This window comes from Neofelis nebulosa, chromosome 2 (assembly GCF_028018385.1).
Source record: "Neofelis nebulosa isolate mNeoNeb1 chromosome 2, mNeoNeb1.pri, whole genome shotgun sequence".
NCBI classification, from domain to species: Eukaryota; Metazoa; Chordata; class Mammalia; order Carnivora; family Felidae; genus Neofelis; species Neofelis nebulosa.
The window spans coordinates 48,060,014-48,132,102 of NC_080783.1; the positions used below are offsets into that span (position 1 = coordinate 48,060,014).

Genomic DNA, 72,089 nt, shown 5'->3' on the forward strand with positions numbered 1-72,089 from the left:
CCTCCACTGTAGCATCATCTCTGACTCACTTATTAAAGAAAATGTGGGTTTTCAAAATCATGTTTGCTGTAAAATAGTATTTATTTATTTAACGTTTATTTATTTTGAGAGAAAGTGTGTGTGTGCATGCACGATCGGGGGTGGGGCAGAGAGCGAGAGAGGGAATCCTAAGCAGGCTCTGAGCTGTCAGAGCAAAGCCTGATGCAGCGCTTGATCTTGCTGAACTGTGAGATCATGAGATCATGACCTGAGCCAAAACCAAGAGTCCGTACACTTAGACTGAACCACCCAGGTGCCCCAAGCTAGTAATACTTTATACCATATACATTAAACATACACACAAACGCCTTACAGTCTAAAGTAAATGGACCAAAGGTAGGGTCTAAGGTAAATATAATTATTCAGAAAAGTGTTAGATAGGTTCAAAAAAAAAAAAAGATTGCTTGGGTTATAGCTTTAGAAAGATTTAAGTTCTATGGATTATTTTGAAAATGTTTCATTATTAAAATAGTAATTACTAACATTTAAAACTTTTGTATAAAGAATGAAACAAATCTTTCATAGATAAAAACTTTAAAGCTCAAGCAGTCTTTTTTTTTTTTTAACGTTTATTTATTTTTGAGACAGAGAGAGACAGAGCATGAACGGGGGAGGGGCAGAGAGAGAGGGAGACACAGAATGGGAAGCAGGCTCCAGGCTCTGGGCCATCAGCCCAGAGCCCGACGCGGGGCTCGAACTCGCGGACCGCGAGATCGTGACCTGAGCCGAAGTCGGACGCTCAACCGACTGAGCCACCCAGGCGCCCCTCAAGCAGTCTTTTTATATGCAGAGTATTTCAGTATACTTTCATTGCATATGGAAAATAAACTTGGCTCATGTTCTACATCTGAAAAGTGTCAGTACTAGTACTGAATTGATAGAAAGTCTATTTCATTATCAACTTTGATATCATTTGACAAGATTTATAATAATCTTTTCTTAGGTTTTACAATTAAGAAGCACTTTAACTGCTATAGGCAGATGAAGAAACTAAGATTCCGATTTAAAAATCATACAATTTATCTGAGGCAAAAATGAGATTAGGGCTCAGGTCACCCGACATGTTAATACTATGTTATCTTGATTGCTTTAAAATCCATTTATACTTGCAGATAACAAAAGCAGCACTGTATTAATATTTGAAAATAAACTGTACCAAAGTTTATTTGGTAAAATAAAAGTAGAAAGTAGAAAGGTGTTAACTAGTACAAATCTGTCATTTGCAAATTATGCCCATTTAAAATGTATCACCCTTGGGGCGCCTGGGTGGTTCAACTTCGGCTCAGGTCATGATCTCATGGTTTGTGGGTTTGAGCCCTGCATAGGGACAACTCAGAGCCTGGACAGCTCAGAGCCTGGAACCTGCTTCAGATTCTGTGTCTCCCTGTCTCTCTGCTCCTCCCCCCACTCACACTCTGTCTCTCAAAAATAAACATCAAAAAAAATTATTTTAAAGTATCACCCTAATTTTTCATGGGAACTCAATGACAAAGACCCTCAGCTCAGTTTTTTGGTGGATTTGTTTACATGCTTTCATAGTAATCAAACTTCAGTATATACTACTGTAGTATCAGCCATCTCCACAATGATGCTAAGCAGTTTTTAGTTCAACTGTAGGGTGATATTTAATTAGGCTGGTATCTATCAATTCAGGAAATTAGACTTTCCTGTAGCATTACCTACAGTCTCTTCTTAAGGCCAAATTCATAACAGTTTACTAAACTCATAGTAGTACTGTCAGTATTCTACACAAGTCCATATCCAGTTAAGAGAATCCTTAAATGTCTGTTCCTTCTGTGGTAACTATACGAGATAATATTTAATTAAAATCCTTAAGCTAGAGGTTTTAAGAAAATATTCATATAAAAACTTAAAAAAAAAAGGACCATATTTGTATTTTAATGTATGATGGTCTTTATTTACAACTTTATTGGCAAAAAAGAAGAGGGAAACATTTAAAACAGTTTAACACAGGGCATTGCAGCTGATTCTGTCAGGTTAAAGAAGTTTCCTTTTATATGTCCATCTAATTGTCCCAAGATATACAATACTGAATCTGCATATGCAGTTTCCTTTATGAAATACAGTGCTCATATTTTAAAGGCAGTCTTCAAAACATATAAATACAAAGAAAACGAAATCACTTATTAAAAACTGCATTAAATGAAAGGTATTTTAAATTTAAATTTATGTTGTTCTTATAATACATGCCCAATGAAAATCAAAAGCTGGAAAAGCAGTTACACTTCCTACTTGAATGGACAGTTACAACAATCATTTTCTGCAATGACCATTATATTTTCAATTTATCATGAACTACTCTGAACTTACTATGAGATGTAGCCAAAGTCAGAAGACAAGACGTAGGGAGAATATTCCTTTTTGGGAGGAGAGTAAGCCCTCCAGAATCAGCATGGGAAATAAACATCCTGTTGAAGAATTCTAGGTGGAAAAAAATTACTGTAGTCAATTTCAACTCATGCCGAGCTGGCTTAATTTTTTCAGACTTGTTTGGTGTCATTCTTCTAAATCAAGTGTGTTTAATTCTTCTTCTAATTCATCCAAATCTTCCCCAGTAAAAAGATTTTCATCAACAGGAACAGCATCAATGGCTCCATTTTCCTGTCCCTCCCCTTCGTTGTCCTCTTCCAAATCACTTCTTTCACCATTTTCAGCCCTACCTCCGGAAGCTTCACTTAATTTGTTTTCTAAAAATAAATATTAAAATCAATAAGGCCCAGAAACAAAAAACACTATTCCATTAGCAATTGATAGTCACAGACTTGATACTACATTTCTTTTCCTTTTTTCATGAAAGCCTTCCCTAAGATTACTCCACCAAGACCTGATCTTTTTCTAAGCTTATTTGTGACAATTACCTAGACCTAGTGTAAGGTATGTCTTGTACTATAGACATTTAACTGCTTAACAGTCTATACATTTGAGAACAAGATTTACCTTATACAATTGTTTCCTACCTGACCTAGCAATTAGGTTTTAAACGGTCAACTTCCACGTATTTTATTTGAATAAATAATTATGGAATCAAAAAATGTTTTAAGCAGCTACTTAGCTTTTGGTTGGGGTAACAGTAGTTAAATCACACCAGTTGTAACAGTGCAAATACATGTGAATCCAAAAACATTTCATCCTGTCATCAAGCTGTGAAAAAAGAACCTAGACTAGGGCTATGCAGCTACTTTTCCTTACAGGCTCGAAAAGACTGAGAAAACAAAAATGCAGTCTTTTTGTGTTCGTGACACCAATATTTACACAAAGATAATTTTTAATAGCCTAATGTAGATTTTAGCTATTTCAAACATCTCTGATCACAAAAATCTTAGGGATTATAGCCTCGGAAGTTCTTACAATCATACCTACTGTCACCAAAGTCCTACTTGTAAAAGGAGCAAATCGGTCTCCATACTGGCATTAAGATAATATTGTCTTACAGCACTTGGATCTCAGGAAGGCAAGCCAGTTTTTCAAGTTATAACTTGTATTCCTTTATTGTAAAAATAAGTTTTAGTTTTGCTCTCTCAACCTTTGCCTTGATTAGTATTCTTCCTACCTTTTTCTCTCATACTAACCATGCTGAACTTTCACTTCTCTTCAAACTCTTCAGTCATGGCACTATTACATATGTGCTTATTTTTCTCCTCATTCCTCTTATCATCGCAGTCCTGATGAAAACTGGCACCCTGTTCCTACAACTTCTTCCCTAACAGCAACTGAAGAATTATTTCCAGTTCTCATCCTACTTGATTTTTCTGAAACTTCTTTCTTAATTTTCCTCTGTCCTTCTCAGTGTCTTTCCTAAGCTTTCCCTCTTTTGACTACTCCAGAACACTGAGGTCTGCAGTGTGTTCTAGAATGTTCTCATATCATGAAATCCCAAACTGATTACCTACATCTCCAAACTCATTTCTGTCCCCTTCTAGTTTCAGTTAATGGCTTCAATATCCACCCAGTCACCCATTTCTACAGCTTCCACTATTCACTATTTCTATATACGGTCAAACCACACATTTATGTTGCCAGTCTGGTCCCTGCAGGCATCCAAGTTTGCCAGTGTGGTCTAAACTACCCCCTTCCCTCTTTAGACAGAATCCTAGTTCTTCAAATTACACACAAGTTAGCATACTTACCATCCTTTTCTGAAGTATACGTGCTGAATCTTTCAAGACTGGCTACAGTAATACCTGTCTCATCTACATCTCTTGGGATATACAGGCTTAAATCTATGTCATTTACACTCACTGAATCATCAACCTTAAAAACACAGAAAAGAAAGTTGTTACTTAGGAGGACAGTTTTCATAAATTACTTGCCTTTTACCTCTGACATTTATCTTAGTGAAACAAAATTTTCACTAATGCCAAGTGAAAACAAATGATTGACAACTGTCAAAATTCATTCCTTTTTCTAAACTTGAGAAAAAGAAAAACAATGCCATATTTCAAGCTTCTTCCTCTGACATATAGAATATGATGTTTTTATTTTCAACTCAAAGACAGAAGTCAGAATTTTATACCATACCAAGAATGAATAGTCAGCTACGTTTGCCTATAACTAAATGATTCTGCTGTTGTCTCCTGCTTCCTACTCTGTACTTTCTTTTTCAGTATAAAATATTAGAAAACAAACAAATCTTTTTTTTCTTTTAGAGGGAAAATAAAACACATACTTTTTACAGCTAATACATACAGGTACTTAACTATACCAGTCACTGTTCTAATTTATTAAGAATTATAATTTTATTAATCCATTTAATTCTCACAAGTACCTTGCATGTCTCTATTATAGAAGAGTGTGGAGACCTATAGTATAGGTGATTTCTCAGGTTAGAGTCAGGATCTGAACCAATGTCCCAGCGTTGCTACTCTTAACCATGTTACTCTGTTACTTTCTATTGGCTCTCTCCATCAACATGAGCAGAAGTGCCAAAGCTTCCTCTTACCTCATCACCACCTGTTCCCTGGGTGTAACGGGTATCATCTGCTTCCTCATCATCATCATCAACCAGTTCAGGACGAAATTCAAACACTTCACGACCACTAATCTATTCAGGTACACAAACATATCGACTCAGGGCAAATTTCAAACATTTCTTGGTTACTGATTTCAGACATACACATGATTAAGTTACAATAAATTCTTGCATGGCACAGAAATTATAAAATGAAAGAAAGAAAAAAGAATCTATTCGGGTGAGTTTGGGACATACCACTAATGCTTTCCCTGCTTTGAAGTCTGCTTTTCTTCTCTCCATATCTTGCTCAAGTTTATCAATCTTTTCTTGTCTTTTTCTTTTCTTCCATGCAAGAAAAGATTCTAGAGTGATTTTGGTAACATTTGGACCTAGGGCAGAACGCTGCAAAGAGAAAAGAGTTGTTTTTTATTCCCTACCAAATCACCTTTAATAGTATTTAAGAGCTTTCTCTTAATGCAAGTAAGTCTTTACCTGTGACTAAGACATCAAATTTAGAATAAATTGATTCATTTTCATTTTATGTAGCAATGAGCAAAACGAGTGTCCAGAGAGACATTTTTTTAATGTTTATTTTGAGAAACATTAATGTTTATTTTTTTTAACGTTTATTTTGAGAAAGCACAAGCGTGCGTGCAGGTGAGGGAGGAACAAAGAGAGGAAGACAGAATCTCAAGAAGGCTCCATGCTGTAAACGCAGAGTCTGATGCAGGGCTTGATCTCACAAACTCTAAGATCACGAGCTAAGCTGAAATCAAGAGCTGGATGCTCAGCTGACTGAGCCACCCAGGTGCCCCAGAAAAACAAACACTTCTATATGCAGTAAAATATATTATCCTGAGCTGGATTTCTTTTCAAAATTGAAAGTGAGGAAAACTTGTCAGGAGAAATTGTTTTAACATAAGTTAACTGATGAAAACAAAAAAATATGAAAAACACTATGACAATACCCAGGTTTCATTTGTGTTCCTCAGGAGATGAGGAAAAAAACTAAGCAAAAACATCATCTCCTCAGAGCCAATAATCAAGTAATAAATGTATGGAAAAATAATACTTGCTGACCATCTGCCAGGTATTTGGTACTGAATGCTTTATACACATATGCTACCACATTGATCCCCACAAATAAGCGAACAGAAAGAGATTGGAAATTTACCAAAGGTTAACAGCTAATATGTTGTAGAACTAGGATACAAACATTCTCAAATATACCTGACTCTGAAGTCTGTATTTTCTATTATAGCATATTGCCTCCTGTGAGACACTAAACAATATGACCATTTAAGAACAAATATATATAATCCCAACCTTAGACATTTATACAACTTATTTAGGTTATCCAAAAGAAGGGAAAACTGGATATAATTTGAAATATCCAACCCTAAATCTAGAATTTCCAATAATCTCAACATTTTCCTGTCACTCCCAAAAGCCATATCTAACTCAGTAGCCGTGTCTACTATTTCATGGAGTAAACCTCTTTTGTGCTGAGCCAGAAATGAATAGCGGAAGATTCTCTTCAATGAGACATATTCCCCTCTATCAACAGAGTGAGTGCTTTGAGTCCAGGAATGATGAAAAAACATGAACTGAAAAACTGTAGAAGTTGTCTCCTTTAACACATTTGATTAGTAAAATAGCTAAAGAATAAGACATCAGGAAAAACATCTAAAACTTCAAGTTCAATCTGAATATTATTTTAATGAATATACTAGTATATCAATCTTACAGAAAGAATTTATTTGATAAGCCAATAGCATCAGAAGTTATTTTATAATCCCAAAATTAATGTCATGATGGGCTAACGATTATGGCTAGGTTTACATTTTAGACATACAAAAAAAACTAAATAAAAAGTAAGGCAACTTTGGGAAAAGGTCTCTTCCCCTTTCATAACATGCTAATGCCCCCAAGTGGTAAATATTATAATTTCCCAATAAATACTGCTTTAGTTTCATAGCATGAGAAAATTCTAGTTACCTCTCTTTCAATTAGATCTTCTAATGAAATTTCATCTTCTTTCTCTTCTTTTTTTTTATCTTTTTTCAATACAAATCCAGGAGGAAGTGCATGACGATACATGCAAATATCACCACCTCCAGGGCATACCCAAAACCAGCCATATTTGTTGTTTTCAATAGCTTCAAGGAAATGCTTGCACACCTATAGAGACAACAATATTCACAAGTAGTGGCTCAGCGTAGTCCATTTCCAAGGTAAATGCTGAAGTTTATGGAACAAGTACATTCTTATTCACATCCTTATGCTACTCACTTATGTACAGAGCACACTTTGTGCAGAAATGTACATATAATCTTAAAATTTTTAATACAATGGCAAACTCCCTTTAGAGAGGATCTACATAAAATTTTCAACACTGTTCCAAATTCTGAATTATACAAAAGGACATGTCTCAGTTTAGCCTTTATAAATATACACCCAGTCTGACTTTTAAAGAAGTGAAAAAATATAAATGGTTATAAAAAACTAAAACCAATGATTTTGTTTTGGCTTGATCCTTCTTAAAAACTAATTACGTGCAATAATGATACATTATTTGAATTATCTGAAATTATAGGCAATTTCTCACATCTATGAAGAGAGAAAGGAAGCAAAGTACAAAAGGAACAACAAAGGATACAACTGCATTGAAGCCTCATGTAATAAACTTCAGAAATAAGAAAAACTGACTAACAAACAATACTCTTTTCCCGAAAAAATACAACAGATATAAGTTAAACTAGTATTCAGAAATTTTCTAGCACACCAGTTTTTCACCATAACCTCCCTACAGATAAATATGTGGACATGAATGGAAGGTCTGAGAAACAGGCACCGATTTTTAAAAGTACATTTCCTGGAATACTAGAGCCATTACCTACCCAAAGCTCATTTTGCAATTCATGTCACAATATTTTCAACCTTCTTGATTTAAAGTCTACCTACCACTAAAACAGAGTGTTTATCAATTCTCCTTCCATTCATTTTGCACAAAAAATAAGGAAAGAATTCTTATCTGAATATGTAATTGTATTCATCCATATTTGATAGAAAGTAAAATCACCTCAAAAAATGGTATTTGAAGACTTTAGTCACATGGTTTTCAAAGGTTACTTTTGAATTAAGAATCTAATTTTATAGAACTTACACTTGTAAATTCCAAAAACAAAGCTTGATGCACTTTATCTTTATCAAAAGATCCAATAATTTAAAAAATAATCCAGTAGAAAATGGCAGCAAATACCTTGCCACATAATTCTCCCTAATGATAAATATCACAGCAACTCAATTCAAGAAAAGGACATACTATTTGAGTTTTTGGTTTTTTCTTTTCCGCCTCACCGTGCTTCTTGTTCACTACTTCTTCCAGTTTTTTCTCATCCCAATTATCCATAGTATCTAAATAAAAAGAGATATGAAAACTAAATACTATAATTTTATCTACTGTTTCCAAAACATATTGCATATCTCCTTAAACAGGAAAACTGTATCATAAGACTTATGACCTAACACATTTTCTTTAAATTATGCCATAGGTAGGAATAAACAGTGTTATGAAATTATTCACCAAAATCCTACGTAGTTTAGACAAGTAAGAAGGTGGTACTGGAAGAGAGGGTGAGAAAAATTCAAAATTCATTTAATCAAGGACATAATGCTATAAATTCAGACTTTATGGAAAACAATTTTATCTATCTATCTATCTATCTATCTATCTATCTATCTATCCATCCATCCATCCATCCAAACACAGCCCTCATAAAGACCGAAATATTCTTCAAGTACTAAATATCTTGGTAACAACCAAAAGATAGTTTTAAGAAAAGGTCTTAAAAAAATACCTTTTTCAAGTTCTTCATCTCTTGCATCAATGTAAACACTTCGCTTCTCACACTTTCTCTCCAGAGTCAAGTCATGAGAGAACTTACATTTATCTCCTTTAGTACACTGTCCTTGCTTAAAAAATGCACACACCACAGACTTGGGATCTGCACCTATGTCAAATGGCACACGATATTTGTATTACAATCTGCCAGATCACAAAGTATAGCTTCTATCTGAGATATAATTACTGTTGGTGAACTGGTTATTTTTCTATTCACTGATGTGAGAGGAAAATACCACTTACAAGAGACTGTTAAGACATTTCTTTAAAGTCCCTTCTACAGCATTTCATATCTGCATTTGTTTCTTTTATTCTTACCGTTCTTACTCTCATTTCCAGGGGTGGGAAACCAAACAAACTCCTACACATTCCATAGTCATTGTCTAGTTGGAGTCAATGAAGCAGAGGCAAAAGAGAAATATACACAGAGGTATACTGCCAAGAGTTCAGAACTTACAATTTATAGAACCATAGGTTTGCCTTGGCCACCACCAAAGAATGGATATTATAAATCAATTAGTGGACTGTCTAATCCTTAATTTTGCCTTAAGTGGGGGGCCAGTAGCTGGAGTTAGAGTTGTACAATCACATAGCTGAGCAGATAAACAAAGGGCTCATAAAAAAGTCACTGATACAGATTTTGACAAAGGAAGGATCATTTCCATAGCAGACACATTGGCTTATAATCTGAAGAAAATAGACATTAAAACAAATTGACTCTTTTTTTTTAATTGAAGTATAGTTGATAACACAATGTTACATTAGTTTCAGGAGTACAACCCAGCGATTTGACAAGTCTGTATGCTATGCTTACCACAAGTATAGCTGCCATCTGTCACCATGCAACACTATTACAATACCACTGACTACATTCCCTATGTTGTACCTGTTATCTCCATGACTTATTCATTCCATAAGTGGAAGCCTGTACCTCCCACTCCCCTTCACCCTTTTGCCCATCGCCCCCCAGTCCCTTTCCCTCTAGCAACCATCAGTTTGTTCTCTGTAATTTATGGGTCTGTTTCTGCTATTTTTTTTTTTTGTCTGTGTATTCATAAAATAAATTAAGAGTTTTTAACCATGAATATTTGATTTAATATTACTGATATTGATATTTGATATTATTTGATAAAAATAATACCCTTACATTTAAAGTTTACCTTTACTTATTTTTTGAGCAGCAACTACAGGTTTGAACAGCTCATTTAGTTCTTGCAATTCTTTCTTCTTGTCATCTTTCTTCAACTTCTTTTCAGCTTCACTTTGTGCTACCTATAATATTCCCAGGTATAATATGTAATTTGATTTCATATAATAAAATTGTTTTCACTATACAATAGTACATTATAGCATCACTAACATAACAAAACATTCACACATGTACACGTACATAGTCCTTACCTCTTAGTATCAGTGTTACAATGGCTTTTCGGTATATATTAAATAGTGTGGTTAAACTTTTAAACGAAACTGTGAGATTTTATATCAGTTGACTTTTAAAAAAATTTATAAATGGTACCATGCCAAGTAAAAAGCATATTCAAAAGCTTACAGCAATAAGCATTTATTAAGCATTTGCTACATGCCCAGCTTTTTTAGTAAATGGTTCTCACCTGGGATTTTCTTCTTATGACAACCACCCACTCCCCAGAAACACGTGGGTGCGTTTTGAAGATCAGAAATGCCAACATTAGGAAATGCGCAGTCCCACACAATAAAGAACTGTACCACCCAAAATACCTACAGTACCCTTGTGGGAAAACACTGAGCTAGGTCAATGTGGGAGATTAAACAAAACAAATATGACATATGACACAGTCCCAGGCACACGATTTACATACCTAATATGATTAGAGGATTCATCCAAATATTTATATGTCAGGTCCTATGTTAGATGACAGGGAATACAAAGATGAAAAGATAAAGATGCTTATTTAAAGAAGCTCAGAATTTAGTGGGAAGACAGACATGTCAACAACTATAATATAATATGTGGTTCTCTGGGAACAAGGAATGCCTACCTACATGCCTATAAAAATCAGACTGAGCTAATACTTTATGGATGAATTCTTCTGATGAGCAAGGAAAGGAATGCAGAGAGAGCCAGCCAATGCAAAGATACAGGCACCAGAAGGAACAGGGTATGAGAAACATCAATGAAAAGTTTGGACTGTATCAGTAGGTGACAGGGAAAATTCAAAGGCTTAAAGTAAGTCAATGACATAATCAGACAGTGTTTTATAAAGATCACAATGGCAACTGTGTGAAAAGTGGACTAGAAGGAGCCAAAGAATGGCAAGGAAAATTAGGAGGCTAATGCAACTGCTGTAGGCAAGAAAACACAAGAGCTTAACATAGACATTAGTAGCAAGGATGCAGAAAAGATGAGAGAAGTGAGAGAGAGAGCTCTTAAAGAGGCAGAACTGACACTACTAAGTGACTGACTAGATATAAAATGTAAGCGAGAGGGCGGAGTCTAGAATTATCACATTTATGGTTAGTGCTGTTAAACGAGACAGGGAATACAAGAGGAACAGGTTTCAGGGTAGAAATTAGAAATGAGCTCAGTTTTAGACATACTGAGTACGAGATGCTTACAGAGCATCTGGATAGAGCTAATACTCAGAAGGCAAGTGGACATGGATCTTGGTATCTGGAGAGGGTCTGCTTTAAAATAAAAATTTTAGAAACAGCTTATAGATAATTAAAACTTTAGGGTGTATGAGATAGGACAGCATAAAGAAGTGACAAGGAAAAAAAAGTGACAAGAGCACAGTTCCCTGAAGAATACCAATATTAAATGAGGCAACAGAACCTTAAAAAGCCTACAAAAGGGTCCAAGAAACATCAAAGAAATAGATAGAAATCCAGCACAAAGAAGTATTCATGGAAGAAGAAATTTTAGGAAGGGAATAACTAAATGCTAGGTTAAAGACAACCCAAATCCTGACTTTGATGATGTGATGGGATGTGTTTAAACAGAAAAATTGTAAACCATTTTTTAAAAAGAAAAAATTTAAGTCATTTTATCTTAATGAAAATATCTTTTGCTCACTAGGCACATGTCTAACATTTATGGGGCCTAGAGCAAGAGTACAACGGAGGCTTCATAAACCATTTTTGTAAGTTAGAATATTTGTAAGTTAGAAATCAAGCTAATGCTAAACAAAGTATGGTTTATACCTCTGTTTAAGAAATATACCTTGTGACCTGGAAGGACAGGTTCAAATTTAAAATGCTTAGGTTCCATGGAGTTCTACACTGGAGCATGGCAGTAAAGCAACAGTCAACGCGTTCCTCCTCCTCCTCTTCCCACCCTGAATTTCATCCCATCATGTGAGTGCATGAAGGTGGAAGGTATGGGGTAGGATATGGTGTGGATTCAGGCTCTGTCCACACTCCTAGCACACACCCTTCTTTTGTCATACATGTGTCACTGAAGTGAACACACACCCTACCTTTGACTACTTCAGGCATATTGGCAGCACAGGATACTCTAAGATAAACATGGGTAACATGACCTCTGTAGGCCCTGAACTATTGTGGAGAGAGATGGTACAAATTCCCTTGACCTCACTGACTCCTTCCTTGCCTGTGGGAGAGCTATGTCTGGAGGCAAAAGAGTAGGGTCATCCTCTGCAACACAAGGCCTACAGTAGGGTGCCTATTGCCTGGCTCTAACAGCAGGACTGCTGCTCATTTCACAGATAAAAGCCCAGGTACCCAAGAAATTATCAAAAAATATAATCCTGAATGTACTACGAATCCTAATTACCACCACCACGAATGCTATGACTTTCTCAGGTCTATGAAATATAAAATTACCAGTCAATATACTTCCCACAAGTGAAAATATGGAGAGAATAGGATTGAAAAAAGGGATAAGGGAAGAAAAGTGAATTATTTCCACACACCTGTATTACACCAGAAGATTTATGTTATGTTCTCATTTAACCACCATAGGAACCTTACAAGGGTAAGTGCCCTTCCACTGTACACATTAAGACCAGTGTTGCTAAATAACTTGAGATCATATAACAAAGAAGATAGGGGAATTCATACCCAAATTGATCTGACTCCAAGATCTGAGCATGAATTTTTATTAAACCAGGCTACTAAATTAGCACCATGGAAGATTAATAGTTTTTGGCTGTGCCTCTATGTTGGAGGCACTAATTTAAAGAGATAATCTGAGTGACAGAAATTTGTTTCAGATTGGGATCACAAATATATATTCTGATATCACAGATGAAAAGAAAAGTATTTCCAAAAGTTAAGAAAAAGGACAGAGTGGTGAAAAAAGTACATTTTAAAAGTAAAGATGCAGGTCTGTAAAATCTTAAATTCAAGAAAGTGAAAGATTTAAATAACTTGAAGAAAAGGGACTAACTTTTTTTGAATGCACTGCCAATAGATAAAATTATTTCAAAATCATATGGAAGAATAAATGCCTAAGGTAGCCAAGAAAAATATAAAAGGAGTAACATCTGGGGGAAAGGACTCCCTTTAATATCTAATAGAATATGTTAGTAGGCCACAAGAATCAAAATCAATGTGACACTAGTTTATGGACATATAATAAATAGAACATAAAAGAGAATCCAGAAATGGATCCTAACATATTTGAGACTTTACTATATGTCAATAGTAGTATCTCAATTCAGTGGTAAATGATGCTGGTATGAGTGGCTATTCATTTGAAAGAAAATTAACTTTGTGACATAAAAATTTATGACAAATTATTGACTGTAAGAAAACATACATGATCTAGTAGTGCAGATTATTTAAAAAATCCAGACATATCTAACAATACAAAAAGTAAAAATTGTTGTATAGCAAATATAACAGAAACATCACAAATTATCTGTAATCCAGACATAAAGTGTCTCTCATAACTGACAAGAAAAAGACATCCAGAAAAGTAAAGGATATGAATAGACAAGTCAGAAAAGTACAAACCCAGACAGTCAACAACCATATGAAAAGATACTCAAACAAAACAAAAACATACCAAACCAAAACAAAAGATACTCAAACTCCTAGTAGTGAGGGAAACAAAATAAAAATGAGATCTCATTTTATACTTACCAGATTGGAAAACCTTAAAAAGAACTTTAGTATCTATAACTCATGTACTGAAAATGAAAATGTGAAGTATTACAATCTCTACAGAAAGGGACATAATTTATTAAATTAGAAATCCATTTCCTTTGGAAAAAAAAATGAAATCCATTTCCCTTGATCTAGAAATGTGTCATAGATAATTTACGCCACAGGAAAAAAAAGCACAAATGCCTATAAGAACACATGTACAAGGATACTTCTCGCAGAATTGTTCTTAGTGTCAAAACGCTGGAAACAAAGAGATCATTTATAAATAGTTGAAACAGATGGATATAGTACATCCACATCCTAGAACAGTACGCAGCCATTAGAATAAATTAGAGCTATATCAAAATGGCTTGGAGGAATATCTAAGAGGTATTGCTGAGTAACAAAGGGAAGATGCAGAAAAGTTTTAGAGGAGGATTACATTTTGAAATACAATTACCATGCCAAATACTTTTATCTGTAACAGACGCATTACATTCATATGAAGAAAATGCAGAAATTTAAGTTATTTACCTGACGTGGATTTTGTTGACCAAACTTAACTTGGTGAGTGACAGCCTTGATAAATTTCTGTTGCTTTGCTCCTTTCTTATTCTTTAGACCAAAAGTTTTATCCTGAATGAAAAAGAGTACAGAAATAACTTAGCAATTTATATTATTTTTTATCTGTTTTTTTCAGTCATATCTAAAAGTCATTCTTTCATTTAATTATTGGTAAGAAAACTATTCCTTCTTATGCTATATAGACATGCAAAACGCTAAAACATCAAGTCAAGGCAACATATGACCCAGGATTCTTTACAATTCAATACATACTTATCATTACTAAACCTGTTACTCTATGATGCTTTTTCCAAAGTCTGTTTCTGAATATAAATTCTGGATGTGCAGAATTGTGATACATGACAAGATGACCTACAGTCAAGTAAGTTTAGGAAAATGTTTGGTTAACAGTATTTTTAATTCTTAAGCGTACAATATCTTAGAGCCTTTACCAGAAGGGATATAGTTAGGAGCAATTCCACATCTTATTTTACCTCAGGATGCATTCTTCTCAGAGTATCCTACAGGATTGTGTAGTACTGAACGCATTTTGGGAAATACTGCATAAGATACATTAAGTTCTGCACTGTTTTGTTCTGTTTTGGTAAGTTATCTTTTCAAAACAACTTTTTTTAAGTTTATTTTTAGTAATCTCTACACCCAATGTGGGGCTCAAACTAACAACCCCACAATCAAGAGCTGCATGCTGAGCCAGCCAGGAGACCTTCAAAACAGTTAAATTTATAGAACTCAAATTACTGAAACGTACACATTCCTAGCTGTTGTTAATATGGAAATACTAAAATTGAGGTATACCTAACTAAAAGCGATACCTTATTTAAATTTGGAATATTAATATAGTAATTTGTGAAAGCTATTAATATGATAGCAGCTAATCACATATGGAATGCTTATTATGTGCAAGGCACTAATGATCTTTGGCTACCTATTCATAAGCATCTAGTACAAAAACATTCAGAAGCCACTCTACAAGTTTGAGTGTGTATTTGAGTAGGTATAAGCTAAGGAATGCCATGGAGTGCCAGAAACCACCAGAATCTTGGAAGACCCAAGAAAAGATGTTTTCCTAGAGCTTTGAGAGGGAGTATGACCCTGTTTACACCTTGATTTTAGACTTCTAGCTTCCACATCTGTGAGAAAATAAGTTTCTGTTGTTTTAAGTCACCCAGTTTGTGGCAATTTGTCACAGCAGCCCTAGGAAACTAATACAGGAGGCTTGCTGTGTGGGTTCCATCTTTAGATGAATGGGTGGCAAGGCTGTCAGGAAATCACCAAATACTGGTATCTGAAGTCTTTTTTTTTTAAATGGCTTTTCTGTTTCTCAGACGGATCCTCTGCCTAGGAGTGCATTAAGCCTGACTAAAGATCTTGAGAAGACAGCAGGTGAGAGAGAGTGTCTCGTAGCTCATTTCACTGCACAGACTCCTTTCAGTCTCATATTTTAACCACCCCCACTCCTACTCTCCCCTCCACCTCCTTTGTGCCTAGAGTTCCAGAAACAGAGGCTTCTTGATTTATTCCACCCCTGATTTCTCATTGGGAAAATTATCTGGCTTAGTCTTCGTAGATAAGAACCATCAGCTACTTCTAAGACTTGTAACCCTCAGTTTCCAGCCTCTCATCTTCTGCATTAACCAGTGCCTCCCATTATTGAGTTTTTCCAGAATTCTGCAGAGCAAATCCACTTGGTTCTTAATGACACAATCCTAGGTGGCAGTCAGGCCTGAATGCTCTGTTCTACTGAGCCAGTTACCCACTTATCCATACACTACCAAACTTTGTAGGTTGAGGTTGAAATAGAAGTTTAATTTGTTTTAGTGTTTATTTTTTAGAGAGAGAGAGAGTGAGAAAGCGCATGCAAGTGGGGAAGGGGCAGAGAGAGAGAGGGAGACACAGGATCTCAAGCACGCTCTACACTCAGGGCAGAGAGCACAAAGCAGACCTGAACTCACAAGCCATGAGGATCGTGACCTGAGCCAAAGTTGAACACTTAAACAATTGAGCCACCCAGGTACCCCTAGATGTTTAATTTTAAAATGGAGTTTGCATCTCTTTCTCATTCTCAGTTATGGGTTTGAAAAAGAAGAGGCAAAAAGGTCTTTACTTTTGAAAGGGACCTGAGACCCTCTGAGAGGAATTTAGTCTGAAATAAATGGGACTATTTTGAAGCCTTTATTTTGGTATTATTTCTGAGGAAAGGGACAAGATAATAGGAAGAAAGTATTATAGGTAAAGAATACCTATGTGGACAAGTTGGAAAAGAACAACAGTATTGATAGGATTAGTATGTGAAGACATTCCAACACAACTTTGCAGAATCTCAGAATCAATAAAATAGATCAATGTTCTTAAGACTACAAGTTGAAGAGGGGTTTAGCTCTACAAAGTTCTCTTTTTATTCATTCATCACATCTATATCCATCCATATATCAAAATTTCACTTTCCCCTACTTAAATTTCTATTCTCGTGTTTTAATATCCCATATTACAAAATTCTACATGAATTTTCTATAACCTATGTATATATTAAAAAAAGATAGAAGGTGGGGAGCCTGAGTGGCTCAATTGGTTAAGTGTCCGACTTCGGCTCAGGTCATGATCTCACGGTTCTTGAGTTCAAGCCTCGCATTGGGCTCTGTGCTGACAGCTCGGAGCCTAGAGCCTGCTTCAGATTCTGTGTCTCCCTCTACCTGCTCTCCGCAGCTTGCACTCTGTCTCTTGCATTGTCGCAAAAATAAAAAACATTAAAAAAAATTTTTTTTTAAAAAGAAGGCACATACAAGCTGAAATTGAGTTTTTTTATGGCTGGTTTTCCTTGTTTTTAGGTAAGAAAATTTAACATTCAATTCAGTAAGAAGAAAAGATGGTCAAGTATAACGTGACATATGAAGAGAGGTGAGGACATACATCAACTAGTGTGAAATGCCATACTTTCCTTTCACAAAAAGTGAGCTCTCATGGGGGGCAGGGAAGATGGAAAACCCTAGATAAAAAGAAATCAGTATCAAAAGTGCAACAGCATCTACATATGCCTTGCCAGAGAAAAGCATAACTGGAGTTCAAACCATGCCCCAAACGTTAACGACAGAAAATGAACAAACTATGAATAAACAAGGCCAAATATCAAGGCAGATACTGACATATAAAGATTTAGGAAAGACAAAAGTCCTCTAAGGGGACTTGACCAGCTAGAAAGAAGTACTCATGACAACAGATTCTGGTGGAGGTATATAAGCTCCAGATCCCTGAAGAAAAACAGTTTTTCAGGTTTAATTACACTGCTTTAGCACATAATTAACCAGCCTAAAAGAGATAATGAATGAGTTGTGTTTTTAAAGTCTCTAATTAGGTTGGAGCTCAGAAATTATTTTTTCCACGGAGACAGGGGACACATCCATTTAGCATTCACGAAACCTAAACACCTCAATATTATTTTATTGAATCCTCTTAACGATTCTATGATGTACTATTATCTCACTCCGTAAATGTGGATACTGAAGCTCAGAAATCTTCAATAATTCTTCTTAAGTCAGACTGTATAGTGTGACGATTTATGAGCTCTGGAGTCAGACTGCCAAAGTTCTAATCTCAAACAAAACTGGGCAAATTACCTTCTTTGCCACAGTTTTCTTATGTATAAAGTGGGTATCACTCTAACCTCTTAGGATTGTTATGAAAGTTAAAAGATTCACTATAAAGAAGTCGTATAGCACACTGATTAACAGGACTCTGCAGCCAGACCTACAGGGTTGAAATCCTGGCTCTGCCAATGGCCAGTTTAGTAACCTTGGGCAAATTGCTTAATCTCTGTTCCTGTTTCCTCAATTATAAAAAGGGTAATAATACTTATCTTACTGAGAGAATTAAAGAAGCTGCATAAGTTTATCACTTGTAGATGGCTGTCTTCTCTCCTTTCTCCAACACATCGATAACTATGTCTGGCTCAGTAAGAGTTAACTATTAAGTGACACAGATGAAATGTGAACCAAGGTATATTTGACTCCAAGCAAAGTCTTTGTTCTTCCCACTGTGAAAAACTATTTCCCAGAGAAACCTAATTAGGTTATTGTGCAGGTTGGTACAAAAAAAGCTTTCTGAATACCACATTGTTGATCTGGGAAATCAACAACACCTAGTGAAAATAGAATGGTTTATAATCTGGAATACTTTAAAAGGACTTTCTCCCTTTTTCTTGAATTTAGGACAAACACTTACCTGAAGATTATCCTGGATTTGGGGGTCTGGGGGATATGAGACAGGAAGACTGGAGGTTACAATCAAATCCAAATCATGGTTAAAATAAAACAAATAGTCCTTACTGGATCAATAAGGCCCCAAAAGTTAGGTTATAAGGAAGGAACAGTGTGTGTAGGTGTCTGTGTGCGTGTTTCAGATTTGGGAAACTGAATACAAAGGAGTTTAGAAAACAGGTAGTATTTCTTAAAAAAGGATGGCTCCCTGAGGATCCACAGCCTTAACATTCAGTGAACTCCAGACTTCATTTAAAACTAACCCTTTCTGGGGCACCTGGGTGGCTCAGTTGGTTAAGCATCTGACTTTGGCTCAGGTCATGACTTCAAGGTTCATGGCTTAGAGTCCTGCATCGGGCTTTGTGCTAACAGCTCAGAGCCTGGAGCCTGCTTCAGATTCTGTGTCTCCCTCTCTCTGCTCCTCCCCTGCTCACACTCTGTGTGTCTCTCTCTCAAAAATAAATAAACATTAAAAAAAACTGAGCCTTCTTCCCTTTCCCACCTTATTATATATTCATGCTTCTTTTACAGCCAACCTCCACTCCTTAAACAAGATATCTGAAAAAAGGAAGGGGTTGGGAAAGCAGGTCAATACTGACTAGTGCTCCAAGATAACTGTGGTCTACCTTTTGGGTCACTAGAGTAAGTAGAGGCTAGCACTGTTTTATTTCATTAATTGGTCACGTTCACCCACCGCCCCCCCCCCCGACGTACTTACTGTCTAATGTATTTTTGTTGTCCATTCATACAAGAGATATTCTGCAGCTGGTTAATCTAGCTTCAAGTAATCAACAGTTGACTTGGACTTAAGTTTTTCATTGGCAACCAATCATTTCTCTTCCTCTATCCTTAACACATCTAGATCCCATCTCTATACGTGTCTTATTACTACTTCCTTGCTGCTACAAGTCCTTGGCTGGATGTCCTTATTTACTTGTCCCAAACACAAAGATTATTTCTCTCTTTCCATAATCAAACCCTTTATTTCTCAAAGCTGACTTCAGTTTATTAAATGTTAGCTATAAGAAAGCAAATGCTATATGCCATTTGGGACAACTGCATGAACGTCTAACAGAACTATAACCTTTTCAATATACTCATTTCAGAAAAAAAATACCTATTAATCCAAATGAACTCATAAATTTTGGGAGGTTTAAAGAAGGAAAGAAAAAATGTAGGCAACAGAAAGAAATTATTTCAAATGACAGAAAGTAAGCCCTGTACAGACTGTATAGGTCAGTCTGATTATTTCTAACTAGTTCTTATTTATAATACTAATAAATAATAGTAGCTGCCATTTATTGGGTATGTATCATATGTCAGGTATTTTACATGTCATCTCATTTAACCCATGAATCATATAACTCTGTAATACAGAAATTCACTCCATTTTGCTGATGAGAGGTACATCAGTTTTAGCTCTGGATAATCAATTTTTATCCTTAACCCCATGCACTAACCATCAAGACATGCTAGGGCTTTAGCAAAGTTTAAAAAAAAAAAAAAGGCACCTATTATAGTATTTAACAAAAAGGAATATATTATTTCCTAACTAAGCTGGGTAACAGAATTTTCTCTATAAATCTAGTTTACAACAAATGATAAAACTTAACACTAATTCACAGTATTGTTGTACCTCTCGAGTGGTAGTAAATATCCATGCAACACACTTCCATCTGCAAAACCTTACATCCATTAAAATAAAAAAAATTTTTAAAAAGGTGCTCATCATTTATGATATATGGGAGTGGGGGGGACAGGCTAAGTTCACCACTCTGTTAGGGTATTTTTTTGTCAGTTAAAGAATGAAAGAATGCAACTGTCTTAATTTTGTTTTTTTCTTTGGCTAAGTCTTCATTAATGAAACTAAGGCTGCTTCCTCTTTACCTTAAGAATAACCTTGTACAAGATGAACAAAGCCATTATCGACATTCTTCGTCGATAAATACTATCAATGACTTTCATTCACAATTACTTAAAACAAAAATACTCCTACCAATTACAAATGAAACAAATAACTTCATAGAGTTAAAGCTCAATAATGCATGAGGTACTTTGTCAGGTAACATTTAATTTCTTATCTACAAGGAAATTTCACTTTGTATCATGTTAATTCATTTTCAGTAAAGAAAACTGACAAGTAAAATGTCATCCCTAAAATATCCTTGGTTTACACAGCACTGAATGCTAGCAGATCACCATTCCCAGGGATCCACTTAAGTGCCAGTAGTCCAGATTGTTCAAAACGATAATACTAGACACAGATGTGAAGATGACAGTCTGCCTTTAAAGTTCTGGCTATGTTGGGGCGCCTGGGTGGCTTGGTCGGTTAAGCGTCTGACTTCGGCTCAGGTCATGATCTCACCATCAGTGAGTTTGAGCCCCGCGTCGGGCTCTGTGCTGACAGCTCAGAGCCTGGAGCCTGCTTCCGATTCTGTGTCTCCCTCTCTCTCTGACCCTCCCCCATTCACGCTCTGTCTCTCTCTGTCTCAAAAATAAATAAACGTTAAAAAAAAAATTTAAAATTAAAAAAAATTAAAGTTCTGGCTATGTTGCTTCCTCACAGTTCTAAATAGTACAAATTGGCAATTAGAATACAGGTTCTGCTTCAGAATTGGAACTTGGCCAAGATTACTAGAATTCTTTATAGGCAGGTTAAACCAGCAACGTTAAAAATTATGTGAAAAGAAACAAACACAAGTACTGATTAAGTTTATACTATGCAGCCCTGAGCGCTTTCATTGCTATTTTTCACGGCTGTAAATACCAAATATTAAAAATAGTAAACATTTATAAATAAACTTATCATTTCAAAACACCCAACAGGCATTTTGGTCGGGCTGTAGTAAAAAGTAACGATTCCACAAAGACTGTCCATTATTCGGGTACACCACACGCAGAAAAATGGTCATTTTTTTCCCAATCACATCCAAAGCTCAGGAAGAACTACTTAAAACTCACTGATGGTTCACTCTCTTCAGAAACTCACTAGCAGTCGTTGGAAGGCAAATACAACACATTCAAGAACGTCAACAGTATTCTCTGCCATTAAAGAGCTATATAGGTTCAGTGCGCTAAATGAATATATATAATAAATTCAGATACGACACAACACAGCTAGTGACATTGAAACGTAATCTCTTCAAGCACTGTCGATGTAATTTACAACGTATATATCAAGAGCTACGTACAAATCGGTGGGCTGCGACCTTAAAGAAACCTACACTCTCTATGCAACTTGTACCAGTTTAGAAATGGATCGGAAAACCACGAAATGGTAATTTGTTGGCTCTAAAGAAGTAACTAGTACTCCTAAGTGTTAGGTAAAAAAACACAAAGCTCGTCCTGAGCCGGCCTGCTAGAAGGAGTCTAGCCCTTCAGCGTACTTTTTAAAAACACAAGCCTAGAAACGTCTTCAATTTTAAGGACTGGAGAAGGACAAAATCCCTGAAGCGGGCACTGGAGTGGGGGTGCCCTCTTGAACCGGGGTCGGCGAAGGCGGGCGTGTGGGCGGAGAAGCAAAGCAAAGGCTGGGTGCGGGGGCGCCAGCAGCGTCACTATAGCGATGAGAGGTAGCGAGCTTCATCACGGGGCTGGAGAAGGGGCAGTGGGCTACACAGAGCCAAACAGAGGGACACGTCGCCCCGGAAGACGCGAGCAGGAGCCATGGAGCGGGGGACCAGGAGGCTGCTTCCCTGAGGGCTCGCAGCATGAGTGGGGGAGGGGGGGGTGGGTACTCACTTCAATAATCTTCTCCTTCTTTTTCTGCTCCGCCTTTTTGCTGCCCCCGGCCTGAGCCTGTTTCTTGGGGGGCATTGCGGAGAGAGGTGGCACCGGCCAGACTTAAGCGCAGCTGGACACCGTCAGGGGATCTGGCCCCGCGGCAGGAGGAAGAGGACACGGGCCTCCGTCGCCGCCGCACCGCACGGAAAGCGAGGCGCTCACTCACCACAGAAATGCGGCCTTTGCGACAGGTCGGTGCCGCAGAGCATGGTGGGTAGCGAAGAGCGGAGCCCGGAAGTGGAGCTGCGCGTGCGCTTGTGCCGCGGCAGGCCTGGAGGGGGCAGGGAAGGGACGTGGGAAAATGACTTGGCGTCACTTGTGATGTTGCTCCTCCACCTGGCTCGCTAGGTTGTGGCAGGCCTCAGGATCAGTGGGGCGAGCTGGTTGGTGCCGGCTGCGCTTGGGTCCTTCCTTCGCGTTCTTTTTCGCTGAAGATGGGAGATTCTTTTATCCTGCTTGCTCGTTTAATGGTCCCCCTTACTGTCTCTATCTTGAATGATCACCGAGCAGCCACCAAAACTCAGGTCCCAAACTATGCAGTTACTTTCTTCTCGTGCACAGATGGAACAGGGCCAGTCGGCTGGCGAGCACAGCATGCTTCAGGTTCCTGTGAAGGTTTATAAAGAAATGAAAAAGTTTCATTTGAAGGGCGCCAGGAGTAACCTCCCAGAGAAGGGGAACTTGAAATCTTTTGATGTCCAATACTTATCAAGTTATTTTCAGATTTTAGGAAAGTGCCTAGATGAAACCTAAAAACCCAAATTTAATGTGAAATTAACCAAACGTAGTTTGTGTGTGAAGAGCACATCTCAACAGCTTTCATGAAGTGCTTGAAAGTCTGGGAACTACTGGGAACACTGCACACATTATTTTATTTAGTTATTACAAGGACTTTGAGGTAGGAATTGTTACTATTTGCATTTTATAGATGAAGTACAGAAAGGAAGGCACATGCCCAAGGTCATAGTAAAGGCTGAGACAGGGATTTAAACTCTGAAGTCTAAATTCCTATCACTAACATTACAAAAGTGGTCTTGTTTGAAAAAATACTTGAATGAGTGATTGGTGCCCATTAATATTTATATAAACCAAAATGCTATTTTTTTAAAAATATGTAATGCTTGGCTGTTATTGTTCCATGATTATTAAACTGTTTTTGTTAGGAAGTATTGTCGTGCCCGGAGTCATCTTTATAGATAAAGGTTTTAAATCTCTTTGTGGTGCCTGGGTGGCTCAGTCGGTTAAGCGTCCAAGTTGAGCTCAAGTCATGTTCCCACGGTTGGGGTTGGTCTGTGGGTGAGTTCCAGCCCTGCATCATGCTCTCTGCTGTCAGCGCAGAGCCCACTTCAGCTCCATTGTCTCCCTCTCTCTCTGCTCCTCCCCTGCTCTTGCTCACGAGTGCACTCTCTCTCTCAAAACTAAAACTAAAGCATTAAAAAATTAAAATCTTTTTCATTAATTTCCATAAGAGAACTAGGAATCTCCTTACTTAGTGCAATTGATTATTTGAATAGTAGCTTTCTATGTTAAGATAGATAATGTTGAAGTGTGTATATACAGAGCCTCCTGAACTTATGGTTATGTCCTGATAAACCCATGGTAAGTTGAAAATATCGTCTAAGTTGAAATGCACATAATGTATTTAATCTCCTGATCATTATAGCTTAGCCTAGCCTACCTTAAACGTGCTCAGGGCACTTACATTAGCTTACAGTTGGGCAAAATCATGTAATACAAAGCCTATTTTATAATAAAGTATTGATTAGCTCATGCGATCTATTGAATGTTGTACTGAAAGCATAAAAACAGAATGGCGTGATCATGTGGCTGACCAGGAGCTGTGGCTGCTGCTTCTGCCTAGCTTCAGAAGAGAGTATCTTATCACATAAACGCCTGGGAAAAGATCAAAACTGAAAATTTGAAGTATGGTTTCTGCTGAATGCATATCAGTCTTGTATCATTGTAAAGTCAAAAAATTGTAAGTGAAACCACCATAAGTTGGGGACTGTCTGTGTATACACTCATGAAATTTACTTCATCTGGTCTCCTGTCTCAGGTTGATGGACTATGCTGTCTTTTACTTACTTATTTACTTCCTTGTTTATCTTTTGTTCTTGTAGTTGTTCTTAGAACACAGAGGGACCCAGCCTGCTTCCCCCTTTATTCAGTGTTATAATCAGTTTGATTCTTTGGAGATCCTCTCCTTTAAGACTTCCTGTAGGGGTGGAATGTAGTTGCCTTAATTTATTCTTTTTTTCTTTTTTTTTTTTAGTGCTTTCAAAGATACACTTTGCGTCCTTTGTTTTTTGAAGAATTTTTACTGGCAATCATGAAACTAATTAATAATAATAAGTAACAAGTATAGGGAAAATACAAAGAATCTAGAATCTCATAAATTATAACAGTCGCCCCAGGCTCATAATTCTGTTTTTTTTTTTTTTAAATGTTTATTATTTTAGAGAGACAGACAGAGCATGAGCAGGGGAGGGGCAGAGAGAGAGGGAGACATAGAATCTGAAGCAGGCTCTAGGCTCTGAGCTGTCAGCACAGAGCCCAATGCAGGGCTCAAACCCATGAACTGTGAGATCTTGACCTGAGCCGCAGTCGGACCCATAACCAACAGAGCCACCCAGGCGCCCCCAGGCTCATAATTCTTACTATACCTCCTGCCTATAGCCTTTGCTTTTGTTTCTGCCCTGAAGTTGTGATACGTAGAGAAAAAAGATCCTTCCTGGCCTCAGGTGGAAATATATACATTTCTAAATGTGGTATCTTCTCTGATAGTTCTCTCCCTCTCATAGTTATTTCTTCATAGATTAGAAATAAGTCTCAGTCATTGAATTCACTATTTTCTGAAATAAGGTAATTCTTGTTTGCGGTCTCTAATAGAAAATGGCAATAGAAGTAGGGATTCTAGACCTTCTACTCTACTTCTTCATAATTCAAAGTGAACTTCCACTAAATGAAGTTTAATGTTGTAGTCTGGGGTTACAAATTCAAATGCCCAGAAGGCAGGGATATAAACTTAGGTGTCAAGATGAGTGAAATACATTAGGGAATAGTGGGACCAGGACCAAACCTGAAGTAAATGCCCACCATAAAAGCTCAAAAAAAAAAAAAAAAAGATGCAAAAAATGTCTGGCTGATTTGAGGGACAGGCTGCGAATTTACTGCCTTGGATATCATTCCCAAAACTGCATCTTTAGAAGACATCAGAATGTATTTTTCAAACCTGAGTCACTAGGCTCTAGGAGATTTGGTATTGAAGTAGAATTTTTTTTTCTTTTCTTTTTTTTTTTTTTTTGCTACCCAACATCCAAAGGTCCTTTCTGACCATAGTTGATATACTTGAAAATTGCTGAGAGAGGGGGCGCCTGGGTGGCTTGGTCGGTTGGGCGTCCGACTTCGGCTCAGGTCATGATCTCACGGTCCGTGGGTTCGAGCCCCGCGTCGGGCTCTGTGCTGACAGCTCAGAGCCTGGAGCCTGTTTCGGATTCTGTGTCTCCCTCTCTCTCTGCCCCTCCCCTGTTCATGCTCTGTCTCTCTCTGTCTCAAAAATAGATAAACGTTTAAAAAAAAATTAAAAAAAAAGAAAATTGCTGAGAGAGTAGTCGATCTTAAAAGGTCTCTCACATACAAAAGAAGTAACTATGTGAGGTGAATGTGAGGTGAGATGAATGTGTTAACTAATTTTATAGTAGTAATCACTTTACAGTGTATGCATAAATCACGTTGTACACCTTAAACTTACACAGTGTTATATGCTACTTGTATCAATAAAAATGGGGGAAGAAAGAGAAAGGGGTAGAGATCCAAGATCGAAAACAAAGCAAAGGTCCTCCCTGTGTGTGTATGTGTGAGCGAGAAATTCCCCATTACATTAAAATTCCTACTTTACCAGCTAAAGGGGGCAAGTTTTTCCTTTTCCCTTATCTCAACCAAATCCTAGATACATAATTTAGAGTTAGGCAGATTCTTCCTGTTATCTCCTACCTATGCGTAAGGCTTTTGCTCTCAAAGGAATGAGACAAGACTCTGGAAGCGTTGAGGAGTTCGTTTTGTTTTGTTTCTTTTTGAATGATACTCACTTTTATTTTGGTATAATTTCATACAAATAGAGTTATAATTTGCACTGATCCTCAAATTGTCCCATATTGGCCCATTGGCAGGTTTTGAAAGTTACCCCCGAGCCATTTTGACACAACCCTTGTTTCATAACTATAAAATAATTACATGGCTCTAAAAGCAAAGCTACAAAAGATGTTATATTTGACAAACTCTAGCTTATATCCCTCCCCTCCGACCCATTTCCTTTCTTCCCCTAAAGAGCATTAAACGTATTACAAGTCCAGTGGTGGTAGGCCAATGGCAACATCTGTACTAGACTTTAATTACATTCTTTGCTATTATCTCTTGCTGCTTTTGTTTTCCTAGCCTAATTTCTAGGCTTCCCAAGATTCTGATTTAGTAAGATTTCCAGGATTCCTTAAATTCTGTGAGCAATCTTTCCAATAAATTCCCTTTTGACTTAAGTTAGACTTGATTTTAGTTGTCTGCAACTAAGGACTCTGTCGTGGGATGAATTATACCCCCTTTATTCATATGTTAAAAACACTAATCTCAGCACCTCAGAATGTGACTGTATTTGGAGCTAGGGCTTTTAAAGATCCGATTAAGTTAAAATGAGGCTGTTAGTGTTGGCTCTAAACCAATCTAACTGGTATTCTTATAAGATGAGGAAATTTGAACACACAAAGAGGTATTAGAAATGCCTACACTCAAAGAAAATACCACATGTCCACAGCGAGAAAGCAGCCATCTGTAAGCCAAGGAAAGAGGCCTCAGAAGAAACCAATACCTTGATCTTGGACTTGTAGCCTATAGAGTCGTAAGAATCTAAATTTCTGTTGTTTAAGCCACCCAGTCTGTAATATTTTGTTATGGCAGCTCTAGCAATAGACCCTGACTGATAAAGGACCCATCTATGCTGTGGCTGTTGCTTTGATGGTGAGCAGAGACAGGACTGCTAGCTTTTCTAAATAAAGTCTTGTCATAAAGACAAGACTAATCTGGACGTGTAAGTTACTGATGCATTTTATGAGTTGAGGCAGTACATATTAGAAAGTATTTTGATTTAAGTGTTGGATTCTTCAAAAAGCTTCTGACATGTAGGCAGTTTCCTTTAAGACATTTTTTTCTCTCCAAAATAATAAACTATTACAAAAGATTTGCTAATGTTTCAATAGAGCATGTAAAATCTCTTTTAACTTGTCAGTTTGAGTTTCAATTCTGTAAACTTTCACTTCAACCTACACTGACATAAAATTTTCTTAAATGGGTGACTTGTGTGGGTGACTTATCTGTTGCTATTTGAAATATTCCTTGGTGTCATTCTGATAATAGTTATTATGGCATTTGTCAAGATATCAAGATGTACAATTTCCAAATATTTTTTGCTTCATTGAAGTTAAAACCATTTCCCATCAATCATGTCATTTCCCTAGTAATAGCTTTCTGATGATTTCCCATGCCCCTCTGAATTCAATACTGAGGATTCTACACTTTCCTCAGCTCAAGAGTGTCTACTTTTCATCTGGTTATTTCAGTTTATACTCTCCATTTTAGGTCAACTTTTCCTATCCCCTCTGTATCCGATATATTCTCTACACTCTTAGAGCTTTTCATATATAGCCTTATGTATGTAACAGAAACTGTCTACCTTTTCTCCAAGCACCATAAATAGAAACTTTGGTGAGTTATCTTTGGTTCCTCCTTCAGCCTCCAAATCCAGTCAAGTCCTAATTACTCTACCTCTTAAATATTTTTCGAATTTTGCCCTTCTCACCTTACTACCTTATATCAGGGCCACATCTCTTGCTTGAACTGTTGCAAGAAAGTCTTTTTCTCAATTTCAACCTTTCTCCTTCACATTTATTCTTAAAAAGTTAGTAGATTGCTACATTTTTAGTTAGCAGATCATGAAATGAACAAAGAGGCAACAAGTAGTAATGGATAAAATATTTCATGCGATGAAAGAATGTTGTGTATACATTACAAATAATCTGAGGATATTATATAAAATAGTCTTATTTTCTGTTAGACACATATCTAGGTTTTTGTGAAATGTATATATTTTTTGTTATTGTCCAAATAACACCACAACTTCCAGACGTTTGCTACCTGAACACATTTTAGAATAAGTGATTTAATTAATCAAATACCATGTCACCTACATATCTGCTTTTAGTGCCAATTATCCCAGAATGCTAAAACCTTTGAGGTGGTAAGTTTGTTCCTGGAAAGAACCATCAAGTTAATTGCTTGATTTTTCTGTTATGAAAGTTAGCTTTCTACTTCTCTGTGATACAATGTTTAAAAGATCAAATTTTAGAGTCAGAAGTGTGTGGGTTAAACCTCATCCTTTCCACTTCTGTAAGTGATTTTAGGCAAATTGCTGAATGCCTCAAAGCTTCGGTGTCCTTATGTATAAAAGTGAAATAATAATACTGTTCATAGCTTATAAAGCTGTTAGAAGGATGAAATGATCTAATGCATGTGAATTAGAGTGCCTGGCAGATAGTAGGGACATTATTAGTTTATATTACTATATGATCCAAGTCATAGTGTAAAGAAGTAAGTTAGTGTTGACTCATTAATTTCTAAAGGAATTTGTTCCAAGAAATATTAGGAATGCAAAATTGAGAGATTGGGCTACTTACTAGGTGTGGGAGCTGAGGGGGAAGAAGTCAGAAAGTAAGGAGAGTATTTCCATGTGTCAAGCATGGCCAAATAATCAGTTATGATGTTAGGTAGGTTACATCGGTAATGCATGGAGTGTGCAGACAAGGCAGGCAGTAATGTACACAGTTTTCGTTCTGTTGAACTTTGGGTGCTAGCAGGACATTCATGCGGAGAAATCCAATGGCATGTGGATATTTGACATATTGGAAACTCAGGAGAGACTTTGGATCATATGGGTGTCAATGGGAATAGACAACTTTGAGAGGGAATATATAGCAAAAATAATAGGAATGCAGGGGAACAACATTTAAAAGGCAAATATAGAAAAAGCAGCTCAGGGAGGAAAGTGAGAAGAGGCAACTGTGACAGGGATACTTAGGAAGAAGAATCTTTCATGTAGGAGGTTGTCGACAGGGTAATTTTGACTTTGGAGTTGGTTTAAAAATATGGCTACACGTTTAGAGTTAGGATGAATTGCACTGGACATTCAATTTAAGACATGAAATTCTGATGTTTGTTAGATATTTCAGTCTTGGTCTATATTTCTTTTCTTGTATATATGGATACTGCCATCTGCTGGTAACCTGCATTTTGTGGTTAGGGTACCATTTAGGGTATGGTTGCCCTTGTTCCCTCTTTGGGGTATATATACTCTTCTCTCAGATCTCCACGTGCCTGGCTCATTTTCATGGCAGAGGTCTCAGTTCAGATACCGATTCCTCCAAATGGCTATCTGTGACCATTATATACAAAGGGCTCCCATCCCCTGCTCCGAGTTAGTCTCTATCTCATTAGTCCTCAATTCTTTAATAGCTTTTGCCACAATCTGTAATTGCTTTGTGCTTTTGTTTCTTTATTTCTTAATAGGTTTCTTAGTCTCTTGCCCCGGGATGTAGGCTTCCTGGGAGTAGGGATCCTGAGTCTCTTGCCTTAAAAGTGCCTAACACAACCTGTCTCTTAGAAGGAACTCTGTAAATGTGTTAAAAAAAAAAAAAAAAAAAAAAAAAAAAGTAAATGATGGCTGAGAACTAAGGTGAGAGATGAGAGTTCCTTCCCATTTTCTCTGTAAGAGTAAATTTAGTTTTGGTATTTATCTATGGAGATGAATTTAATAAAAGCCTCTGGGCCAAAATGTTTTGAGCATCCAGTTCCATCTGGGGAATTTTCCAGTAATTATGGAGATGTGCTATATATGTCACTAAATGCCAACATTCCACAAGAAAAGGACAAAATTAATAGATGAGATTTCTGAAGATAAACATCTTTAATTAGGTATAGAGACACATTTGTAGGCTTCCTTTCTTCCAGTTCTCCTGATGACATCTCAGCTGCTTATTATGAAATGTGGGTTTGCAAAGGTGTGTTGGGGGTTGTGGTAGATGGGGAATGGGCAATGTGGAGAAGGGCATAAATGCTAATAAAATATTTACTTGTGCTCTGGGCTTGAAATGACTCTTTGCCTCTTTAATGGTGCATGTCTGCAACATAAAATCTAACAATATTCCAAAAATTCTGTGAGAGAAAGTGTCTTCCTGCAATTAGTTATTCTGGAATTCCTAGAGGGTACAAGGAATGTCACGAGGAGTAACATTTTCTGAATTAAAAAGTGGGAAACATAGTCTGACAAATTTATTCATGTACAGAAATAAAGACAGAACATCTGAAATTGAAGCAGCCCTAAAAACGTTCATTATATATAGGTGACAAAGATATGCCATCAGTATATGCAAGATGTAATGGTGTGATAAAAATGACTTCACACCTCAGAAGTCAGAGAGAGGAGCTTAGAGGAGGTGCTGTTTGAACTCTGAATATACAAATTTACCAAGCAGAGTGGGGAGTAGTGGGTATTTCAGACAGAGAAGATAGTATGTGCAAACATATGACTGTGAAAGCAGATGACACTTTTGGGGAACACCAATGATTTGGTGAAGATGTGTTAACACAGTGACAAGAGATGAAGCTAAAAACGTTTTAGGATCAGATTTTAAAGGACCTTGTATATCATTTTAAAGGACGTGGACTTTAAATTGAAGTTATTAGTGAGCCGTTCAAGGTCTTTATAGAGATGTATGATCTCAGATATATATTTTAGCCAAGATAAATCTGACAAAAGATAAATTAGAAAGAGGAGAGACTAGACATAGAGATCAATGATTAGGCTACTGTAGTAGTCTTGGAGAGAAATGATGGCACCCTTTACAGAGATAGTGATGATGGATAGAGGAAATAAATCGAGAGTTATTTAGGAGGTATAAACAATGAGAATATATCAAAGAATATAAGAGGTGAGGAGAGGTGTGAATTGAGGATAATTTCATGTTTTCTATTTTGGATAACTGGGTTGAAGGTACAGAAGAAAGCTGAATTGGAAGCAAGGAGAGAGGAAAACAAAAATATGATTTTGTTTAGGCTGAGTTGGCTTTCTGGTGATGTATGATAGGCAGTTGACATTACAAACACAAGTTTTGGGGGGCACCGGGGTGGCTCAGTCAGTTAAGTGTCTTCCTCTTGATTTCTGCTAAGGTCATGATCTCACAATTTGTGAGACTGAGCCGTGTGTTGGGCTCGGCGCTGAGAACGCTGAGCCTGCTTGGGTTCTCCCTCCCCCCCCACCCCTCTTTGCTCCTACCCACCTCACACTCTCTCTTTCAAAATAAATAAATAAATATTTACAAATACAAGTTTTGGAAGAGGGGTCAGTGCTAGAATAATGAATCTCAAATAATGATTTGAGATTCAATATAGACAGATATATTCAACAATATAGATGGCACTTGAAACCATGGGAGTAGTTGAGATCACCAAACAAGAGCGAATAAAGCAAGAGTGCAAGAGCATGGAGATGAAACCCTTAGGTAACAGTAACATTCAAGGGATGAAATGTACAAGTCTGTGGTAATATAAAAATATGTCCACAAATTAACTGATACTTTTCAAGAGGTAGAACCTAATTCCTCTCTTCTGGAGTGTTGGGCTGAGCTCAGTGGCTAACTTCCAACAAATAGAATTAAAGCAAAAGTGGCAGTGTACAACTTCAGAGACTAGGGCATAAAAGGTATTGCAGCTTTTCTGTCTGTCTGTCTCTTTGCTCGATCTGGGGGAAGTCCTCTGCCATGTTGTGAAGACACTCAGGCAATTTACAGAAAGACTCATGTAGTGAGGAACTGAGGCTTCTAGCACACAGCTGGTGAGGAACTGAATCATCTGAAAAAAGTGGAGAGGAACTGAGTACTTCTGCCAAAAGCCATGTGGAAGACACATCATTAAAGAGGATCCTACAGGCCCATTCAAGCCTTTAGATGACTGTGGCCCCAGTCAATGTGTTAACTGCCTCTCATCAGAGACCCTGAGCCAGAATGGCCCCATCCCCCCACTCCAAGGTGCTCCTGAATCCCTGACCAACAGGCACTTTGAGTTAGTTAAAATTTATTGTTTTAAGCCTCTAAGTTTTAGGGTGATACATTAGACAGGAAGAGATAACATACAAAGACATTGAAGAAAACAAGACAACAAGGAGTTGTCGGAGAGGTTGAAGGAAAGCAAGGAAAGAACAGTGCTGACAAAACCAAGAGAAGAGAATTTCTGGGAGGAGAAGTGTCAAATGCAATGGGTGAAAGTACTACAATTGGAAAAGGCCTTTGGTTCTGGTTAGTGTTATGCCCAGAATTCATGATCCCCAAAGACCACCAGGGAGCCGAGTCTGATGCAAAAGCAAAAGAGCCTTTATTTGAGCTAGCTCCAGCTCAATCCCCTACCTGCACCGACGCAGTGGCGAGATGCTGGGGAGAGAGAGCGAGTTTCAAAAGCACAAAGGTTTTATTGGGGTCTAGGGGCAGTTGGTGAGGTAATGGCTGTGGCCTCAGCCGATTGGCTGGGGAAGTGTCGGGGTCTTGTTACGCAGGTCGCTGGGCGTGTTTTGATCGGGAAGTTTGAACGGGTGAGCGGGAGGTTACTCAAGGGGAGGAGGGTGGTCAAGGTGGAGGACACGGAACAAGATGGAGTCAGCCGGCGTAGGTCCACCCTTTCAGTTAGGAGGGCACTGGTGATCTAAATGAAATCCATTATATTAGCATTTGTAATAATGAAAGTAACAGAAAAATCAAATAGAATATGAAGACAATAAATATAAATGACTCTTAAGGATATTGGCAGTAAAAGAAAAAAATGTAGATTGAGGGAATGATGAAAATAAGGAACGATCTAAGATATTGGGGAAGCTTGAATGTGTTTATGGATTGAGAGGGCAAAGACAGCCTAGATATAGCATTATAAGTGAATTAGTCAAAGTCAAGGGGACTGAATATGATTGCATGGAGAACATAGGAATATATGCTTTCTTTGGAAAGGTTGGGACAATACTAGTCCCTATGAAATCAGAAGAAATGGAGTATGAATGGGTACAATAAAGGCATTTGGAGGTAAAGGTAAAAACATGTTAAGTTTTTTTCCATAGTCCACTTAAAAGAAAAATCATTGGGTAAAGGTAAAGAGAGCAGGGTGGATAGGCAGGTAACTTTTGAGTTCACTGGGAAGCATTCTGCAGCCGTTCCAGACCAGTCTTTCCTTCCTTGCTCTGTCTCTTTCCACAATGGACCTTTCCTCTTCAGTTCATCTCCTATTGAATACTGCTGAAGAAAATCATGCCACTGGCTTTAAAAAAATTTTTTTTAATGCTTTTATTTATTTTTTGAGAGAGAGAGAGAGAGAGAGACAAAGCACAAGCCAGGGAGAGGCAGAAAGAGAGGGAGACACAGAATCTGAGGCAGGTGCCAGGATCTGCACTGTCAACACAGATCCTGATGTGGGACTCGAGCTCATGAACTGTGAGATCATGACCTGAGCTGAAGTCAGACGCTTAGCCCACTGAGCCACCCAGGTGCCCCACCATTGGGGTTTTTAATGTGTTTAAAATATATTCTTTTCTGTATGTTCTTGTAAGATAAGGATTTTTCTTTAAAAGGAGTAGGTTATCTAACTTCTATTAGAGGAAGAAAATGCCAGTTGCTTCATTGAGGCATACAGAATAGGATATAGGAAGTGACATGTTAATTCACTATCAGTTGTCTTATTGAATGCTATAGCCCAATAGTGTGTGCAGCTTTATGACTCCTACTTATTACTGAAAATTAATGGCTTAGTAAATCACAGTTTATTATCTGACTTACCTGCAGGTTTTTTTTTTTAACCAGGTACAATAAACTCAAGTAAATTGGAGTGAGAATTGGAACATGTTAATTCAAATGTCAACTGCAAACAAAACTCAAGATACACAGAGCAAATAGTCTCCTTTAGTAAATGGTCTCCTTTCCATATTGTGAGGCAAAGGTAGGTAGCACACCCAGATCTCAAAGAGCCATTGTGTGAAAGAAGTCAGTGTAAACTCAGCAAACTTTATTTCATGGCTTCGATCAAGTTATTGATTTCCTATGAAAATGCAACAGATTCTCCAAATGGAGTAACTCTCATATAAAAAATCAAGGAAATTTGCTGACATTTATGTGTGAATCCAATGTGTAATTCATGTTTCATTTCCATATGTCAAGGCTAAAAATCAAAATACATTTTTTTGTCAGTTGCTTAGAAAGTAGGGTTTTAAGTTGCTGTAATCTGAAAATTAGTCTTGGTGCTTATGGTCTGATAGCCTTGCTTGAACAGCTACAAGAATTGTTTAGTGGTTTAAACATTTGCAGAGTGCTTTCACTTATGTTACTTAATATGAGCTCACAAAAGATATGGTTTTAAAGATGCAGTTATAATAACCTCAAGTTTTCAAGTAAAAAATTTAGGCTTATATAAAACACATTAGTTGTCTAGAGTCACCTATGTAAGTCAAGGAGTCACGAACCCTTTTCTTCAAAGTCTAGGCTTTTATGTAACTAGGCAGCACAGATTTTACTGGTATTCAGTTTTCAGTTTAACCTGTATATACTGAGAGCCATATACTTTTGGTACTGTGCTTTTATTTATTTTGGTGAAATTGATTTTTAAAATGATTAAATTATAATTTAAGATTTCATTTTGTAGTTTTAAACTAATTAGAAAACTACATATCTCTCTGTTTAGTTTCCTGCAAAAGTACTTGTTTTTGTGTACTGTTTTAATTTGGTAATCAATTTTTCTGATTTTGGTACTAACCCCCTTCATATTGAAAAAAATCACTTTTTTCATTATTAAATGATTTGAACAATTCCTAAAATTATCACCTCCTTCAGAAAGCTTTTTCCAGTTTGGAAAAATTTGGTCTTTGTCCAAAGTCATCCCAGACAAGCACTTTATAACCATGTTTTTATTCATCTTATCAAACATTGTCTTCCCGTATTTTACCTACATGTGTCTTGAAGTCTTTGCTTTTCTCTGAAAAAGTCTCATTCTCTGTCATGGCTTTATCTAATAACTGTATGTAGGTGGCTCAAAAATGACTACATGCAGTGACCTTGGTTTGGTTTCTGGAATTAGCAGCTTCAACAGAATCAGTACATGTAATAGAATCTGAATGTGCTTAGACTTTGTAATCTAGACCAAATGTCAGTTACTAAATGAAGTCTTCTCAAATAGAGTTAGTTATTTTCTTTCTTATAGTCCTATGTAATTTTTTCTTATGTCTTCATTATAGATATTGCATGTTATCTATTTACCTATTTATCTCCTTCACCAGACTGGTTTTTTGAAGGCAGGGCCCATGTCATTGTCCTATTGCCTTCTCCTCTCCTTGATTTAGTGACTGGCACAAAGACATCCAATATATACTCACTGAACAAATGAATGAATGCTGAGAAACTATTCCCATCTGTATTAGTTCTTGATGGCAGCTTAATGAATTTCCCCAAAACTCAGTAACACAACAGCTTAACACAAAAAACGTCTATCAATGTCACATTTTCTGTTTGTCCAAAATCTGAGTTTGGCTTACTGAGTCCTGTGGCTGAAGTCAAGGGGTGGTCAGGGCTGTGATCTTATCTGAAGGCTTGAATAAGGAAGGATTTACTGCTAAGCTCACCCTGGTTTTTGACAGGATTCATATCCTTATGGGCTGTTTGGCTTAGTGTCTGAGTTTCTCATAGTCTGTGGGCTGAAGACTTCCCTCAGATTCCTTACTAGGTGGGTCTCTTCATTGGACACACAACATGAAAGCTGGCTTCTATCAGAATGAGCAAGGGGGAGAGGAAGAAAGGGTGAACAAGTTGCATGCCTCACACTTGTAACCTTATCTCAGAAGTGATAGTCTGCCATTTTTCCTGTATTCTATTTGTGAAGCAAATCACTAAGTTCAGCCCACATTCAAGGGAAGGGACTTACATAGGGCATGAATACCAGGAGAGGGTTCCTGGGACCATTGATATTCATTTTATCAACATCACATAATCTGTATTTATTAATTTAATAGCAATAATTTCACAGACTAACGTGTTGACTGATCCACATTCCCTTTACTAAATAAGCATGTACTTTTGTTTTTATCCATTAAAGATTTAAAATGCTAAGATTTTAATGTTACCCTTTGTCTTGTGCCTAATAGTGTTTATGACACAGTTGCCAGATACTATAGTGGTAATATGGTAAAAGAGAAAGAAGAAAGATGCACTAGCAAAGAGGCAGGACAGAAATTTTACAATTTGTCAGTTTATTAGCATCCTCTCTCATTAAGAAAAAAAATTAAAGCTCCAATCTAAAAATTAAAAGGTGTCTAAAACTAAAGTTTTAGTAATATACAGTAATATATTAATATATATTATATAATATATATTATATATAATAATATAATAATATATATAGTAATATAATAGTAAAAGTTCAGTAAATGCCACTTATAATTATTATTATTATTTTATTTTTCTTTTCCATTGTTTTCTCCTGATTCTACTTTTTATTCTATTTGTACCACCAATGTTGGACTTGAGAAATTGATTGTATTTTACCTCATCTCTGCCATGTTTTCTCAAAGCCAAGGCATTATTAACATGTTTACTTTTCCAATTCTTCTTAAATTGTTCGATATCTTTCCTTTTTTCTATTGTGATTTTTACTACCCTAGGTTCAACCTCCTATTAGATTATTTTTGAATGCTTGCAAATGCCCTCCTCCTGGTTTTCTTCTAATCTGTTCTATACAAACTTGGCCTTTGCATTCTGCTTAGTCTGGCATGGGGATTAATACATAAATTTGCAGTTATTTGGTAATGAGTTACCCACTTCTGCCAGGAGATAAATGGGAGAACAGTGTCAATTCCTTGGTTCCTGGTACTCTAATGTTGTAGCTTAGAAGTTCTCAAATTAAGGTACATAGATGTTAGTGACAGGGAGTCTCCAAAACCTTTAGGGGATCCATGAGGTCAAATTTATTTCCATAATAAAGTTGGGAATTTATTTGCTTTTTATATGTGTTAACATCTGTACTATATAATGCAAAAGCAATTTTTGGTAACATTACGAACTATTAATTTTATTAAAGTTTGACTCCTAACCATGTCTTTGTAGCATTCTGTGTGGCAAAATCAAAAGTATTTATAATGCTTTTCTGTTGCATACCGAAATACAATGGTTGTCTTAAAGAAAAGCATTTATGCAACTGTTAGGATTGAAAGAGGAATTAGTTGCTTTTCTTATGGAACAGAATTTTTGCTTGAAAGAGGGACTGATATGGGGCGACTAGGTGACTTATTTGGTTAAGCATTTGACTCTTGGCTTTTGTCAAGATCTCATGGTTCATTGGTTCAAGCCCCACATCAGGCTCTTCATGAACAGTGGGATTCTCTCTCTCTCCCTCTCTCTTTTTTCCTCCCCCATTCATGCTCTCTCTTTCTATCTGTCTCTCTCTCTCTCTAACAATAAATAAACTAAAAACAAAGAAAGAGGTACTGATGAACTACGTTTATTCAGATTTTGGGTATTTGGCAAATATTTTCTTGGAAAACGACTAAGTGAGAAAATAGCTTCAAGGAAAATCATTGACATTATGTGTTGTCAATGATAAAATTCAATCTTTCATGCAAAATATAGAATTTTGAGAAACTTGGATTTGTCATCATGGGCTTGACAACTTTATAATACTTAAAGATTTTTCTAATGACATGGTGGTAATATTAACAAATGTGATTTGTGATTATTAAAATAATTTAATAAATATGTGGAGGGAAGAGCTAAGATGGCAGAGTAGTAGGAGGACCCTAAGCTTGCCTTATGCCTGGAACACAGATAGATAAATATCAAATCATTCTGAATACCCAAGGGACTGATCTGAGGACTAAGAAAGAACAAACTACACAACTAAGAGGAGAGAAAAGGCCACATCCTAAAAGGTTGGAGGTACGGAGTTGTGGTTTGGGGGAGAAACAGATCACAGGTGTTGTGGAGGGGAGGGAGCACTGGTTGTGGAGAGAGGCACATGCATGTGCACGCATGTGAGAGGAATGCACAGGAGTTTGCACAAGGAAAATACTTCCCCAAAGCCACTGATTGGGACAAAAAGAGGGGCTGATTTTTGTGAGTTTTTGCAACCAGTGGGGCTCAAAGACTAGAGTTTTAGAGACCTATGACATGGCTGGTATAGAGCCCTGAGGGTGCTGCAGTGCTCCAGGAAAGATGGTTCCCACATTTTGGAGTGCATCTGAGAAAGGTGGAATTTCCTTTCTGGGACAAAGGAACTGGTGGGTGCCATTTTCCTTCCCTGCCCCTCAGCATAGGTGCAAAGACACCTGCTAAGAGTGGCTAACCTGGACACTGGCTCTTTTATGTACTTTGCTTCTAAACAGCATGCTCCTGAGCTTTGGTGCAACTGCCCTCCTGAGTCAAACTTGCATCAACCCTAGAGTGTGGAGACCCTCTCCTAGAAGACCAACACAGGTCCCCACCACACCAGGTCCCTAAAGTTTGGAGCTTTAAAACCCAGCTGGCCTGGATGGGATAGAGCCCAGAATGCACTGTGTTGTTCCCAGCAGGCAAACAACCTGAACACAGACAGTGTGTAAGCAGCTATCTGAAAAACACCTAGGACTCAGGAGGGGAAACTATTTCCTTTTCTGGGACAATTTCCCTGACAGCAGGGAGCACAAATTCCTTTCTCTGGGCACGAAGGAGCTGGCTGGTGCTATATCCTTCCCCCTCCTGTCAGCATAAACTAACTTCAGTAAACAGTACAGTACCAACACTAGCCACTGAAATTGCTTACACAAAATCCTACCCTGCAGTGCTCTTCCAGTAGTGCTTTTCGTGGGCAGGTGTGCCCAAGAACTAGCCCAGGAGGCCTCTCCCTCAGAAGACCAGCACAAACCCATGCATGCACCATGTCTACTGACCATAAAGTTCTCCAAAGCTTGAGCTTTAGTGGGAATAGCACAGGTCTTTTTTAACAAGCAGACCAGAGCACACCTAGTTAAAACTCGCTACACTTTGGCAAAGGTCCGTACACTCCTCACTGCAGGCAAGGAAAAACTAAGAAGAGGGCTAACCTGAGGGATAGAGAAGCCATAATACAACAGCAAAAGCTATATAGCATATACCAGTGACATTTCCTGAAGTGCTAGGTCCAGGGCTCTATACGAACTCTTCTTCATAAACCCATTACTCTCAGGAGCAGGAAACATAACAGGCTTTCCTAATACACGGGAGAAGACAGAGACCCAGACAAAAAGCCAAGATGGAGGAATTCATCCCAAAAGAAAGAGCAAGAAAATGTCATGACCAGGGATCTAATTGAAACAGATATAATAAGATGCCTGATTTAGAATTCAGGGCAACAATCATAAGGATACTATCTGAGCTTGAGAAAAACATAGAAGACATCAAGGATACCCTTACCATGGAGATAACAGAGCTTAAAACCAAGCAAGCTGAAATGAAAAATGCAATAATGGAGATTTGAAACTGACTGAGTATAATGACCACAAGGATGGAAGAAGCAGAGGAACCAATAAGTGACATAGCAGATAGAATTATGGAACATAATGAAACTGATCAAAAGAGGAAAAGAAAAAATACTGGATCACAAAAGTAGATTTAGGGAACTCAAAATGTAATAACATTCATATCATAGGAGTCCCAGAAGAAGAAGAGAGAGAAAGGGGGGCAGATAATTTATTTGAATAAATTAGAGCTGAAAACTTTCCTAATCTGAGGAAGGAAACAGACTTCCAAATGCAGGAGGCACAGAGATTTCCCATCAAAATCAACAAAAGCAGGCCAATACCAAGATGTATCATAGTAAAATTTGCAACATACAGAGATAAGAAAATAATCCTGAAAGCAGCAAGGCAAAAGAAACCCTTAATATAGAAGGGAAGACATATCAGGTTAGTGACAGATCTTTCCACAGAAACTTGGCAGGCAAGAAGGGAGTGGCATGCTATATTCAATGTGCTGAATGGGAAAAATCTGCATCCAAGAATATTTGATCCAGCAAGGTTATCATTTAGAATAGAAGGAGAGATAAAGAGTTTCCCAGACAAATGAAAACTAAAGGAGTTTGTGACCACTAAACCATCCCTGCAAGAAATATTAAAGTGAACTCTTTGGGGAAAAAAGAACAAAAGCAACAAAAACTAGAAAGGAACAGAGAAAATCTCCAGAAACAATGACAAAAGTAATAAAATGGTACTAAATTCATATCTATCAATAATTACTCTGAATGTAAATAGACTAATTGCTCCAATTAAAAATATGGGGTGTCAGAATGGGTATAAAACCAAGACCCATTTATATGCTGCTTATAGGAGACTCATTTTAGACCTAAAGTCACCTGAAGATTGGAATTGAGGGGATGGAGAAACATTTACCATGCATACGAACATCAAAAGAAAGCCTGAGTAGCAATACTTATATCAGACAAACTAGATTTTAAACAAAGGACTGTAACAAGAGATGAAGAAGGGCAATATATCATAATAAAGGGTTCTATCCAACAAGAAGATCTAACAACTGTAAATATTTATGCCCCTAACTTGAGTGTACCAAAATATATAAAACAATAACAAACATGAAGGTACTCATTGATGATAATACAATAATAGAAGGGAACTACCCACTTACAACAATGGGTAGATCATCTAAGCAGAAATCAACAAGGAAACAATGGCTTTGAATGAAACACTGGACCAGATGGAGTTAACAGATATATTTAGAACATTTCATCCTAAAGCAGCAGAATACACATTCTTTTCAAGTGCATGTAAGACATTCTCCAGAACAGATCACATACTAGGTCACAGATCAGACCTCAATGAGTGCAAAAAGATTGAGATCATGTCATGCATATTTTCAGACTACAATGTTATGAAAGTTGAAGTCAACCACAAGAAAAAAATTGGAAAGACCACCAATACATGGAGGTTAAAGAACATTCTAGTAAAGAATGAATGGGTCAATCAGAAAATTAAAGAATAAATTTAAAAATTACATGGAAGCAAATGAAAATGAAAACATGATAGTTCAAAAACTTTGGGATGCAGCAAAAGCAGTCATAAAAAGGAAATATATAGCAATAGAGACCTACCTCAAAAAACAAGAAACATATCAAATATTCAACCTAACCTTACAACTAAAGGAGCTAGAAAATGAACAAAAAATGAAGCCTAAAGCTAGCAGAAGAAGGGAAATAATAATGATCAGAGCAAAAATAAATAATATAGAAACAAACAAACAAACAAAAACAGAACAGATCAATGAAACTAGGAGTGGGTTCTTTGAAAAAATTAATAAAATTGATAATCCCCTAGCCAGACTCAACAAAAAGAAAAGAGAGGAGCAGCTGGGTGGCTCAGTTGGTTAAACGTCAAACTTCAGTTCAGGTCATGATCTTGTGGTTCACAAGTTCAAGCCCTGCATCAGGCTCTGTGCTGACAGCTCAGAGCTTGGAGCCTGCTTCAGATTTTGTGTCTCTCCCTCTCTCTACCCCTCTCCCACTTGCACTCTGCCTCTCTCTCTTTCAAAAATAAATAAACAATTAAAAAAATTTAAAAAAAAGAAAAGAGAAAGGACCCAAATAAATAAAAGAATTGAGAGAGGTGAAAGAACAACCAACACCACAGAAATACAATTATAACAGAATATTATGAAAAATTATATGCCAACAAAATGGGAAATCTGGAAGTAATAGATAAATTCCTAGAAACATGTAAACTACCAAAACTGAATAAGAAAGAAATATAAAACTTGAACAGACCCATAACCAGCAAAGAAATTGAACTAGCAATAAAAAATCTCCCAAGAAACAAAAGTCCAGAGCCAGATGGCTTCCCAGGGGAGTTCTATCAGACATTTTTTTTTTTCAACGTTTTTTTTTTTTTTAATTTATTTTTGGGACAGAGAGACAGAGCATGAACGGGGGAGGGGCAGAGAGAGAGGGAGACACAGAATCGGAAACAGGCTCCAGGCTCCGAGCCATCAGCCCAGAGCCTGACGCGGGGCTCGAACTCACGGACCGCGAGATCGTGACCTGGCTGAAGTCGGACGCTTAACCGACTGCGCCACCCAGGCGCCCCTATCAGACATTTAAAAAAAATATTTATTTATTTTTGGGATAGTGCAAGCAGGTGAGGGACAGAGAGAGTGGGCTCTGCACTGACAAGCTGACAGCAGCAAGGCTGATGTGGGGCTTGAAGTCAGGAAGAGTGAGATCATGACCTGAGTTGAAGTCGGACACTCAACCAACTAAGCCACTCAGGTGTCCCTATCAGACATTTAAAGAAGAACTAATACCTATTCTTGTCAAACTTTTCCAAAAATTAAAAATGGAAGGAAAACCCCCAAACTCATTCTATGAAGTCAGCAGTACTTTGTTGCCAAAACAAAGACCTCACTAAAAAAGAGAACTATAGGCCAATATCCCTGATGAACATGGATGCAAAAATCGTCAACAAGATACTAGCAAATCAAGGGGATCCTGGGTGGCTGCAATTGGTTAAGTGTCTGATTTTTGATTTTAGCCCAAATCATGATCCCACGGTTCATGAAATCAAGCCCTGCACAGGGCTCCACACTATCAGTGCTAGGGATTCTCTCTCTAATCTCTCCCTGCCCCTCCCCTCACTTGCACACACTCTCTGTAAATAATTAAATAAACATTAAAAAGAAGATATCAGCAAATCAAATCCAACAGTGTATTAAAAAAATCATTCACCATGATCAAGTGGGATTTACTTATTCCTGAGTTGCAAGGGTGGTTCAATATTCACAAATCAATCAATGTGATACACCACATTAATAAAAGAAAGGATAAGAACATATGATCCTCCTAATAGATGCAGAAAAAAGCATCTGACAAAGTACAGCATCCATTCTTGACAAAAACTCTCAACAAAGTAGGGATAGAGAGAACATACAATATCACAAAAGGCCACATATGAAAGACCCACAGCTAATATCATCTTCAATGGGGAAAACTGAGAGCTTTCCCTCTATGGTCAAGAACAAGACAGGAGTGTACATTATCACCATAGTTATTTAACATAGTGCTGGAAGTCCTAGCTTCAGTACTTAGACAACAAAAAGAAATTAAAGGCATCCAAATTGTCAAGGACAAAGTCAAACTTTCACTATTTGCAGATGACATGATACAGTATGTAGAAAATCTGAGAGATTCCATCAAAAAATTGCTACAGCAATACATGAGTTCAGTAAAGTTGCAGGATACAAAATCAATGTGCAGGAATCTGTTGCATTTCTATACATCAATAATGAAGCAGCAGAAAGAGAAATAAAGGATTTGATCCCATTTACAACTGCACCAAAACCTGTAAGATTCTCTTAACCAAAGATATGTACTCTGAAAACTATAGAGTATTTATGAAAGAGATTGAAGATGACACAAAGAAATGGAAAAATGTTCCATGCTCATGGATTGGAAGAACAAATATTGTTAAAATGTCTATACTGCCCAAAGCAATCTACACATTCAAAGCAATCCCTATCAAAATATGACCAGCATTTTTCACATAGCTAGAACAAGCAATCCTAAAATTCATATGGGACCAAAAAAGACCCTGAATAGCCAAAGCAATCTAGAAAAATAAAAGCAAACTAGAGGCATCACAATTCTGGACTTAAACTATGTTACAAAGCTATAGTCATCAAGACAGTATGATATTGGCACAAAAACAGACACATAGATGAATGGCACAGAATATAAAACCCAGATATGGACCCACAACTGTATGGTCAACTAATCTTCAAAAAAGTAGGAAAGAACATCCAATGTAAAAAGACAGTCTCTTCAACAGTTGGTGTTGGGAAAACTGGACAGCAACATGTGAAAGAATGAAACTGGACCACTCTCTTACACAATACACAAAAATAAATTAAAATGGATGAAAGACCTAAATGTGAGACAGGAAACCATTAAATCCTAGAGAAGAACACAGGTAATAACCTCTTTAACATTGGCAAGTTTGACATAGCAACTTCTTACTAGACATGTCTCCTGAGGCTAGGAAAACCAAAGCAAAAATAAGCTATTGGGACCTCATCAAGATAAAAAGCTTCTGCATAGTGAAGGAGACAATAAACAAATCTAAAAGGCAACCTATGGAATGGGAGAGGATATTTGGAAAAGACATATCTGATAAAGGATTAGTATCCAAAAATCTATAAAGAACTTATCAAACTCAACACCCAAAACACAAATAATCCAGTTAAAAAATGAGCAGAAGACATGAATAGACATGTTTCCAAAGAAGACATACAGATGGCTAACAGATACATGAGAAGATGACCAACATTACTGATCATCAGGGAAATACAAATCAAAACTACAATAAGACATCACCTCACACTTGTCAGAATGGCTAAAATTAACAACACAGGAAAAAGCAGATGTTGGTGAGGATGCAGAAAAAGGGGCACCCTCTTACAGTCTTCGTAGGAATGCCACTCTGGAAAACAGTATGGAGGTTCTTCAAAAAGTTAAAAATAGAACTACACTAGGACTTAGCAATGGCACTACTAGGTATTTACCCAAAGGATACCAAAATACTAATTCGAAGGGATACATGCACCCCAATGTTTATAGCAGTATTATCAACAATTGCCTAATTATGGAGAGAGCCCAAATGTCCATTGAATGATGAATGATAAAGAAGATATGATATGTACACACACACACACACACACACACACACACACACACAGTGGAGTATTACTCAGCCATAAAAAGAATGAAATCTTGCCATTTTCTTTTTTTAATTTTTTTTAACGTTTATTTATTTTTGAGACAGAGAGAGACAGAGCATGAACGGGGGAGGGGTAGAGAGAGAGGGAGACACAGAATCGGAAGCAGGCTCCAGGCTCTGAGCCATCAGCCCAGAGTCCGACGTGGGGCTTGAACTCACGGAGTGCGAGATCGTGACCTGAGCTGAAGTTGGACACTTAACCGACTGAGCCACCCAGGCCCCCCTGCCATTTTCAATGACATAGATGGAGCTAGATAGTATTATGCTAAGCAAAATAAGTCAGAGAAAGACTAATACTATATGATTTCACTCATAGATGGAATTTACAAAAAAAAAACAAAACAGAATTTAAGGGGGGGGCAAATCATAACAGATTCTTATCTATAGAAAACAAAATGAGGGTTACTGGAGGGGGATTGTGAGGGGGTGGGTTAAATATGTGAAGGGTATTAATGAGGGCACTTATAACCAGCACTGGGTTTGGTATGTAAGTGATGAGATGCTGAGTTCTATACCCGAAACTAATATTACACTATATGTTAATTAACTGTAAATGGATTAAATAAAAACTTGAGAAAAAATGAACATTTGGAAAATTGACACAACTAATTGAACTGATATATATATTTTTCTTCATTTTAGAGAGAGAGAGAGAGAGAGTGCAAGTGGGGAAGAGGGGCAGAGGGAGAGAGAGGAAATCTCAAGTAGGCTCCATGCTCAGCCTGGAGCCTTAAGTGGGGCTTGATCCCACTCCATCCCACAACCCTGAGATCATGACCTGAGCTGAAATCAAGAGTCGGATGCTTAACTGACTGACTGAATCACCTAAGCAACCCTGAACTGATCTATTTAAAAAGACCAGTGCCTGGGGCACCTCACTGGCACATTTTTTTTAAATTTTTTTTTTTTTTTTTTTTAACTGTTATTTATTTTTGAGACAGAGAGAGACAGAGCATGAACGGGGGAGGGTCAGAGAGAGAGGGAGACACAGAATCTGAAACAGGCTCCAGGCTCTGAGCAGTCAGCACAGAGCCCGACGCGGGGCTCGAACTCACACACCGCGAGATCGTGACCTGAGCCGAAGTCGGACGCCCAACCAACTGAGCCACCCAGGCGCCCCTCTCACTGGCACATTTGATTGAGCATCTGACTTTCAGCTCTGCCTGCCTCAGGCTTGCTGCTGTCAGCTCAGAGCCCCATCTCCGTCCCTCCCCTGCTCACACTCTCTTTCTTAAAAATAAGTAAATATAAACAAACAAACCATAAAGACCAGCGACTGCCTGAATTAACAAAATTACAAGTGGATAAAATAACTTTAAAAAGTGCAAGATGGATCATTTTAATGTAACAGATTAGGAAAATTTATTGATATATTTTCATATTCCACATTACAACTAACCTTTTAAAAAAACTAGCATTTGTCGAGTCATGGTGTATTATCAAATAATGTTTTTTACAATAATTTTTTAAGAAAAGTGTCTTCTCGTTTCTAACAGTGTATCTGTGTGAGACTGAATTTTCATCACATATTTTAATCAAGAAGCAGATATGAGCATCCAAGCATCTTCCATTGATAGATATTTAAAGGAATTTACAAAAATATTTCTATTTCCATTTATTTTTTTGTTCTGATAAATATTGTTGTTTTTGTTTTCTTGGTAATTATTGTCATTTTTCATAAAAATATGTTATTTATGTTAACATGTATGAGGTTTAGTGTTATTTTAAAATGAATGAATATGTATTAAAGAAACTTCTTAGAATTAACTTCTACTATGTTAAATATTGAGAGTTTAGCCTTCTTAAACAAAAGGTCTTTGGTTTCTCAAGAATTTTTAAGAGCACAAAGTGGTCATGAGACCAACAAATTGGGGAACTGCTGTTGTACATGGTAACCAGTAAGACAGATCTGACTGGAAAACTTAGATGTCCTAAGTTGAACAGATAAGGTTTCTGACTATCCTGAAGAGAGAAAATGAACTTTGGGTCTGTTGCCCTTGTTTGCAGAAGCTCAGTCAATTTTCATTATGTTGGGTTCCCATCAATGTCAGGCCTGGGGCTTTTCACTGTGCAGTAGGATCAGTGGTGGGCTGCAGCCAGCTGTTTGCTTTTGGCATTTATTTTTAAAAAACATTTTAAATGTTTATTTATTTTTGAGAGAGGGAGAGAGAGGCAGAGTGTGAGTAAGGGAGGGGCAGAGAGAGAGAGAGAGAGAGAGAGAGAGACAGAGAAACACAGAATTTGAAACAGGCTCCAGGCTCTGAGCTGTCAGTGCAGAGCCCAATGCAGGGCTCGAACTCAAGAGCTGTGAGATCATGACCTGAGTTGAAGTCGGATGCTTAACCAACTGAGTCTCCCAGGCACTCCACTCTTGATATTTCTTACAGCTTGTATTAGTTCCTAAAAGTGGATTGATCAATTTTTAGGAATTACGTGTACAGGTGTTAAACACAGCCATTTTTAAAAAAATAAATTATACAAATTTAACAATTAAATAAATTGTATTGCAAACAAATGGTATATATTATTAAAGTAATAGATATATAAGTACTAAATATTCAGCTTTCTCCACACTTGTGAGATTATATGTGTTATATCTGTATGGTGGCAACACTGCATGATTATGTGCTAGTGTGCATCTCTTTCTAACTGTATTCAGTCATGCCACATGATTAGCTTGAAATCAACCACAATGGGAATATTTACAACATGGAAATAGGCAATTCCTACAAAGCAGAGGGTTTTTTTTTTCCCCTCTCTTCCCCTCATTTTCCCCACAGAGAGCTGGTTTGTAGGTATTTACCAAAATGTCAATGAATATGATGATTTTTTATTACATTAATTTGAGTTTTCTCCTCTTATATTTGTATCTCCCCTCCATTAGAAGCAGATAGTTTGGCCTTTGTTCTTCCTCATCTCAAGAAGAACCTGTATTACCTCATAGAAAGTAGATATTAATTGCAAACAGCTTGTTTTCTTCTTTTGTTTTATGGAGAGAACTGAGCTTCTAAAGAATAGCTCAGAGTTGAATCCCTTTGAGGGAAGTGAATGACAGAAGAGAAATTCCCCAAGAGTGGGGCTGAAGGTTCATGAACCTCAAGAATAGTGATGATCCACAGTCTAGTCCCTGCCAGTACCCTCAGGAACTGGCAAGGCATCTGTGTGGTGCTCCCAGAGAGCTGGCCCATGACAATGGGACTCCCAGCTTTGACAAAGATTCTAGTGCTCAAGTCTGACATGGAATGAGTAGAGTTCTCTGTCTTCAGGAACCAGTGGCCTTGGAAGATATCACAGGGCAATACAATAAAGAAAGATGAGAGGATGGATGCTTGTGAAATCTTAGGGACCCAGAAGAATTTCCTGCTGGCTCATGGGATGGGAACTTGGAATTAATTTGATTTATAAGAAATAATGGAATTTGACATTTCTTGCAAATGTGTTTGTAGTTGGAAATACAGTGTATTCCTACCATTTCAGTGAGAGTTCTTCAGAGAATGTGTGTGCATATTTATTTATTATAAGGAATTGGCTCATATGATTTTGGGAGCTAGCCAGCCTGAAATTTCTAGAGCAGGGTGTAAACTCAAGCAAGACTTGGTGTTGCAGCCTTGTTACCATCTTGAGCCAGAGTTCCTTCTTCTCTGGTAAACTTTAGTTTTGCTCCAAAAATCTTTAATCCTTACAATTATCTGTATATTTGCTTTTGTCAATGAAGACAAAATAAAAAGGATATTGGAATGCCCTTAGAGAAAAGACAGAGACAATAAAAATATGAAGTACTTTTCTAGTGCCAATTACAATTCTAACTTAAATTAGAATTCCTTAAAAACAGATTAATTCTTAGAAATAAGCACCCACAAATACACTTTTTTCTTCCCAATTTTTTTTTTTTAAATGTTTATTTATTTTTGAGAGACAGAGAGACAGAGAGCAAGTTGGCGGGGTGGGGAGAGAGGGAGACACAGAATCCGAAGCAGGCTCCAGGCTCTGCGCTGTCAGCACAGAGCCCGATGTGGGCCTAGAACTCACAGACCACGAGATCATGACTTGAGCCAAAGTTGGACGCTTAACCCACTGAGTCACCAAGGTCCCCCCTTCTTCAGTTTTAAAGAAACATCTGTAGGGGTGCCTGTATAGCTCAGGCAGTTAAGTGTCTGACTCTTGATTTCGGCTCAGATCATGATCTCACGGTTTGTGGGATCGAGCCCTGCATCAGGCTCTGTACTGACAGAGAAAGGCCTGCTTAGGATCCTCTCTTCCTCTCTCTGTGCTTCCCCTGATCATGTGCACTTGTGTACGCTCTCTATTTCTCTCAAAATAAATAAATAAACTTAAAAAAATTAAAAAAAAAAACCAACCTCTGTGACTGTTTCCTGTGCAATAAATCTGATTTAGTTCCATTCCTCTTGTTCCTGAAATAATTTTAGTAAATACTAATAACAGTTGGCATTTGAAAAGCCTTTCATCAATCATGAAAAATAATTCTTATAAATAATAAGATACACTATTATATTTGGAATGAAGATGGAAGTAAAAGTTATATGAATTAATTGGTATTTCAAAGGGTCGTAAATTGATTGTTTATGGTGCTTTTCTTCCTACAGCCCTCCCAAGGTCCTTTTGTTCTTCATAATAAGGCGAAAAAGTTTAATCAATAGGAATGAGCTTGGTTCCAAGATAAGAGTTAACCTTGGATTTGAATGATTCTATTGATTCGGTTTTATGAACCGTGAGGCAGGATTGCGTCTAAGGATTGGGGTGTACTTTAGTTTAAAATGAGTGCTCCTTAAGTTGTTGGCAAATAGATTTCAATTGCCAATAAACTTGGCTGAGACAGGCTCAAACAATAGCTAAGCTCATACAGAGATAATAACTCAGATAAATACAGGAATCGAAAAATGTTCCCTTTTAAAAACCTTTCTACACTATAATTATCAAAGTAAATATCACCAGTAATGAGAAGTGAAACTAACCAAAACACCTCAAGGGTACTCATGACCTTCAGTGAGGAAAACTGGAGTGCATTTTTAGTCTTTTTCTTTCCTTAAGAACCCATATTCTTCTTTTCACTCCTCACTTGCTTCTTTTTTCTACAAATCTTTTTTCTACAACGTCAGCTTCACCTACAAGAAAGTCACATTTTTTACAATTTCTTAAATTCTTGTTGAAGTTCTGGCTCTGAAATCTTAGATAATGACAATGGTTCATTCCCTATGGGTGCCGGAGGAGGAGGAGGAGACACAAACTGTTGCAAATTTGACATTTCTGTGCCGGTTCTCTCCTTCCTGTTCCCATGGAGTCAGACATCTAAAACATCAGCTTAGGGGCCCTTGGGTGGCTCAGTTGATTGTCTGACTTTGGTTCAGGTCATGGTCTCATGGTTTGTGACTTTGAGCCCCACATTGGACTTGATGCTGTCAGCACAGAGCCCACTTTGGATCCTCTATCCCTCTCTTGGGCTCTGCCCCTCCCCAGCTCTTGCTCTCTCTCTCAAAAATAAATAAACATTAAAAAAAAATTTTTTTTAATGGGGCACCTGGGTGGCTCAGCTGGTTGAACATCTGACGTTGGCTCAGGTCATGATCTCCCGGTTTGTGAGTTGGAGCCCTGCATCAGGCTCCGTACTCATAGCATGGAGTCTGCTTGGGATTCTCCTTCTCTCTCTCCCTCTCTCTCTGCCCCTCCCCCACTCGTGCTTTCTCTCTCTCAAATAAATAAACTTAAAAAATAAAAAAAATTATAAAATAATATTAAAAAATAAAAACATTAGCTTATTGAAAAGGGATAGGAAATTTACTATTAGTGGTAATATGTTTGTCTGAAATGTTTTAATTAAGTTAAGTTAGATAGTGTATTTTATTTCATTTTGTTGCTTTTCAGAGATCAAGGTAGTTGGGGCACAGGTAAAGAACTTTTCCTACATCTGCTGGGTTTGATTGTTTTTTAACTCAAAATAGTCTTCATGCCAAAGGGGTTCATCTTGGGGCAGCCTGTCATTGGCCCCTACGAGAGAGATGTGAAGTAGTTACTATACCATATGGTAAATTCTGTAACAGAAGTCTGCAAAGTGTTCTGAAACTATAGTGCCAAGAACAATTAACTCTATCTTAGGGTGACAAGAAATGTAATATGATATAAAAGTATGTCTTGTTGTATTTGGAAATGTGTTGACATAGAAAAAAGTAATTTAAGAAAGAAAAGCCTCATACAACAATTAGAAACCAAAATACAAGGATAGTGAGAAAACAGACCCATTGGACTGATACTAGCAGACATTAGGGAGATATAACAAGCAGGGGACAGATAACTCCCTGTATTATCATAGTATGCAAATGGGAGAAACCAAGGAGTGGGTCTAATGTAATCCCAGGGGAAGTGGTCAAAGAAAGAAACAAAGGGAGAGGGATTTTTTATTTTTTGTATAAGTATGTGTATCCAAGCCTATGTACTTGAGAATTTTTTTTTTACAAATCTATATTTTCACCGACCAGCCTTGATGAAATCAGTGTAGATAATTAATCACAAAATTGCCACCCAGTCCATGTTGCCATACTTGTTCTCCTAGTTGACCTCACTGAATAAAAGAAACTAACTAGAGAAAAGCAAAAACTATTAAAGAAATCAACAGAAGGTAATGGGAAAGGTTCACAGAAGAGGTGACTTTTCCAGGCATGGAAGCAATGGAAAACTCATTCCAGGAGAAGCAAAATGTGTGTGCAAAGGCTTGAGAGAGCACAGAAAAATTATGCTGCATTTGACGAATAGTAACCTGATTGGAGGAGCAGAGAGACTCATTGCCAAGGCTACAGGTACAGCTCTCTGTGTGCCACTATCCTTTGAGCTAATCTTCAACTTGAGTAACTGTGGGTCAAGACTACGCTATAAATTTTGGGAATTCAAGGCAGCAGAGTGAAAGATCTCTGATATTAGATGAACTTCTAAATTGTTAAAACCTCTTTAGAGGTCCCAGCTTAGGTATGAGCTCCCGAAGAGTGGTTTCACTTCTCCATATACCCTGGAATTCCCTTTACCAGCACACATTTTTCTCTTTAACATTAGAAGTCGAGTGACCGTAAGTGTCAAAACACCACTAAATGATAAAGAGAAAAGAATGTATCACTGCTTTAAATTTCAAATAGCTCTGGGCTGGGGCTACTATAATTTACATAGTAGCACAGCTCTGTTGAAAGGTTTACATTAGAGTTTATATAATTTTCTTGCATTTATTTCTATTTCCATTTATGTGCTATGATAAAATGCATGTGACAATAAAGTTATAGTTGAGTGTGTGCTATAGTAAAGTTATGGTTTTCATTGCTGGTTTTGACTTCTTATGATGAGTATGTCTTAGGTGAAAAAGAAAAAAAAAACTATTGTTACTAATATTACTGTTAGCAATATGATCGTAACACAAAAAGCAAAGTAAAAATGGCTCAAGGTATAGTATATTAGTTTTCTATTGCTGCAAAATAAATTATCACAAACTTTGTAGCTTGAAACAACAATATTTATTATCTTGCAGTTTCTGTGGGTCATAGTCACAGGCACAGCTTAGCTGGGGTTCTTGGTCTGAGAATCTCAGAAAGCTGTAATGAAGCTGTCAGAGCTGTAACTCATCTGAGTTTTGGGTCCTCTTCCAAGCTCAGGGGTTGTTGGCAGAACTCTGTTTCTTATAAAGATATGAGTCCCCCAGCCCTTAGAAATTCCTATCATTCCCTGCCACGTGTCTCTCCCCACAACATGAGTTTGCTTCTAGGCCAACTGGAGAGTGTCTACTGCTACTTTGAGTCTCTTTTAAGGGCTCTTCTGATTAGGGCAGGTTCACCCAGAATAATCTCCCTTTTGATTAACTCCAGGTTAACTAATGAAGGACCTTAATTACATCTGCAAAATCCTTTCATTTTTGCCATATAGTGTGCCCTAATCAAGAGAATGATATCTCACCATTTTTGCAGGTCCTACACTCAAGGGGAGGGGATTACAAAAGGATGTGGATCATTGGCAGTCTTCTTAAAATTTTGCCTACCACATCTATCAATTTTAAATTGCAAATCTTGGGGCGCCTGGGTGGCGCAGTCGGTTAAGCGTCCGACTTCAGCCAGGTCACGATCTCGCGGTCCGTGAGTTCGAGCCCCGCGTCAGGCTCTGGGCTGGTGGCTCGGAGCCTGGAGCCTGTTTCCGATTCTGTGTCTCCCTCTCTCTCTGCCCCTCCCCCGTTCATGCTCTGTCTCTCTCTGTCCCAAAAATAAATAAATAAAAAAAAAAAAAAATAAATTGCAAATCTTTTTCCTATCTTCACTAATGAGAAATTTTGTAATACCTTTATAGTAATATCTAAGGCTTAGATGCTATCACAGTACTGTCTAATAGAATTATAATCCAAGCTATAAATGTGAACCACAAATGTAACTTTAAAACTTTTAATAGCCACATAAGAAAAAGTAAATAGAAACAAGTGAAATTAATTTTAATAATATATTTTATGTAACCAATATATCCAGAATATTATCAACATGTAATCAACCTAGAACATTATTAGAGAGATATTATACTTTTTTTTTTCATATTAAGTCTTTGAATATTACTTCTCAGTTTGGGCTAGCCACATTTGAAGTACTCAATGGCCACAGGTGGCTAGTGGTTGCTCTCTTAGAAGCACAAAGCTGTTACTTGCCTTTTCAGCAATATCCACCAGGTGTCACAATGAGTTTACGATCCAAACCAGAGGCACGAACACATTTCTTTCCTGATGACAATTGTTGGAATTCTATTTGTATTAACATATTTTTTATTTTCTGCATATTTGAAATTTCACTTAAAGTTTTTGGCTAAATAAGAAGTCAAACAATATGGAATTTATTACTTAAGCAAACGAGCCCAAATTCAAATTATTTGTATATCAGACCCACCATTCTTTACTTTTTCTGTAATCTCATCCTAGATGATCTTACTGGTTTTCTGTAATCTCATCCTAGATGATCTTACTGGTGAGAGAGTAAATAATTACGAACTACACCCCCGTGCAATAGTTAATAACATAATAACAATTACTTTAAAGTTAGATCATTTCAAAGGCCCAAGAAATTTTCACAACCTCAAAAACAACGAAGTGGTGTTCTTTTTTCCTTTTTCAAATTGGTTAATAGAACACATTAAAAATAGAAAACTAAGGTTTTAGAGAGTGACAAAATGTTCTTTTATTTTCATACCATTACTGCAATTTACTAATTGCCAAGAAAGATTTCTACTTCTCACACACCAAAGGATTATGTGAACCCAGAAGGATTATGATGTTTCAGCTTATTAACAATTATGACTTTGAAAAGCAGAATCACTTAAGAATTTTAATTTAGCTTTGCAAGTTGTTATAAGATTCCTTTTTAAACAAAAGATAAATGGCTTTTGTTCTAATATTCAGTTGTTTTAAATTTTAGAGTCTTTTCTTCAAATATTTTCTAGGTGAAACTAAGTACATACATTCAGAGATTGAGGCATCTCAAATACTTTCTCCTTAACTTTTAGAAAAGCGTAATCAGTATTAATATTATTACTATTAAAAATATTTAGGGGCACCTGGGTGGCTCAGTCGGTTAAGTGTCTGACTTCAGCTCAGGTCATGATCTCACAGCTCCTGAGTTCAAGCCCTGCATCCGGCTCTGTGCTGACAGCTCAGAGCTTGGAGCCTGCTTCAGATTTTATGTCTTCCTCTGTTTCTGCTCCTCCCCTGCTCATGCTCCATCTCTCTGTCCTTCAAAAATAAATATACATTAAAATAAATTTAAAAAATATTTAAAAACAGAAACATGAAATCATGAATGCACAATCATGAATGCAATGAACAGATGATCAGAAGCTTTTTAAAAAAAAATTTTTTAACGTTTATTTATTTTTGGCAGAGAGAGAGACAGAGCATGAGCAGGGGAGGGGCAGAGAGAGACACATGTCTGAAGCAGGCTCCAGGCTCTGAGCTGTCAGCACAGAGCTGGACGAGGGGCTCGAACCCACAGACCAGGTGATATCATGATCTGAGCCGAAGTTGGATGCTCAACTGACTGAGCCACCCAGGTGCCCCAATAATCAGAAGCTTTATACCAATAATTAAGCCTTCTCTTTGTCCTGTTAGTCTCAGCAGTATGATGTCCATAACCAATTCTAATTATATATGTATATAAACATGACATATTATGTAGAAACAATAATTATTTATCTCTTGATTCACATTATCAATTAGCTTCAGAAGAACTGAGTCAGACTTAGCATCTTACTAACACATTAAGGAGAAAAGTGACCAGAGTTTTAGCCATAACTGTACGAGAAGGTAAAAGAGTCACCAAGTGGAGTTGTTCAAGTAATATTTTAAATGAAAACATAAAATTTAAGTTTAGAATAATGTATACTTTTTTTTTCTTTCTGTTTGGATAAACATCTTTGAACACATCCAGGAAAATTTAACCACATACATAAATGTTTTATAAGCCAATTTTTTAGTGAAATAAGTACATAAAAATAATATTACAACTTGTCATTTCTTTCTTGAAGAAATTTTAGCAATGTGAAGGCTGAAGGCCTAATTTGTTTTTTTTTTTTAAAGCACAATGCTCAGACAGTCCAAGAGATGGCAGACAACATCTTTTGTAAAATAAACAAATTATGTTGCTATTTTATCATGGTAATTTTAATGTTTTTTTCTTTATTTTAATAACATCAACACTGAAGCAATCATTAAAAGAATACACATTGCTGAAATTCTAAATATGGATATCTCATTGTCCAAGTGGGCTTTAAAAAGATTCCTCAGAGTATTTTACAAGGCAAACTGAAAAATAGATTTCTCTTTCCTTTTTTTCTCTTGCCTACAGAGCAGTGGTTTCTGTCAGAATATTAACCTAGAATTACCTATAAAGAAGTAGGATTAAAGAATAAATTGTAGTATTAATGACTATTCCAGCGGTATTAAAAATTAAACACGTGAAATACTAATATTGTCATTTAGAAAGTATATCAGAACTGGGGTGCCTGGGTGGCTCAGTTGGTTAAGCTTCCAAATTCAGCTCAGGTCATGATCTCACAGTTTGTGAATTCAAGCCCCCTGTAGGATTCTGTGCTAAATAAACAGCTCATAGCCTAAAGTTGCTTCAGATTCTTTCTCTCTCCCTCTCTCTCTGCTCCTCCCCCACTCATGCTCTGTCTCTCTCACAAAATTAAATTTAAAAATGTTAAAAAAAATTAAAAATACTTTATATAAAAAAAGAAAGTATATCAGAACTGATAATTAAGTTTCCTCTAAATAACATATACTTTTTTGTTAAATGCATAGTTAAAATTAACTGATTTCTATGGCAGGTAGGAAGGATTCTTCATAAAGCAAGAAAAGGATAAATACAGTGAAGATCTTATGTATTTGTTTTAAGAGGCTATTTTAACCTACAAATATATTACTTTGTGCAATATTAAACTGTTTTGTAATGAGATTTTACAGCATAAAGAAAGGCATTGCTTTCTTTTGGGTAATCAATTATAGCTATGGACCTAAGAAACCTAGCTTCTCTGAATTCCAAAATTCAAATAAGGAATTCTTTACCTCAGTGTATTAGTTTCTAATTCCTGTGCAACAATTTCCCACAGACTTAATGGCTTAAAAAAACACCCATTTATTAGCTCATAGTTCTATAGGTCAGAAGTCTGGGCACAGCTCAATGCAGTTTTCACTTCAGGGTGTTGGCTCAACTGTGCCCTTATCTGGAGCTCACCTGGGTGTGGCAAGATTCAGTTTCTTGTGCTTGTAAGACTGAGATCCTCATTTCTTTGTTGATAGTCAGCCAGGGGCTGCTCTCAGCTCTTACAGGTCACCCAAAATCTTTGCTCTGTGGCCCCTGTATACTCAAATACAGCAAACAGAATCTCTCTCACATAAATCCCTTTCATGCTTTGAATCTCTTTTGCCAGGAAAGAACCCAGTGCCCTTTAACGGCTCACCTGATTATGCCAGACCCACTGAGGATAATTTCCTTATCTTTAGGTCAGCTGACTTGGGATCTTAATTATATCTATAAAAGGCCATTGCATCAACACCTAGATTAGTTTGGGATTGAATAGTTGAGCGAAGGTATGTGTGTACAGAAGGGGCTGTGAAACTTGATGGCCATTTTATTATTTATTTATTTATTTTTCCCACAGGTGAATTTTACCAAACATTTATTTAAAAAATTTTTTTAATTTAAATTCCATTATGTATGCATGTTACGTATGTATGTTAGTTAACATACAGTTTGATGGCCATTTTAGAATTCTGCCTTCCAGAACAGATTGCATTTAATGGGCTCAAAAGACCACCTTGTATAGAAAATACATAGAACTTTTTGCATTGGAGTAGTTAATTCACCACTAAAGAGGCTTTTTTACTTATTAAGTACTAATGGGCCACTTATTTCTTAGGTATATTTATTTATACAAATGACTCATCAAAGCAAAGACTGACAACAAAGTTATCTGGAACAACCCATAGAAGTATCTTAAGAAATAGGGAAGCTGAGGCTTTGAGATCCCAAAACTTTCAGAAAACCAGATTATTATTATTTTTTTTCTGGAACCACTTCTGACATTTTGGAAATCTATTTTTATCCTCCCTCCTCCCCCCTAAAAAAACCCCCACAACTTCTCCAGTACTTCTCTTTTACAGTAAGATTTGGGAACGACTGTCTCATAGGAACTATTTACCTTGTTCAAAGCCCCTGTTATGTAGTGGCACAGCCACACCTAAAACTTTGTTTCCCGGATGTTCATGTCTAATTCTTCTCACACTGCCTTCCATGCCTGGTCTCTTATTGGTGGGGCCAGATAAAGGAGACACAAACTCTAACCCTTGAAAAATTGCTATAAAAAGATACTGAACATGTGATGAACTGTCAAGATTGCCTGTTTTGGGTGTATTTTAACTGGAGAGTTTCCGAATGAGGATTCTGTATCACCTATCTAATACCACAATAATGTTGTGAAATAAGCAAACACAAAACCTCAGTGACATAAAAAAATATACCTATTTTTTTGTGGGTAGGCTGGTCTGGTCTGCTGATCTGGGCTGGTCTGACTGATGTCTGAGCTACCTCTTGGGTCTGTGGTCAGTTGATTGGTCTACTGGAGACCGGTTGTCCTATCATTGCCTTGTTTGAGATGACTCAGCTCTGTTTCTTGTGGTGATTCATCCTAACTGGGCTTATTCTAATAGTGATGGCAAAGTTCCAAGAGATAGTGGAAGTATACAAGAACTCTTGGATCTTAGGGTTGAAACTGGGATGTTATCATTTCTACATGTGAATTGACCAGAGGTTTTTTTTTTAAGTTTATTTATTTTGAGAGAGAGAGAGAGAGAGGTGGGGAGGGGCAGAGAGAGAGAGAGAGGGAGAGGAAGAGAGAACTCCAAGAAGGCTCTGCATTGTCAGCACAGAGCCGAACATGGGGCTTGATCTCATGAACCATGAGATTGTGAATTTAGCTGAAACCAAGAGTTGAACACTTAACCTAGATGCCATCTAGGTGCCCTTAATTGGCCAGGTTTTAAGTGATGGGAAAATAGACTCCTTGCAGAGAACTGCGATAAAATCATGTTCCAAAGGGTATGGATATAGGGAGAAGTGGAGAAATGGGGCCACTTTTTGCAATCAATCTACCAGAAATGTCATAGCCTATATTGACTGGTTTTAGGGGTTCCTTAAAGACTGAATTTTGCAGTGTGGCCACAAATTCATACATCTTTTCATACTGTTAGAATTCAGCTATCATGAACCTAAGTTTTCTTCTGAGGGGAACTATTTGTAATTCTTTTGAGAAACATTAGAGGTGTTGATTACAGTACTGGAAGACTCCAAAACATGAGATTTACTTTTTGAGAATTTGAGTGATATATACACATAATAAGAATAAGAATAAGAATAAGAAAATCTTCAACAAAAAAATCAGTACTTTGCCTCTTCACCCTTTCCCACTGTCAGCTGGGATTCATGTCCTATAGGTTTGTCAACATGGGAGAGATGTGCATTTTATCTAATATGCAGAAACCAACAGAGAGAGTTAAGAAAAATAAAGAAATGAGAATATGTTCCAAATAAAAGAACAAAATAAACATCCAGAAACCACTCTTAATGAGATGGAGATAATTGATTTACCCTATAGCTCAAAATAATGAACATAAATTTACTTACTTTAGCAATCAATAAGCAAAGGGAGAATTTAGACAAAAAGAAAATACAAAAAACTACCACATCGAAATCATAGAGCTGAAGAATAATTGTATTTTAATAAAGCAAAAAGTTGAATAGAAGAATTTAACAAAATGCTAGATGAATCAGAAGACAAGATCAGCAAATTTAAAGACAGGGCAGTAGGGGCACCTGGGTGGCTCAGTGGGTTAACTGGGTGGCTCAGGTGGGGAGCCTGAGTGGCTCAATTGGTTAAGTGTCCGACTTTGGCCTAGGTCATGATCTCATGGTTCATGAGTTTGAGCCCCGTGTTGGGCTCTGTGCTGACAGCTAAGAGCCTGGAGCCTGCTTTGGATTCTGCCTCTGTCTCTGCCTTTCCCCCACTCTCTCTCTCTCTCTCTCTCTCTCAAAAATAAATAAACATTAAAAAAAATTAGAAAAAATAAAGACAGGGCAATGCATATCATTTAATCAGAGAAGCAAAGAAGAAAAAAAAGAATGAAAAAGAGTGAAGTTGGCTCAAGGAACCTAAATATATTTATGTACATAAATATAAACAATATAAGGGTACAAGGAGTAGAGAGGAAAAGGAGCAGAACACTTATTTACAGAAATAATGGCTGAAAACTTCCTTAACTTGGGGAAGAAACAGACATCCATATACAGGAAGCCTCAGGAGTTGCAAAAAATGTGAATCCAAAGAGACCCACACCAAGATGCATTGAAATAAAATTATCAAAAGTTTAAGATAAGGAGAGAATCTTATGAGCAGCAAGAGAAACTTGTTACAAACAAGGGAACCCCCATAAGACTATCAACAGGTTTTCAGCAGAAACCTTGTAGGCCAGAGGGAGTGGAATGATATATTTAATGTGTTGAAGGGAAAAAACTACCAACCAAGAATACTCTGCCTGGAAAAGCTGCCCATCAGAGTTGAAGGAAAGATAGAGAATTTCTAGACAGAAGTTAAAGAAGTTCATCACCATTAGACTGGCCTTGCAGGAAATGTTAAAGAGAATTTTTCAAGCTGAAATGAAAGGACACTAATTAGTAACATGAAAACATAAAAGTATGAAACTCATTGTTAAAGTAAATATATAGTCAAATTTAGAATACTCTAATATTGCAATGGTGGTGAGTAATTCACTTATAGCTCAGGTATGAAGGTTAAAAGAAAGAAGTATTAAAGATATCTGTAACAATAATAATTTGTTAATGGATACACAATATAAAGCACATATAAATTATAATATCAAAAACCAAAAATGAAAACATAAAATGGGAATAAAGTATAAAATGTAGAGCATTTGTATGCATTTGCAGTTGTTGTCACATGAAAATAGACTTAAAATAGGCTGCTAAAATGTTCCATATATTTGGGGTATGTGGGTGGCTCAGTCAGTTAAATGCGGGACTCTTGGTTTTGGCTCAAGTCATGATCTCATGGTTTGTGGGTTTAAACCCTGAGTCAGGCTCTGTGCTGACAGGGCAGAGCCTGCTTGGAATTCTCTCTCTCTCCCTCTCTCTCTGCTCCTCCCCCACTCATGCTCTCTGTCTCTCTCAAAGTAATTAAAATATTTTAAAAATGTACCACATATTTGATAAGGGATCGATATTAAAAATATATGAAGAACTCATACAACTCAACAGCAAAAAACTCAAATAAAGGACCCAAAGGACCCAAATAGACATTTTTCCAAAATAGACATACAAATGGTCAACAAATATATGGAAAGGTGCTCAACATCACTCATCATCCGGGAAATACAAATCAAAACCACAACAAGATATCACTTCACACTTGTTAGAATGACTATTATTAAAGAGGCAAGCAATAACAAGTGTTGTGGATGTGGAGAAAAGGGAATCCTTATAGACTGTTGGTGAGAATGTGAACTGATGCAGCCACTATGAAGAATGGTATGGAGGTTCCACAAAAAGTTAAAAATAGAACTATCATGGGGGCACCTGGGTGACTTAGTCTATTAAGCCATCTGACTTTTGGTTTCAGCTCAGGTCATGATCTCACAGTTCATGAGTTCAGGCCCATGTGGTACTCTGTGCTGACAGCATGGAGACTACTTAGGATTTTCCCTCTCCCTTACTCTTTGCCCCTGCCCTGCTCTCTGTCTCTTAAAATAAATAAAACTGATCCAGCAATCCCAATTCTGGGTATATAACCAAAGTAAATTAAATCACTATGTTGAAGAGATGTCTCCACCTCCATGTTCATTACAGCATTATTTATGATAGCTAAGACATGGAAACCACCTAAGTGGTCATTGACAGATGAATGGATAAAGAATAATGAAATACTACTCAGCTTTAAAAAGAAACAAATTCTTTCTTTCTTTCTTTCTTTCTTTCTTTCTTTCTTTCTTTCTTTCTTTTTCTTTGTTATTGTATGTAACAACATGCATGCAACAGGACCATATTATGCTAAGTGAAATAAGCCAGACAAAGAGAAATATTACATAGTATTACTTTATGTGAAATCTTAAAAACAAAAAAAAGTCAAACTCATAGAGTAGAATGACGGTTGCCAGGACCTAGGGAGTAGGGAAATAGGAAGAGGCTGTTAAAAAAGTATGAACTTTACAACTGAAAAGGTTGCTAAGACAGTAATTTAAATGGTCACACACACACACACACACACACACACAAAGAAAGAAAAAGGTAAATATGTGAGGTGATGGATGTGTTAATTAACTCAATGATGGGAATCCTTTCACAATGTATATTTGTGACTAAAACCTTGATAAAACTAGAAAAAAATTTAACCCGTAGCCCTCCTGTCACCTTTGCTCATTTTTTAAAACGTTTATTTATTTTTGAGAGAGAGAGTGTGTGTGTGAGAAGAGGAGGGGCAGAGAGAGAGGGGGACAGAGGATCCAAAGTGGGCTCTGCACTGTCAGCACAGAGCCTGATGTGGGGCTCAAACTCACAAACTGTGAGATCATGACCTGAGCTAAGGTTGGACATTTTAACTGACTGAGCCACCCAGGTACCCCTCCTTTGTTCTTTTCTAATATTAAACTATTTTTGTCTTTTTAATTATCTTATAATTTTAAATATCATACAAGGCTTCATCAATGGTTTTAGAAAGATACTATTGATAATAATCTAATTTAAATATTTTAAGTGTGCATCTTCTATATTATGTTGTCTATCATGTTAATTACATTCATATCATTTCATTTGATCTTCATAACAAGTCTAGAAAGTATTTTTAACTTAATTTTACAGATGAGAAAACAGGATCAGAGATAAGTAACTTTCTTAAAGTCACACAAATAGTAAGTAGTAGAGCATTATTTAAAGCTCCTGAACCTAATTCAGAGTTATTTTGAATATATCGTTCTTTATCACCTCATCTCTACATCTATAAGAAATCAGATTCTGTAATAGCTTCTCTTCTGCCACATTTCCCCCATAATCTCATCAATGAAAAGTTCAAAAGAGACTAATGGGAATTGCTACCTGTGGTTAATTCTAAATAAGAAAGGATTGATGATGTGGAACTGATGTGTAACTTGAGAGAAAAGTCTATGGGATGATGAACATAGTCAAGTGTAGATCGTGAATTTTTGAAAAGAAAATTTCAAAAATTTCAGAAAAAAAAGGTAGGTATAGAACCATGGCTGGAGACTTGGCTTGAGATGGCTGGGAAGTTTGAAGTAAATGCAGAATGTACATACAATATGTTCTACTGATGGGGAACCTGGGTGGCTCAGTTTGTTAAGCGTACAACTTCAGCTCAGGTCATGATCTCACAGTTCATGGGTTTGAGCCCTGCGTCTGGCCCTAGGCTCCATGCTAAAAGTGAGGAGCCTGCTTGTGATTCTCTCTCTCCCCCGCCTCCCCTGCCCCTCTCTGCATGCTTGTGCTCTCTTGCTCTCTCTCCCAAAATAAATAAATAAACTTAAAAAAAAATTATCTGGGGGCACCTGGGTGGCACAGTCGGTTAAGCGTCCGACTTCAGCCAGGTCACGATCTCGCAGTCCGTGAGTTCGAGCCCCGCGTCAGGCTCTGGGCTGATGGCTCGGAGCCTGGAGCCTGTTTCCGCTTCTGTGTCTCCCTCTCTCTCTGCCCCTCCCCCGTTCATGCTCTGTCTCTCTCTGTCCCAAAAATAAATAAAAAACGTTGAAAAAAAAATTAAAAAAAAATTATCTGCTGATAATGATAGGGAGCTGCAATGGAATAAACCAATGTGCATAAAATGTTGAAGGGAGACTTTAAAGGCTATGCATAGAAGATGGGAAGAAAATGAACATCAAGAGAGGTATGGGTTTATAAAGTGGTAATTAGGAAGACTAAATTCATTATAAATTCACTTTTTGAAATATGCTACAAATAATTAAAAATAGAATTAAAGCATATTTTGAGGCAAGAAGAAGGAGAGGGAGAATAAAGTAAAGGGAGCCTTGCTGTTTGGAGTAGCTGGTGTGGTGTTAACAGATGTTAGGACATCTTGCTCCTATTTTATCTATTAAAAGGGAAAGGTCTTGAAGCAAACAGAATTAAGAAGAAATTGAAAACTGGTAATAAGAAATTAAAAGTATAGTCACTTCAATGAATTCATCTTTTGGAGCTGAATGATTTGTATTAAAAAAATACATGAACAGTACTTCTCATATATGTGATCAAAGGACTGTCAGAGAAATTTTTGAGAAATGGTGAAGAACACGTGAAGTAACAAAACTTAGATAAGCAACTTTGATTTTTAAGGTAAGCAACTAGAGATAAACAATTTTGATTTTCAGGTAGGGAAAAAGTGAATCCCAGAAATTAGTCTGATAAATGGATTCTTAGCAAAATGTTGAAGGAAGTGTAAACCAACTCATGAAGAGAAAGCATATTCGTGCCAAGATAATTCATGCCAAATTAGTCTTTCTTCTGTTCCCCTCACTTGGTTTTCCATACTGAAAAATGATATTCCTCGATGCAAAATGCACAGTGATATAAAAGGATCTTGACAAAGTCAAAACTGTTCCTTCCATTATTGAAAAAACAGAAATAACATAAAAAGTGTAAGGTTTTGATTATATATAACAATGATAATCATCTTTAAGTTTAATTTGGATGCAGCCTAATGATCACACATTATTATCATGGACTCTTTTCTGAGGAGAGGCAGTTTTTCGAAATAACAATCACTTAATGATATTTGTGCTTTTGTCTTATGTTGATTCATTTATTCAACAGACCTTTATTATTAAATCCACTTCCTAGGTTTCAGACTGTGCTATAAACTCAGGATTAAAAGATAGATAGAGGGACGCCTGGGTGGCTCAGTTAGTTGGGTGGCCAACTTTGGCTCAGGTGGTGATCTTATGGTTCATGGGTTCGAGCCCCAGTATGGGGCTCTGTGCTGACAGCTCAGAGCCTGGAGCCTGGTTCGGATTCTGTGTCTTCCTCTCTCTCTGCCCCTCCCCTGCTAGCACTCTGTTTGTCTGTCTCTTTCTCTCTCAAAAATAAATTAACATTAAAAAAAAAAAAAAAAAAAAAGGTGAATAGAGCCCACACCTTGAAGGTTCACTATCTAGTGATGGGGATAAAACATAAACAATTATGGCAACATTCATATAATTCATATAATATATTAATATATAATATAATTCATATAATTCATATAACATATTAATAAAATATTTATATGATAAATATAATAAAACTTATAAGAGTCAATGGGAATACAGAAGAGGCAAAAATTAACTTTGTCTCTACTAATAATTCCAGGATTTTAGAAAAGAAAATATCAGAAAGTTTGGGAAAAAAGATAGGCATGAAACCATGTGGGAACATTTATGTTGAATCTTGAAGCACTAATGGTAAATTTCAGGAAAAAAGACTTGGCTATAAACAGTCATATCTTGAGACAGACTGTCTTCAGGCATCTACTAAGTGGCTTAGTATTCCTAGAAAATAATGTGCATATAAGGGAGAAGGATAATGGAAGTTGCAAGGGGAGAACTGATTGTTACATCAGTATTAATGGACATCTGACATTAAACATTTTAATAGGTTGGTGAGCTAGAGAAATAATAATGGTCAGATAAGATTATCATCTTTGAGGGTAAGCTAGTAGAAAGGTCTTGGACACTAAAGATCTTATTTTCTAAGAAATAAGGAGCTATTGAAGAATTTTAAGCAGAGGAAAAATATCATTTGATTTCTTTTACAAAAATATCACTCTGACAGCAGAAAAGAGGTTGAATTTGAGGAGGCCAAAGTGGGAGGTAGGGAGGCTACTAAACTTTGCATAAGAATTGAATTGAATTAAATCAGTTGAAGGTGTATATAAAAAAGGAAGGGCTGAATTTAGTTTGGAAAATCCACTGTTTTTATTATTAACTACTTGGAAATTATATACAATGGAGAGGAAGGAATCTAAGATACCTACGAGGATCCTGAGTCAAGTGACTAGTTAGATGGCAATGTCATTAACCAGGTAGGATACATAAAAGAGAATCTTATTATTTTTAAGTAAGCTCTACATGTGATGGGGGGCTCGAACTCATGACCTTGAGATCAAAAGTGGCATGCTCCACTGAGCCAGCCGGGTGCCCCAAAGAGAATTTTAGTTTTGAAATAAAATATTTGTTTTGAAAATGTTGCATTTGAGATATTTGTGGGAATTCAGAAGGAATTCTGAATTCAGGATTCAGAATTCAGAAGGAATGCTCAGTACTGGAAGATACAGTTCTGGAACCTAGTATAGACTTGGAAATCGTCACTGTGTAGTGGTTTTTCAAACCTGAAACACTTTACTCTCTAGAGGCTTTGTAGAATGATATACAAATCAAAGTTAGAATCAAGAGGAGTGTGTTCATTTGCTTGGCAATGATATCCTAATGTTTGATATAAACGTTTTACATATGCATGTTGCATTCTCGATCTGTGCTTCTTTTTCCTTAATATGGAGCTAAAAATCAATTTGAATTGTATCCAAATGTGAATAACATCATCTTTGTTTTAAGACCTATTTTATAACTATAACTTGAAAAGTGAACTCTAGATATTTGTGGATAAAAGTTATATAACTTTTTGTCTTAATTTGATTAAAAGACATCTTATTGTAACCTGTAAGGTCTTAATACCCTAACAGTAGTGTACATATAAAGCATAAAACTGTTTCCAAGAGTACTATTTCAAATTATTTTTATGTAAGTTTATTTAACAAATAACCTCATGTTGTTAAAGAGTATAGTTGGTAGATACTTGCATTTATTTTCTTCTTAAAAATACCTGTTACCTTGTAGGCCAGGTTTAATAAATGCCTTTTCTCCAGCTTCCATGTAGCCCTAAGTATCATTTTATTGTAGCACTTATATTATTACATTGAAATCCTCTTTTTACATCAAACACCCACCTCCTCCCTCAGCCGCCACCCTGGACTATGAAATAGTCTATAACAATAGCTTTCAAATCTTTTTGCCTTCAACCATATAGTAAGAAATACCTTTTATGTGAATTACCTATAAAACTGAAATTAAATTTCATGAAACAATATTTATATTTACTAAAAGAAATGTACTCTGATATTTTGCATTCTGTTCTATTTCTTCAGAAACATTGGTACAACCCAATACATTGATTTAACAAATCTCTAATTGATCTCAAGCTGTGATTTGAAAAAGAATTACTCCAAGTCATGTCTTCCTGAGGCTCATATCACCGATGTTTAGCATAGGCTCTGGCACTGTTGGTTGAATATAGACCTATGGAATTATTTTAGGCAGTACTGCAGATATAAATTCTAATATGGGGGGAAAGATGCTGCTTCCACCATGCTCAGAATAGGATTTTCTAGATTCACATTTTAAGAGGTAGTATATGCCACAAACCATGAATTGTGTTAAAAAATAAAAGGCCGTAAAGTCCTATTGCATTGCATTTTTGTGATTCTCCTGTTACCAGTGTGTCTTATCCACACACACCCAAAGGTAACATACTGACGGAGTCTCAACTAGAACAAGCATTTCTGAGCTTTCAGTAGGCAGCTCTAGTGTATTAAAAGCTTTGTCACTTTCAACATGGAAAAAACATAAAACCTAAATGATTAGAGCATATGAGGGAGCTCAATTTTTTTATTTAATATTATTAAATGTGAGGAAAAGTTATACATTTAAAATCACTATGCAGAGATAAGCTAATAAATTAAGAGAATATTATCCTTTTTCAGAATGAATAACACAGTCTTAAAAACCTGATGAAATGTTGGATAAATATAAAACAATATTTGTATTTATATTCATAGTATTTTTGTGAACTTGATTATACATAGGTAAATGAATAATATAAGAATTTATTATGGAATTCATAATACAGACATTTACATTTAAACATATTCTTTCTGTTGGCCTCCTTTACTCTCTGCTCACTTTCACAGTTAAAATTCTTAATTTCAATCTGCTTCAGTCAAACTTTGTCCCAGTTGTACCATTGAAAATGTCTTTGCTTCAATTATCAATGACCCTATCAATGCCCATTTCAAAGACACTTAGGACCTTATCATTCTTCCCAAATCTGTTCAATTTGATACTTGGTCAGTCTTGAAATTTTCTTCTTCCTTGGCTTCTTTGACACCATTCTTTTCCAGTTTTCCTTCTGCTTTTTATTGGTTGCTCCTCAGTTTTCTCTCCAGGTTCTTCCCACTTGCACCTTCAATGTTTGTATCTTATTTTAAATAGTCTCCATGGTAAACCTCATCCAGCTTCAAACACAGCTGGAACTCATATAACTTCTAAATCTGTATCATCAGGGCAAGTATCTATCTCTTCTGAAATGCAGACGCATATATCTATCAAATTGCCTCCTAAATATAATTCCTATCCAGGCATCTTGAAGTCTCATTAAATTCTACCTATCTGAAAAAGAATGATCTCCCTCTCCTTGTCCCTCACTCCAACTTGAACAAGTCTGCTGCTTATATATATCCTACTTTAACTGTCATAGATTTTCCCTCTTGCATCACTGCTATCCGATTATTGACAAAGGCTAGTTTTTTAAGATATTAAATATTTCTTGAATACTTCCACACATTTGTTTCTTTTCTTTTCTCCCCCCTCTCCCCCACATCTTTATTTCTATATTGTCCATATTAGCTAGTGTGGTCAGGAAAACAGAAACCATATTAGGTAGAAGGTATATGATGCAGGAAATTAGATACAACACTGTTGGAAGTTTGAGAGAAGGAAGATGAGAAGACAGTGTTTCTGACATTTAAGAAATTCAGAAATGCAGGAATCACGGGGAAGTTGGTGCTGATGATCTCAACTTCCTACAGTCCTAAAGCAAGTCATAAGAGCTCTGCCCTCATTGTAGACCTTGACTCATCCTGAACATCCTTTGACTTTGCAGGGTTAGTTTGTGTACATTTAGAAGTGGTATCTCTCTGAGGACTTTATCTGGGTGTAGGGGCATATACTGCTGTGGGGAAGGCCAAAGTTGCCAGGGAGTGAATGCCTTCAGTGAGAAGTGGCCTCCTTTCCTTAAGTGGCAATATGAAATTCTGAAATATGTTCTATATAGTCTCTTAGAGGGTCTGAAAGACTGAGCCCCAGTTGACTACAGTGTAATCCACAGGTCAATGCCCTTTTATTGGCGTTATTCCCTTCTTTGTTTTACTTTTATGTTCCTGCTTCTGGATCAACTCCAAAACAAGCTATTTGTACTCAAAGTCTTGCTCATGGTTTGAGACACATATTTCATGTGTTGCATCTGGAGGAGAACAATGCTTCTCTTTCTCTTCAGCCTTCCACATTTTATGAATGCTTCTCTTTGACAGAACTTAAACCAGAAAATTGCTTGCAAAGAAGTCTGGGAAATGTAGTTGCTAGGCTTTTACTCCTTGTAGTACTGGGGAATATTTGTTTAGAAGGAAAAGGATGATGTTGAATGTCTTTGATCAATATTCATGGTACTACTACTGTATGTTTATAAATATAATACGTATTAGAGATGCCTAGGTGGCTCATTTGGTTAAGAGTTTGATTTGATTTTGGCTCAGCTCATGATCTCATGGATATGAGATCAAGCCTGTGTCAAGCTCCATCATGGTCATGGAGCCTGTTTAGAATTCCCTCCTTCCCTCTCCCTCTGCACTCTCCCCCACTTGCACTCTCTCTTTCTTGCCAAAAAAAGAATAAAAAAATATAATACATATTATATTCATACAGCCCTTGAGCTTATATATTATTCTGTTGAGTATCAACACACACTATCTAACATGGTCTACATCATCCAAATTTGAACTATACATATTTAGGCAATAGGAACTATATTTTGCAGCATAATGCAACTATATCTTGTATATAAAGAAGTACTCACTATCTCCTCAAAAAGAGAAGGCAGCAAATATTTCTTATGGATGTTAATTTCTCTTCTACCTTACTCAAAATCTCATTAAGATATCCTGTAAACTAAATACTAAATTGAAACATTCCATTTTGTTAGATGTTAATCCCTAAAAAGGTCTACAAGGTCTTACGTATTCTTTTCCTAACCCAATTTTCCATTCTCGTCACCTACTGTGCTTTCTCTCTCACTTCCTGCTTCAGCCACCTAAGTCTTTGTTGAGGCTGCTGTATTTCCCAAGGTTGCTTCCAACACAGGTATTGTATATATTCTTCCTGATGTTCCAAATGAATGCAAACATCTTCACCTAATTAGCTCATACTCATTTTTCAGATCTTAACCCAAATGATTATTTTCTCAGGAGATTTCCTGACTTTGTGATTAAGCCAAAGTCCTTTAGTGTGTGTGTATGTGTGTGTGCACATATGTATGTACCCCCGCCCCACATATATATACATAAAGCATATATAATATTTTATTGGTATGTTTTCCCAATGATGGTGTTTGTGCCATGATGGCACAACAATTTATTTTACTACTTTTTCTCACCATTATACGGCTAACACCTAGAATAGTGCCTGGCACATGTAAGACTCTCAAAATATTTTTTTTATGAATGAAAGCAAAAGATTGCTTCTGAAGTGAGAATTAAAGATTACTGATATTTGTATCATAAACTCTATCATGTTATTATTACATATTATGTTCTTTTTAGAATTCTTTGCTTCCCAAGCAATATTAATTATTACACTCAGTAACTTCAGGAAGGATAGTTTTACAAGTTCATTATCTCTCAGTTATGACTTCTTTAAAAAATTTTTATTTTGGGCAGGGGGGAAAATTTTATTTATATGTTTTAAAGTTTATTTATTTTGAGAGAGAGTGAGAGAGCTAGCAGAAGGAGGTGCAGAGAGAGAGAAGAGAGAGAGAATCCCAAACAGGGGCTGTGTTGTTAGCACAGAGCCTGATGCAGGGTTCGATCCTACAAAGGGTGAGATTGTGACCTGAGCCAAAATCAATAGTTAGATGCTTAACTGACTGAGCCACCCAGGCACCCATCTCTCTCTCTCTATCTCTTTTATTAAGATTTTAAATAATCTCTATATTCAATATGGGCTCAAATTCACAACCTTGAGATTAAGAGTCATATGCTCTACCAGCTGAGGCAGCCAGACGCCCCTCTTAGTTATGATTTCTAAATTGTTGCTTTTATCAATTTAAGGTTAAAAAATACAAACTATGATGTCATTTTATTAGTAACTGCTAATTACTAGTAATTAGTAATTACATTTTATTAGTAACATTTAGCAGCAACTTTGGGCTGCTCATATAATTCAACAGTATGCAGCAATAGACTTGGAAACTTTAAGGTACAGATGGTTTCTAGTTTAAAAGAATTCATTTATAGCTCTCTTATAAAAGAAAATTAAAATATAATGCTCCCAAAATTTGTTTGTAAATCAAGAGTCAGGAATATTGGCTGTGGGTCATGTCCCAGTAAAACTGGCTTCATTCATTATATTTGAGAGCTATTTCAATAGCTTAAGCTATTTAAGGGCTAAAGTTGTGTATCATTCATCTTTGTATCCCCAAACCTAGCACAAGTCTGGGCATTTACTATGTCAGATTTCAAAGGCTAGTCCAAGTTCATGGATTGACACACATGATGAATCTAATTTGTCTACTCTTTGATTTTCTGCTGAACTAGCAATCAAGAATGCAAAGGTTTCATACCACCAAAAGGATATGGTTCCTTTAAATTTCCAGTTTTCATGGAGATGTGTCCTTAGTTTAATGATGTAATGTATTATGTAGTTTAATGTAATACCCAAAGTGTAAGAGTGTAGATAAGAAACTGTGAGGGAGAGGCTACATCAGGTAGGGAAGTGGCCAGGCCAACAGTCAATGTTCTACCTATTGTTTTGTGAGGTAATACCTTGCTATATACTCAGGTTCTGTTTCTTCTTGTGTCAGGCCAACCTATAGCATACCATGCTTTCCTTGAAATTCA

The 72,089-nt window shown here is 36.9% G+C and overlaps 1 protein-coding gene across 1 annotated transcript; it reads right to left on the reverse strand.

The window, feature by feature from the left end:
• Positions 1 to 1,929: 1,929 nt before the first annotated feature.
• ZC3H15 (zinc finger CCCH-type containing 15) lies at positions 1,930 to 22,813 on the reverse strand. The gene is made up of 10 exons (XM_058711910.1): positions 22,583 to 22,813; positions 14,541 to 14,642; positions 10,076 to 10,187; positions 8,872 to 9,024; positions 8,337 to 8,428; positions 7,010 to 7,192; positions 5,267 to 5,413; positions 5,000 to 5,101; positions 4,188 to 4,311; positions 1,930 to 2,747 (listed from the first exon to the last, which is right to left on the reverse strand). The coding sequence occupies exons 1-10, from the start codon at positions 22,655 to 22,657 to the stop codon at positions 2,557 to 2,559; spliced, it is 1,281 nt and encodes a 426-aa protein (XP_058567893.1). The 5' UTR covers positions 22,658 to 22,813; the 3' UTR covers positions 1,930 to 2,556.
• Positions 22,814 to 72,089: the final 49,276 nt, after the last annotated feature.

Excerpts from the sequence above, each read along its gene's own strand:
- ZC3H15 (XM_058711910.1), bottom strand. The coding sequence starts at position 22,657 with ATGCCCCCCAAGAAACAGGCTCAGGCCGGGGGCAGCAAAAAGGCGGAG. Across the intron at positions 10,188-14,540 it reads GTCAACAAAATCCACGTCAG|GTAGCACAAAGTGAAGCTGA; the intron begins GTAAATAACTTA and ends GGAATATTATAG. Across the intron at positions 9,025-10,075 it reads TGCTCAAAAAATAAGTAAAG|GTGCAGATCCCAAGTCTGTG; the intron begins GTAAACTTTAAA and ends CATTTGACATAG.